This window comes from Spinacia oleracea, chromosome 1 (assembly GCF_020520425.1).
Source record: "Spinacia oleracea cultivar Varoflay chromosome 1, BTI_SOV_V1, whole genome shotgun sequence".
NCBI classification, from domain to species: Eukaryota; Viridiplantae; Streptophyta; class Magnoliopsida; order Caryophyllales; family Amaranthaceae; genus Spinacia; species Spinacia oleracea.
The window spans coordinates 88,453,018-88,525,106 of NC_079487.1; the positions used below are offsets into that span (position 1 = coordinate 88,453,018).

Genomic DNA, 72,089 nt, shown 5'->3' on the forward strand with positions numbered 1-72,089 from the left:
GCGCCCGAACCGAACAAGAACAAGTCTTTAGGACTCCAAGTGTCGTCCCTCCGTAGATAGTCCACAGCACGTCCGGATCCGCCTTAAGATTGACCAACTAGAATCGCCCTTAAGGTACTATTATTTTCGGCACTTTATAGGCAAATGTGTGACTGAATTTTTCTCTCAAAAACTCACTTTGAATACTTTTAAAACTTGTGTTATAAATTGTGAGCCCTAGCCTCATATTTATAGCGGTATGGAAAGGGAATCGAAATCCTATTCAGATACAAATTAATTAAACCTAGAATCCTACAAGAACTCTAATTTAATTAATTTATCAAATAGAATTAGGAATTTAATCATTAACCGAACTCTGCATGTTTTAGGAAACGTGCACGAACACAAACACTTGCACACACACGCACGGCAGCCACGATGGGCCCCATGCGTGCGCGCGAGCAGCAGCCCACTCAGCGCCCGCGCGCGCTGCGCGCTGCGCGTGCTGTGCGCGCTGCGTGCTGTGCGCGCTGTGCGCGCTGCGCGCTGCGCGCAGCCTGCTGGGCCTGGCCTTGCGCTGGGCCTGGCGTGGCTGTTTGTGCGGCGCGCTTGGCTTGCTGGGCGATGGCCTGGCTTCGTGCTGGGCCTCGTCCGGCAGGCCTCGTCCGATGCTTATTCGTACGATGCGCTTCCGATTAAATTTTCCGATTCCGGAATTCATTTCCGATACGAACAATATTTAATATTTCCGATTCCGGAATTAATTTCCGTTTCGAACAAATATTTAATATTTCCGTTTCCGGAATTATTTTCCGATTCCGGTAATATTTCCGATTCTGACAATATTTCCGTTTCCGGCAATATTTCCGATTCTGGCAATATTTCCATTTCCGATAATATTTTCCGACACGTACCATGTTTCCGTTTCCGGCAACATCTACGACTTGGATAATATTTATATTTCCGATACGATCCATATTTCCGTTTCCGGCAATATCATCGTTTCCGGAGTATTCATTCCTTGCCTGTGACGATCTTAGCTCCCACTGAAACCAAGATCCGTCGGTTCCGAATATTCATAGATGGAGTATTTAATGCTATTAAATACTTGATCCGTTTACGTACTATTTGTGTGACCCTACGGGTTCAGTCAAGAGTAAGCTGTGGATTAATATCATTAATTCCACTTGAACTGAAGCGGCCTCTAGCTAGGCATTCAGCTCACTTGATCTCACTGAATTATTAACTTGTTAATTAATACTGAACCGCATTTATTAGACTTAACATAGAATGCATACTTGGACCAAGGGCATTATTTCCTTCAAAAAATACCAGGAGGACAGGTACGCAAAGCAAAGTAGAGTTTAGAAACTCCGGTGCATGCCCTAAGTAACAATAGCTCACACTGAGGATCATCAAGCTGAGCAACCTTATCCATAAGCCCAATGGTCTTAGTCACCCTCTGCATCACAATCTCACCACTAAAAGCTGGATTGGAACTAGCTGGACCACCTAGCAACTTAACACCATGCAAAGGACGAGCAATATCATGGGGGAAAGACTCCCACAAGCCTGCTACGAGGGTCCTCTGTAGGCCAGAAAACCTCAGTCTTCTCCACGTTAAAATGTAACCCGAGACAAGGCCCGTCCTCCATAATCAACTGTAGAACCTTCCCAACTACCAAGGTGTCACCAATAATAGTGTCGTCATCCAAATACCATGCCTGAAAACATACATCAAAAGCGTCCCTGATTTTACAAACCAGGGGTTGTAAAACCAAAGCAAAGAGCAGTGGGCCAAGGGGATCACCCTACTGCACCCCTTGAGACGACCATAACGTATGCTCTCCATAATACAATCTGGCTAACGGTCCTAAGGATACACAGAGGCAACACGAGAAGACTAACCCAACAAGAGATGTCGTCAGGCTTGCAAATCACCTTATCAAGCGCGCCTTTCAATACCCGGGAAAAACCCAAACGACATTTAGGAGGGATGGATTTCACGGTGCAAAGACGTGTAGAAAGAAATCTGTCAAGAAGAGTGACGGTAAAACCACAATCAAGCTCTTGCACCATAGTATCCACATGACTAGGTACATCGGAATTAAGTTGCGGTTAGAAAGACCATAGAGCACAAACCGAACAACTCCATCCCCAGTATCAGGCGGGGCCACAAAATTAGAACCTACACCATGACGACATTTAGAACGAATAGCATGCGTCTTAAAACAATCCCCGCAAAGCCAAATCCCCATACGACGGAAGGTCAACTCAGCCTTAGTGAAAATAGCCAAGTCAGTGGTAAGAGAGTGTCGAGTTACTGCTTTAGCGGCATCATCACTACAATGACGATCACGAAGATGAGTGATCAAAGAGCTCCTAGTAAGCCCATTTCCCCCGCCATCTTGACATCCATTAAGACCCACAAATGGGCAATGAAAACGCACCACGACAGTAGGCATTAGAAACAACAACACCTATAGACGCGAGACTCCAAAAAAAAAAAAACAATATCCAATCACAACCCAACAACACCAATCACGGCAACACCAAACCACAAAATCCACTATCAAAGGAACTTATTGTAACAACACCAAACATCACATAAAGCAACTTAATTTGAGCTTAAGATTCCCGCGATGATGGCTGGACAATACACACGCCAAACGCAGTACCTAACAACACCAAACACACCACCCAACAACACCAAATCTCACTGCACCACCCAACAACAGCGAACGCATCCGCTGGTTGCAAACTGCCCTGCTATGAACCGCGAATATGGTGTTAACCACGTTGTTCGAAGGAAGATGTAGCTACCCAACTCGCCGAAGAAACAACACCGACGAACCAATAACTGCCCCTTATAGACGCCTGAAATCGTCCTTGTACCTGCCCAAACTTGCACCCAATACCGTCGCCTGAGAACCACAAAAACGGAGCCAACACTACACGCCGGAACCGCCTGAATTTCGCCTGAGAACCACACCTGCAACAGACCAATAAATGGACCAAAATGCACCCGAAACCGCCTGTAAAACGCACCAGAACTGGACCGTGCAACCGCCTCAGCCCACGCAGCCTGAACCACTACGGACCCTGTAACCACCGAGGAACCCTAGCCTAACCTGCGCTTCGTATTGTTATTATTATTATTATTATTATTATTTATTATTATTATTTATTATTATTATTATTTTATTATTATTATTATTATTATTATTATTATTATTATTATTATTATTATTATAATATGAAGAAACGATTACACAAAGTTGGATGGGAGTCTAGCCACTAATTGGGCTCCAACACCCTTATTCAAAGCAAAACACAAACGATGGAAAAGAAAAGAACGAATGTTAGCAGCAGCCGTGTTACTCTGAGCAACCCGAGAGACCCTAGCCATGAACTCGAGGGCATCACACCGCAGTTCTCCAAAGGTAGAGAAAGCAAAAGCGATAAAACCATACCCGTTGTCTAAGCACTTCGCCTCATACTTCTTCTTCTTCCTGGCAACAGCGTTAGCGACAGCAACCCCAGGAGCAAAAGCATCAACTCCTGGCCCGGTGAATGGGGAGATCCCTGTGACATCTAAGCATACATTCTTCCCTTTGTCCCAGGAGTAGACAAGAAGGTCTGCAGGACGGAGGTCTCTCCCTTCCTCAGACAGAAATCCCAAAGGCACCTCCTTCTGCACAACAACCCCAGCCTGCGAACAGATATCCCCTAACACATCTCGAACCAAGTTATGGCAGAATTTCAGGCCAACATCATTACCACAATGCACTGTGTGATCTCCGAAACGATCTATGACTTTCGACGAGCAGCAAGGACAAGTAAAGTCAGGAGGGAACATAGGAATCGCAAGGCGATAGCACAGAACACACCTGAATTGTCTTGGGTGCATCGTCTGCCCTAACCCCTCAATAGGGAGGGCTCTCAAGAAGTCTAAGGAGTGCGCCGCTCGGTTGCTAATGAGTATAGCCTTTTCTCTAGAACTCGGGTTGTGTTGTCCCATCATCTTCTTCTCTACCATATCAAAGTACACTGTAGCCAACTTTTTTCATAAACGGGGGGGCTGGTACCACACGGCAAAGATCAAGAGGATCGAAATGACACAAATCCCGAAAGCTATTTAAAGCTAAATCACAAGCGAGGCCTAAACCAGAGTCACCATCATGCCCAAGCAGTCTGTTTTGGAGACCAAGAGACTGGAGACGCGAGGCAACAAAAGCATATGCGGAAGAATCCTGCGCAGTGTAGACCCCGAAACCACCCAACCGATAAGGTAAAGTGGCACATCGCCACTGCCAATCTCCAAAACCCGCACCACCATCCACAATAATATCCTGAAGAACCCTCCTTAAGGCGAGATCAAAGGAAATAGGAGAAGACCCGAGCATATGCGGCGGACAAGTCCATAAAGAGAAGTACAAACGACTAACCCCCACACAACACCGCAGAAGAAGGAGCTCCGATTGAGGATCATTAAGCTCAGCCACAGCCTCCATCAAACCCACAGTCACAGCGACCCTGTCCTCTAACAAGCGGCTACAAAAGTCACCCTTCAAACTAACTGGCCCACCCAAAAGTGTGACTCCATCCCTGGGGCGGGCAATACTAGGAGGGAAAAGTGTGGAATCGTAGCTCCTCGGATCAGGACTAGGCCAAAAGATTTCCGTTTTCTCAACATTTAAATGCAACCCCATTGCCGGACCCTCAGTAGTGATCACCTGCAATGCCAAAGAAACCAGAGCAGTGTCCCCAATAATAGTACCGTCGTCGAGGTACCAAGCCATGAAATCAAGATTACACTTCTCGTTGATCCGATGGACAAGCGGATGCAAGGTAAGCGCAAACAACAAAGGCCCCAATGGATCACCCTGCTGAACCCCCTGGGATGAAAGCAAGACAGAGCCCTCATAATACAACCTAGCCGGCCGGGCATAACAAAATTCAACCCAAGGAGCGAGCGAAGGACAACGACGTCGAACCTCTCTAAGCATAGTACTACGGTCTATCAAGTTAAAGGCATTGCTAAAATCAACCAAAAGCATTGACATACTGCTCACCTCTCCCTTGGCCTCGACCAACCTATTGACCGCATGAAGAATAGCCTCACTCCCGTTAGGCACACCCACCCCAAACTGAAAATCCTCAAGATAACTACCAACCTCCTTCCCAATCACGACAGCAGCGACCTTGGATACAAGCCTCCTCCAAACCGTCCCAACAGCAATAGGGCGGATACCCCCTCCAGGCTTAAGCAAAGGCGTAAGAGGTGCACTAGCAATAAACTCACCCAAAGAAGCAGGACACTTACCAGCAAGTAACAGATTAACCACCGCAGTAATAGAAGTAGCTAAGTCATCAGCCACTGCAACAGCGGCCTTACCAAGCGCATCCACAACATGTTGGGCCCGTAAACCACAGGAGGTTCCCTTTGGGAAACTACGAATCCTGCTTAACACAACATCCTTAGAGGCCGAGACCGCCTCGACGGTAGAAAAGGGAGGCATGACCGGACACGGCGCATCTGGGTGCTTCTTCTCTAACTCCCGCAGAGTCTCCTTAGTACTAGGTGCAACCCCCGACGAAGTCAAAACCCTAACAGCAGCAGTGAAATGGCCATCACTGACTTTCCTCATACATTGCCTCTTAGTCAACGCAGCAGAACTCACCTTCTTTCTCATCCCCTCCCCTTCCTCCTCCACCATGGAACGACGATCACCCTCCTTAAGAAGCTCTCTCACCAAAACTTCAGGTCCGCCCGGCTCTCTCCATACCTGAAGAGCCCTCGAAATACCATCAACCTGACTACACCCCTTCTTACCCGACTTCTTATCAGACCGAGACCGGATAACCCTAAGGGTGCACAAAGGAAGGATGAGCAAAAGGATCCAAGAAGGAAGATCATGTGGGGAAGCAATCACCCTATCCAGCGCAGCTTTAAGGCACCGAGAAAAACCAAGCCGATTAGCTCTGGGGATACTCTTAACCGTACGACACCTGCCAGCCAAGACTCCATGCAGTAAAACAGTATCAAAAAAGGAGGGAGAGGAGGCAACAGAATCACCAACAGAACCAACAGAACCATCAACTAAACCAACAAGCGGAACAGACCCAACAGGCTCGGGGATACCGACGATCGCGACCTCCTCGAACGAAGGAGCACAAACCACCAAACCATCAGCATGCTTACAATTCTTACTAAAAGTGTGAGTGCAAAAACACTCCCCACAAAGCCAAATACCAGCCTGGTGAAGCGCGGAATCTAAAGCAGAGAATAAAGAAAAATCCCTCCCCACATTGGCTTTGTGAGAAGCCTTCAAAACACCGTCTTTAAAATGATGAGCCCCCAGATGATCAATGAAATACTTCTTGGATAATCCCTTTCCACCCCGACTATTGCACCCATCACACCCTTTAAAGGGGGCACGAGATTCGAAGAACCATAACACACACAAACACCACTCAACACCCAACACCGCCAAACACCTAACGCCACCCACAAGAAAACCCACACCAAAAAGAAACCAAGAAACTCAACAGCAAACAAACACCGAACTCCAAAACAAACGCACAAAACCAACGCAATAATTTACCAAAACACCAAACAGGACTCACGCAACTGATACAAAACACAGAACTGAAATTACGAACGTTGGAGACTGAAAAAAAAAACCGAACACAGGAACCTGAAAATGGCACCGGAAAACTAGCCAGAGCGAAATCACCAAACCAAATCACCAAACCAAATCAGAACCAGAAACATGCTGATGAACCAGAAACTGAAATTGCGAAAGACGGAAAACGAGCCAGACCCAAATCACCAAACCTACTGGAAACAAAATCACCAAACTGAAATTACACATGAAACAGAAAATGCACCGGAAAACCGTAGAAGCTGCCCGGAGAACCATACAAACCGCACCCAAGAGCCGCACGAAACTGCACCCACAAGTCGCCCAAAAACCGCCCAAAAATCGCCCGAAAAGGACCTGAAATTGCCGCCTGAAAACCGCTGTCTCCACCCCTGCCTGTTGCCGCCGTGAAACGCCTGAACGGCCGCCGGAAAGGCCACCGAATTAGGGACGTAGAAGGTGCCCTAACCCCCCACCCATAATCGCCTATATCGAGAGAGTTATTATTGTTATTGTTATTATTATTGTTATTATTAATATTATTGTTATTATTATTATTATTATTATTATTTTTTTTTTTTAAAGTACAAAATGGAACCTAATTTCTATTCACAAAACGTGGATGATTTTGATCTTAATATAAATAGCAATCAACATTCTGACTTTAATTAAATGTACAAGGTAATTCTCCCTCTCAAAATTTTCAACAACCATTTTATGCTAACACCACTGATTGTGAAGATATAGAGGATAGTGTCCCGGAGACATAACCTCCAATCATGACACATCCGCTGCCTGTTAGACCAAATCAAAGAATTCCCGAAGTTTTTGCGTCTCAGAGTTGGTCTATTTAGGAGGAAGAAGCCCTGGTTGATGGTTACATGACAAATTGCACTGATGCAATATTGGGAACCGACCAGAAAGAAATTGATCTTTGGAAAAAGGTTTCTTCATACTAGAACAAAGTTCAAGAAGAAAGACCTTACGAAGTTGCTAAAAGAGATCTCAAAATGTTAGAGAGTCGTTGGAGAAGGCTAGCTGGAGACATACAACTCTGGGCTGCTTCCTTAGAAGAAGCTGAAAATTTATTTGCAAAAAGTGGGAATAACAATGGGGATGTATATGGTACCACCAGAATCTTTTCCACAATTTTGTAAAATCGGGACCCAAGAACTTCACATGTGAGCATGGCTAGAATATGATTTGTGATCTACCAAAGTGGAGGAGAAGGATGAGTGGGGTATTTCAAAGGAAGATAGAGAGTTCCGTGACCACAGAGAAGAAGCTCCAGAAGATAGTGAAGGCAATGGCAAGAGAACTAGACTTGATGAGGATGGTAACACTGTCATGGAAAGTGGTGAAAGTTTCGTATCTAGGGGTATAAATCGACCAGATGGTGTTAAAAAAAACTAAGGCCAGAAGAAAAGGCAAAGGGGCATCATCATCAGGGGCAATTTCTAGTTTTGGTGATAAATTGCAAGCTAACACTGAAATGAGGATTCAAGAGAACCAGATTCAACAAATGAGACTGGAGTTTGACATGTCAAGGGAAACAACATTTGGAAATATAGGTGAGGCATGTTCAAGTTTCTGAGAGGAATGCTGAACTGGAAGGAAAGAAGCTCGAAATGGAACATATGAAGATGAAAAATGATTTCTTGCAATTATTTATGTCTGGGAAATTTAATTTCCTTTGAACAACAAACTAAGGATAGATGTATTGATTATGGAGCTTTATGGTGGTGCTAATTAATTCAATTTGATTTTTAATTTATTTGGTGTGTTAAGATTTTATGACGTAAACTTGTGTTAGTTAATTTTCAATATGCTCGTGTTGTGTCTTTAAACTTGTATTAGTTTGTGTTATTCCTTTAAGCTTGTATTACTTTATATTATGTAATATATTTATTTCCTTGAAGTATAGTATTTTGCTTATTGTGGTTATTATTAGCTCTTATTTTTGTCATAGTCAATCTTATCACGAATTCCAGATAACATTATCAACAAATCGAAAATCTTAGAAAATCTAAGAAAAACCAACAACATCTTATCCGAAATCCAGATAACCTTATCAACAAATCGAAAATCTTAGAAAATATGAGAAAATTTAATAAAAACTTATCACGAAATCCATATAACCTTATCAACAAATCACATATCCTAGAAAATCTAATAACATCCAATAAAATCATATCATGAAATCATGATACTTATCAACAATCCTCTTTAAATACATACTCATTATCAAACTCATACTCATCCTCACACCCATTTCTCATTCTCACACTCAATCTCATTAAAAAAATGTTGTTTCAAAAAATTTCAAGCTCATAATATTCTGAAGAAGATCAAAACCAAGAAATTGATCAAATGATTGATGAAATCGTCACTCACCATTTACCAAACACCTTTTCCCCTCGAGGTCCTAGACTTCAAACTTGAATGATGGCGAAATTCCGATTCTAGCGTATAGAAACGTGAAGAAGGGCATAACAATTGTTTAATGAATACTTTGCGGAAATCCAGTATATTCAGAAAAGCAATTTCATTGGAGGTTTCGAATGAGAAGACCATTGTTTTGTCAAATCATGAACAAATTAAGTGGTTGAAAACGATACTTTTCATGCAATAGAGACGAAATGCTGCTGGGTAACTAGGGTTATCAGGATTGCAAAAATGCACTGCAGCTATCAGAAGGCTTGCGTATGGTTTGGCTCCAGATGGGGTTGATGAATATGTACGAATTGGTCAAACAACTTCAAGAAAAACATTATTGCATTTCACTCAAGGGGTGATCAAGCATTTCTAAGAGGACTGCCTAAGAAGTCCTACAGATGAAGACTTAAGAAGGATCCTTTATCAAAATGAAATGCGTGGATTTCCTAGCATGATCTGCAGTATTGACTGCATGCACTGGGAGTGGAAGAACTGCTCTAACGCTTGGAAATGTCGGACCAGGGACGTAGCGGGGACGTTAGCCTCATTCTTGAAGCTGTTGCGGATCAAGATCTATGGATTTTAGATTCATTTTTTAGTATTCCTGGTTCATGCAATGACCTTAGTGTTCTTTACCGTTCTCCTATGTTTGATGATGTTTTGCAAGGTAAGGCACCTTCTATAAATTTTCAGGTGAATGGGCTTGAATACAACACGGTATTACCTAACGGATGGTATATATCCAAATCGGGCTACGTTTATCCAAGGATTTACTCATCCTCAACTTCAGAAGCACAAGATATTTGCTTATAGACAAGTACATGTTCGGAAGGATGTTGAACGTGCGTTTGGAGTTTTACAAGCGAGAGTTGTCATTATCCGACAACCTTCTCTTGCTTACGATGAAGATATATTATCCGACATAATGAAGTGTTGTCTCATCACGCACAACATGATAGTTCAGGATGAACGAGATATGTATATTCGAGATGATGTGTTAAGAAGGTCTATGAACAAGACATTTCGAGCTCCAGCGCAACAGTGAATAATGGTGAACCTTTCGAGTTCCAAGCTGGCCATCCCGTCAACATTAACGCAAACTTGGGGAGAAGAATAGCTATACGTAACAGTCAAACTCATCAGTCTCTGAAAGATGATTTAATCGAGCATAATTGGCAAAAATATGGATCCAACAATCATTAAACTCTTGTGCCGAAGAAGATTTGTCTTGTGATGCTTGTGTTTATTTTAACATTGAATTTGGTTTTATGATGTCTTTAACAGACTTTAATTTGGTTTTATGATGTTTAAGTCCATCACATAATATGTTTTGGTTGTTGTAATATTCAAGTTATCCAAAATATATTATGCAATTTAAGTTATGTCCCTTTATAGTACTTACATTAATTATATATTTACCTGAATAAAAATTAACGTAAACATAAATAAAAAATATATAAAATTAAAGAAAATTAATAAAGTATTTAACTTAAATATAATTATTTACCTTGATTAAGTGTTTTAAATCATTAAGTTATTAATGTAACAAATGAACATAAAATAAATACAAAATAGATGAAGTATGTGGGAGATAGAAAGTGTAGTGGAGTATACTGAATAGTAAAAGTGAGAGTGGTGAGTGTTTTTTTTAGTACATTGGTTGGATGTGATTTTCTTAAAAAAGTTGTTTGCGATGAAAACTATGTGGAGGAGTAATCTCTCCTGATTTTGACGACATTGGTGTTTAACTTCCACGAGAATCTAGCTACCTCTACATAGTACAATAGTACATACACTTCCCCAGATTCTGATTACCCATCCCGCCACCCGCCCTAACAATTTTCAACTTTCTAGATATAGTAATAGTACTACGGCCCTGTTCTGTTCACCTTATTTCACTTATTTCAAGAAAAATAAGTTCAGATAAATTCAGTTAAGTTCAGGAAAAATAAGGGTTGGCCAAGTACAATTTATAACTAAAATAAGTTCAGATAAGTTCAGTTAAGTTCAGATAAGATAAATTCATGAAAAATAAGTGGAAATCAGGTGAATAGAACTGAACTTATCTTTTTGCTCCAATGATTAAGTATATATTTTTTTTTTTTACTTCCTTTAATCTTTTTGCTCAAAAGATAGATTTTCTTTCGGTTTTTTCATGAAATGCCCCTGAGGTTTGCAATAATGCACCAAATACACCTGCGCGTTTCAAAATTCATAAAATACCCCTAAAGTTCCGTACTGTTCATTAAATGCTCCTGGATTTAACGAACGTTAGCTTGCCGTTAGTGACGTTTTACCAATTTGCCCTTAATTGTTGTTTGGCGCGATTTAGGTAACAATTGTGACTGAAATTCCAAAAAAAAAAAACTTCTCAACTTCTCTTCTTTCTCTCTCCTTTCCCCTGTTCTTCAACCCTCATCAATTCTACTGTAACTGACAAAATTCTGGGTAGATCTTCAAGAATTTAGTGAAATTTGTTGCGTTCTCTTTTGGCGAGTTCGTGGGTGTTCGTTTGGTGAATTCGCGACAAAAAGGGGGCAACTTGGAGGCGATTTAGAGCTTCGGGTGCAGTGGACGAACAAGGGCCCTTTTCCTAGTTGGATTATCTACTTCAAGGTAATAATCCCTTCTTCGCTGATTTATTTTGCTTGTAAAGTACAATTTTTTTCGCGAAATTGATTAGGGTTAGGGTTTTGCGAAATTGTCAGTGATTTTTTGAAATTGTCAGTTGAGATTAATTGATTGGTTAGAAGTTAGTTATTCCTTGGATTTGTTGTGAATAATTGTTTGGTTAGTTGTAAGTTGTGATTGTGACCTGTTGAATTTCATTGTGATCATGATTGTGGTTGTTTATTGATGAATTGTTGTTGGTTGAATCGAAATTCATGTTTTTTTTCCTTAAATTTTCCCTTTAGGATGACTGCAATGTGGTTGTTATTGCATCATGGATCACATAGCTTTGATGTGAGAGTTACAGACATGGAAAAGTATCGTCTTTTGAGGTTATTTTTGGATATTTTTGAGGAATCTGTTAGGCAGGATGTATTTTTACCTAGTACATTTGCCCTGTTTATTGAGTCTCCCTGTGGTAGAGTTGAGTTGGTAGATGATAAGACAATGAAGCTAATGTGGGGATGGAATTGGGGTAAGGACACTGCTGAAATATGGGTTGAGGGTACAGACAAACCAGGAGTGGTGTTTAGAAATGCTGTTGCCACAATTGAGCATCATAGGAAGGAGAGTGAGAGAAAGCTCAAAGAGAGACAAGATGAACTTCTTAGGGCTCAAAGAAAGGAGGAAGAGGAAATGAGGAAAAAACAGGAGAGAGAGGACATTTTAAGGGAACTTCAAGAACAAATGGAGTACACAATAGCTGTGGAGGTGCCTGTGGTTGATTGTGAGGACTTAAGCACTGAGTATGTGAGGATTATAAGCAAGGATGGTGCTGATGAGGTGTTTCCAGGAGCCTCTCAACCACAACCCACACAAGAATCTTCACCCTCCAAAAAACCTACTTCTCCTAAACCAAAACAAAAGGCCAAAGTCAAGCCAACTACTCCAAAAGCTCCTAAGGTTCCTAAAGCCAAGAAACTGACCCCTAAGAGGAGACCCACCCCAACTCAAAAACAGGCCACACCAAAGGCAAAAAAACCCACCCCAACAACAAAAAAGCCCACCTCAACACCACAGCAACCCACCCCAACTCCAGAACAATCAATCCCACCAGCACAGCAACCCACCCCAACAACACAGCAGCCCATCCCACCACCACAGCAACCCAACCCATCACCACAAACACACCCCACCCATTCCCCACCACCACAGAACACCCAAAATGATCAACCACCCCATTCCCCACCACCACAGAACACCCAAAATGATCAGCCACCCCATTCAACACCAACACAGAATCAGTCTGAAGCTGTTAAAAGGAAGGGGGCCAGAACTAGACCTACAGGGTTCAGGGTGAACAAAGTGACTGCCAAGAAAGCTGGAACTTGGGTATCCAAAGGGAAGGGCATAGGTAGGAAGGGTACAGGGAGGTCAAAGAGTGCAAGGGTGTTCACTGATATTGAGGATATAGGTTCAGAAGAGGAGAGTGAGGATTCAGATTGGGAGGAATCTGAACCAGACTCTGAACTAGAGGAGGATAAACTTGATGATTGGGTTGACTCTGATGTGGAGGCTGAGGTGATAACAGATGATGTGCCTGACTTATTGTTTGAGGAATGTTTGGATGGTTCTAGTAAGATGGATAAGGCCTACAAGAATGGAAAGATATGACTCATCAACCATATGGGTCCATCAAATTAGAACCTTGGTTGATCTTTCCAGACAAGTCCACTTTCCTAGATGTTTTGAGGAGTTTTTGCATACAAGAGGGGTTTGGACTAAGTGTTGAGAGGGCTGACAGTAAGAGGTACACTGCAGTGTGTGCAATAGAAACTTGTGACTGGAGGATACATGCAAGTAAGATGTTTGACAGTGTCAGTTGGGCTATTAAGGGGATCAGTGGGTGCCACAAAACTTGTGGGAGATTGGAGGAGAACCCTGTGGTGACCTCTGAGTGGCTATGTAAGAACATGATGAGTCTAATTGAGGCCAACACTGAAATTCCTGTTGAGACATTGAGAAGGTATGCACAGGAGACATTTCAATTGAGGGTTAAAAAGAGATTGTTGTACAAAGTAAGGAGTATGGCAGTAGAGAAGATACATGGTGGTTGGGCTGAGGCTTATGAGTTGCTTCCTAGGTATGCTGAGATGATTAAACAGACAAACCCAGGAAGTTATGCACTGATTTCATGGGGTGCTACAAGTGGGGATGTGAACCCCAAGTTCAGAGCTTGTTTCTTCTCCTTTGCTGCTCAAGTCAAGGGGTTTTTGAGGGGGTGCATGTTAGGTTATGATACATATGACAATTCATAAATCATGCGGAAAAACCATAAACCCAGGAAAACATATTATTTACACATAATCATTTAGCATAGATTAGATGCATACTCTTTGTTGCGTGCCTTCCCTAGCTGCGCCCGAACCGAACAAGAACAAGTCTTTAGGACTCCAAGTGTCGTCCCTCCGTAGATAGTCCACAGCACGTCCGGATCCGCCTTAAGATTGACCAACTAGAATCGCCTTTAAGGTACTAGAATTTTCGGCACTTTTGAGCAAGATGTGTGGCTGAATTTTTCTCTCAAAAACTCACTTTGAATACTTTGAAACTCGTTATAAATTGTGAACCCAGGCCACATATTTATAGGGGTATGGAAAGGGAATTGGAATCCTATTCAGATACAAATTAATTAAACCTAGAATCCTACAAGAACTCTAATTTAATTAATTTATCAAATAGAATTAGGAATTTAATCATTAACCGAACTCTGCACGTTTTAGGAAACGTGCACGAACACAAACACTTACACACGCACACACGGCAGCCACGATGGGCCGCCCATGCGTGCGCACGAGCAGCAACCCACGCAGCGAGGCCTGCGCGAGCCACAAGCCCACGCAAGCACCCGCGCGCGCTGCGCGCGCTGTGCGCGCTGCCACGGCCTGCTGGGCCTGGCCTTGCGCTGGGCCTGGCGTGGCTGTTTGTGCGGCGCGCTTGGCTTGCTGGGCGATGGCCTGGCTTCGTGCTGGGCCTCGTCCGGCAGGCCTCGTCCGATGCTTATTCGTACGATACGCTTCCGATTAAATTTCCGATTCCGGAATTCATTTCCGATACGAACAATATTTAACATTTCCGATTCCGGAATTAATTTCCGTTTCGAACAAATATTTAATATTTCCGTTTCCGGAATTATTTTCCGATTCCGGTAATATTTCCGATTCTGACAATATTTCCGTTTCCGGCAATATTTCCGATTCTGGTAATATTTCCATTTCCGATAATATTTTCCGATACGTACCATGTTTCCGTTTCCGGCAACATCTACGACTTGGATAATATTTATATTTCCGATACGATCCATATTTCCGTTTCCGGTAATATCATCGTTTCCGGAGTATTCATTTCTTGCCTGTGACGATCTCAGCTCCCACTGAAACCAAGATCCGTCGGTTCCGAATATCCATAGATAGAGTATTTAATGCCATTAAATACTTGATCCGTTTACGTACTATTTGTGTGACCCTACGGGTTCAGTCAAGAGTAAGCTGTGGATTAATATCATTAATTCCACTTGAACTGAAGCGGCCTCTAGCTAGGCATTCAGCTCACTTGATCTCACTGAATTATTAACTTGTTAATTAATACTGAACCGCATTTATTAGACTTAACATAGAATGCATACTTGGACCAAGGGCATTATTTCCTTCAGTCTCCCACTTGTCCTTAGGGACAAGTGTGCATTTCCTAATTCCTTTGTCGCTCGATGCTTGCTCTTGAACATAAGGTAAGAGTTGTCATCCTTATTATGTCCAGAGGTGTTCCTCGGTTTCAGAGTTCAACTGATCAAATAAACAGATAATCATAGCCTATGATTCATCCGAGCACGGCCATGCATTTCACAGTTTCTAGCTCTCCGAGTGGCCTTGTACAACTTTTAAGCATCTCATCCCGATTTATGGGAGGACAATCCCAATCTTGCGATCTTGAGATTAGACTTCGTTTGATAGGTGATTACCTGAGCGTTGCCTTTATAGCCTCCTTTTACGGTGCGACGGTTGGTCAACGTCAAAGCAACCAGTTCTCAAACAAGTAATCTCAAATCACTCAGGTATTGAGGATTTAGTGTCTAATAATTTTAATGAAATTTACTTATGACAGATTTTCATCTCTTACAGTAAAGTTTCATAGATCTTGTCCGATACTAGTCTTCCCAAAGTAAGTATCTATGCAAATGATTATGACATTGCCATGTCCACATAGTTCAAGAAACAGAACTACTAGTCATCTTGCATTCTAGTCGTCTAACGTTTTCTATGCGTCCAATTTTATAGAAAACTCCGACTAGGGACAATTTTCAACTTTTGACATTCAAGTTCACTTGATAGACATTTCTTAGTCACAGGACTGGTCCTGACAGTCTATCTTGAATATATTGTCAAATTGAAGGGACTCATCATTTAATACTAAACCAAGATTAAATGGAATATGAAAACACATTTCATATATGATAAATGTTCAACCCCAATGTTTTACAACCATGGGCCTCTAACCCATCTTTAAAACATTTCATGGAATTCAAAGCTATGTTTGATTTCCAGTGCTACAACGTGAGTGTTGCTTCTCACTTGTTGCATAGGTTTAGTTATCATGCTTTGCCAATCTTAATATCCTTTTCATCGAATGTTCTTCGAGATATGATGATAAGATCTTTTGAGTTTGTTTATTATGTGATCTAGTCTTTCTTACTTCGATAGTGGTTCTACGCATTTTGCAATGAAGAATCATCAAGTTAGCAGACATGTGATCCACCCAAGTTCAATGAAGAACTCATTAATATAAACAACTCTGTTTTATTGCTTCTTAGGCAATAAGTACTTTTACTTCAACTGTTTAGGTTGCTAGTGATGCTTTGTTTGGATTTGCTTATCCAAGCAGTTCACAGATATGTGGAAGACTTTCCAGCTATATCTTAGAACATATTTAATTTCCCACGCAACAACTCATGGTCTTCAATCCATGTTGCCATTTCAAAACACGATGCTCTTTAGCTCGTCCTTGTCAATGGTTAACTCCAAAGGGTCTTGCTTGATCCTTTGCCAGTGTTTATGCGTGTAGCATCAATATTTAGCATATCTTTATTTCCTTGAATCAAGAAGTAATCCTATGTACCTTTTCAGGTACCATAAGTTTTTCTTGATCTCAATCTAATTGGTCTTCACTTAGATCAATAGAGATTGGTATATGTTCGTCATGCCTAAAGTCATACGATACGTTTTTGGCGATCCTCATATTATATCATACATGATAAATTCTTTTGTAGAATAATTCCAATTGAATTCTATTCATGTAACTTTAGCTCATTCAATTTCAGTAGATACTGAATCCAGCTAAATTCTTTGACATATAATATAGGTGAAGAATCTCATTAGATTCTTTGATGTTAACTTAGTAAATGCTTATACATAGTTCAAACATCCTTTACTTAGATTTATTCACATGGGTCGAATATCTCCAATGGAGACTTTCGTGTTTGATTTAGTAAATGCCATTACTTAATCCAAAATAATATCATAAGATCTTTGTAAATAGATCTTAATACCCAGTATGTACTAAGTTTCGCCATGGTCCATTATTGATGAATAATTTCAAATCTAAGTCATTAGCATTTGAATGTTATTTCACAATAGAGAGATATGTGTGTGATACACATAGGACCAATTAAGTTTTAAGTACTCCCACTAAACTTCTTATATATCTATAAGAATCATGTATATTTTATGAAACTAAAATACTTATTAGTTTCACTAAAATACAGTTCCAATTCCCAATTGCTTGCTTAAATCTGTACTTTAGATTTTATAAGCTAGCTTTCCTTTTCAAGCATTTATTTGGATCCACAAACTCTATGACATACCATGTACATGTTGTATTCCATCATTTGATTGAGGAATACGTTTTGTCATCCAATTGCCATATGTACCAATATGCAATCATTGCTTGAATTATAGACTTAAGCATTACGATTTTGCATGAGGTTTCAACACAATCCATGCCATGAATTTGCTTGTAACCTTTAGCAACTAATCTAGCTTTGTGTGTGAACACAATTCCATGTTTGATGGTTTTTATCCTTAAAACAAACTTGCAACCAATAGGTGTGAAACTATTCTTGCAAATCAACAAAATTTCAATTTTGTCATCAAAACATTGAGTATGTTTTATGGCCTCTAACCATTTAAAACATTTGAGTCTATATATGGCCTCTAACCATTTTAGGGAATCTGGGTTTCGTCATAGCTTTCTTACAAGTCACAAACTCATTAATCTACATGATAATAGTTTGACTGCAAGTTGTAGGTTTCTTCACTATTTAATAGAAGAATCTCATAGTTTCATTGACCTGATCTCTATGTTTCTTCACTATCTAATAGAAGAATCTCACAGTTTCAGTGACTTGAATTCTATGCCTACTTGGGTATAGAACATCAAACAATAGAATATCAATAGCCACTTGAAAGTCCTTTGAATATTCTGTTCTCCTTGAAGCGCTTGTAAAGTCTTCTAAGAGATATCTATTCTTTAAAGCCACTTCTAAAGTCCTTAAAGAATAAGTTCGGATTTTCTGAAGCACTTCGAAAAGCCTCCGGAATGTCCGTTTATGTTTGTTGTTCGCCTTGAAAACTTTCGAGGTCTATTTTCTCCCACTTGTCATTTTGGAAACGAATCTCCAAAAGGACATTATTTCGAGCAAACAAACATTATGTTCTCAAAAATTCGTGGTAGAAACAATACCCTTGTGTCTCATTTGAATAAATCACAATGAAACATATATCTATACTTGGACCTTAGTTTGTTGAATAACAAACACTAAGCTCCCACTGAGTTTAAGAACTCTTTAGATATATTATGAAAAGATATTCTGAAATTACTTTTCAATAGCTTTGACGAATTTGGTTTAGTTTGGTGGTAGTTGAGCATTTTGTTTTAGAAATTATAGGAAAAGTCTTTATGATCCATCATTGATTGAATCAAGTACTAATCGACTTCGATCATTCCAACTTAGATATGCCATATCTTATGGAGCTAGATTGTGAAATTACAACACACAATCATTGATGATCATATTTGGTCTCAAGTAATCATCAACATGATCTAACCTAGATCTTTATGATTTATTGCCAAGTGGATTTTATACTTCTGAATCTTTGAACTAGCCAAACAGATTCAACTTATATCACATTTGAGTAAATAAACCTATATTCACTCAAATCCATGTGAAATAATAAAGTCATAAAATCTTTCTTTAGCTTTGAACTCTATCGTCTAGGTGTTCTAACAATAGTTCATATCTTTTGTTACTTTCAACAAGTAAGACTAGCTTGTCTTAAGTTGATCTAGAAATCAACCAACTTTCAAAAGTCCATTAAAATAGAGCTTTTGAATGTTAACTTGTTGATATGGTCTAAGCAACAATGCCAAAGATTAGTGGAACTCAAATCAAGGGGTTGATTTGAACCTAGTAAAGTTCTTTAAAGAGTTGTTTGTTTTAATCAAGCATATTGACTCATTCTGTAAATGACCATTTCATTCAAATGAACAAACAATCAAGCATTGTTTTTGTTCTTCTGAATGTGAGTCTTTCTGTGTTTGAAGCAGAAATTTAGGTATGCTGATTATGGAACAAAATAGCCATTAAGTTCCAGCCTTTGAAAGGACTTAAAACAAACTAGATGACCCTACAACTAATGTAGCATTGCCATGCTTCATTTCCCACTTGTAGGTCATTAGTGTATCCTAGCTTCCATTGTTTGAGTTATTACCGAAGTAAGAACCTTAAGCGGTATATGATACCAAGGAAGTTTGATTGCTAGGTCACTTCTCTTTAAACATAAACTTATAGGTAGAAACGGAATCGTAAATTCCTTTCATTTGTTCCTCGTTTTCCTATTTCTTGTACCCTTTCTTATAGTCTTAAGAATTGAATTCTTTAGTGTTGACTTTTATACTTTGTTAGACATGTCCAATGTCACCAACAAGGTTCTTTACCATTTTAATTTATGTTGAATATTTTGTTTCAACTAGATGATCTTATTAGAAGCTTCTAAAGTTCTCTAAGCATCGATCTATTCGAATGTCTAGGGACTAGACTCATTCGAGAATTAAATGGACAAAGATATTAGGTTGTTAACCATTGGTAAAGCTGAGCGTTTAAGCTCAATGCTTTATGATCTCAAAACTACAGTGTATTTTGAATTCACAAGCACCAATTGGTTTGCCATTCGATTTTGATATTCGAAAACAACCATAAAAGTCGATATAAGAAACGTACATTTTAAATTGCTCACTTTCTCTCTTTTCCGTGAATTGTTCTTGGATTCACTACCAATCGAGGAAATTTACTGTTACCTTTCTAAAAGGATTTATTGCAGTGCAAGATATTTAATTATAAACAATAATTAAAACATACATTGAAGCATGCAAAGTCTAAACATTTATCATGAATAATAACTTGAAATTAAAGCAACCATGCAATTCAAACAAGTTATTAGCATTTTATTCGATTTTATTGTTCCGGCAGGTGTGAATAAAATGATTCCAAGACCCTAAAACCATTGAAGAATTAAGCACAGTTTGTCGACTCAATTCTAAAACATTTTAGGTAAGCAAAAGCCTTTTGCTAATAGTCTAGAAACTACTCTTGGTTGATAGGTACGTCTAAGAACTTATTAGGTAAACCTATCGATTTTGCCACGACATAAAAGGACTCCTTACTTATATCGTTGAGTTTCACCAAAACTAACATGTACTCACAATTATTTGTGTACCTTGCCCCTTTAGGACCAATAAGTAACACCTCGCTGAGCGAAAACTATTACTAGATTGATGTAAAGGATATCCAAGCAAGTGTATATTTTGGCATGGCACCTTTTAACTCAATTTTTAAGTTTGGAACTTAAAGCTCTTACTATGTTGGTTAGATTTTAAGTGAACTAAAATCCTTAATCATGCAACATAATCAAGCTTTTGATCTCATGCATTTTAAGACATATTTAAAAGCAATAAATAACTTAAAACATGCATAAGATATTTGTGATCTAGTATGGCCCGACTTCATCTTGAAGCTTTAACTTCAAAGTCCGTCTTGAAAATCTCCGTGGGAGGCACCATTTTCTTCAAATAGGATAAGCTATAACTAATTACAACTATTTGATGGTACGCAGACCATATTTGAATTGAAAAATAACTTTGGTACTTCAGACCAATTACATTCAAATTAATGGTACGCAGACCATATTTTCTATCCTATTTGGGCCATACTAGTCACTTCATAACCTGCAAAACAGTACATATACAATATATACCATTCACCCATTCATTATCATGAATGGCCCACATAGCTGGTTAGTAAAACACATTATGCATCACGTAAACATTTGCAGCAATTAATCAAGGGCACCAATAATCTACCAATTATTCAGTCCTTATTAATTCTAATCAAGTTGTTTTAACCTTAAGGATTTGTAGACCTAATCAAGAGTTTATGACTAAAAAGCGCTCCCACTTAAACCAATAAATTCATATGCTTTACCAATTTTAAACATAAAAATGTATTTCTAGTCTAACCGGAAACATACAAATTTAATTAAAATTTAAAGCTCATATAAATTTATAATTGAATCCAAAAAGTTTAATTTAATTTCAGCCGTTATTTAAATTAATTCATGATTTTAATTTTAGTAAAATAATTAGAATAAATAACATTTATTATAATTACAATATTTAAAATTAAAATCCAAGAAAATAATTTAAATTATTAATTTTAAAATTAATTAAAATTACGTGAACTGAAATTTTCAAATTAAACATTCAAAACGATCTAATCGTAACGCAAACACCCTACGCATTGCACGCCCATGGGCCGCTCGCACACAGCCATCGCTGGCCATGTGCGCGCAGCCCATGCGCTCGTCGCATAGCTGCTGCATTTCCATCGCAAGCCATCGCACGCTGCGCGCGCGCCAGCGCTCGTCGCACGCGAGCCATCGCTCGCAGTGCGCGCGAGCCATCGCTCGCTGTGCGCGCGACATCGCTCGCTGGGCGCGCGACATCGCTCGCTGTGCGTGCGAGCCATCGCTCGCTGCGCGCGCGCCAGCGCTCGTCGCACGCGAGCCATCGCTCGCAGTGCGCGCGAGCCATCGCTCGCTGTGCGCGCGACATCGCTCGCTGTGCGTGCGAGCCATCGCTCGCTGGGCGCGCGACATCGCTCGCTGGGCGCGCGACATCGCTCGCTGTGCGTGCGAGCAACGCTGGGCGCAGCGCTAGTGGCACGCGAGCTTGCGCTCGCTGCGCGCGAGGCTGCGCGCTCTTGCGCGAGGCAGTGCGCGTTGTGGCGCAGCTCGCTTGCTGCCCACACGCGACTGCCTTGGCTCGCCCTTCGCCCATGCCCATTCGTCCATTGCTCGTGGCCCACGACACAAGGCAGGGCTGATGCCTTGTGCTCGTGCACTACGCCCTTGCTCATTGCATTCGTGCCGCACGGGCGACGAGCTCCCTTGCTCGTCGTCGCATGCCCGCATTATACAACACCCCTTAAGGGTAACACGAAGCGTCCATTGCTTTGTGCGTGCAAGTTATATGAACGAATCGCATAAAAAATTTAAAATTTATAAAATTAATGACAAATTAATAAATATTATTAATTTCATAATTTTAGGGCGAAAAATCGAAAATTTATTATCCAATTGATTTCCGATTGTTATGGATTCAAGTCTAGGTCATAAAAATTTAAAATTTATCATAAATTTACAATTTTTTATGGTGGTTTTTAATCATAGGTTTCTAATTAAATTACAATTAATTATGAAAATCAAATTAATTCTAAATTATTCTAATTTTCAACAAATTAATTATAATTACAAATTAGATTGCATAATTAACAAGACTAGGCATTCAAACTTGTTAAACATATGCAGTAGGTCAATCAAAAATTCAAGATTTATCAACAAGAATCGCAAATATTTAATTTAACATCTTAAATTTACGAAATTTTGCATTCGAAAAACTAAAACCTTCGAAAAGTCATAGTTAGGCTTCGAAATTGAGAATTCTGGGTTCGGCAGAAAAATATTATTTTTGTCAAAATTTTAGAATGCCTTTTACATGCGGAATTGACACAAAAATCACTCGATTTGGATGAGTAACGAAGAAACTGCCGAAAAACTGCGTACGTATAATTAAATAAACGCAATTTGCAATTAATTAACAATTACGAAAATTAATCACCCCTTTTAATTCTTGCAAATTTGTAATATTTAACCATGTTTATGCAAATTAGATTATGAAAATAATAAGGGGCTCGTGATACCACTGTTAGGTTATGATACATATGACAATTCATAAATCATGCGGAAAAACCATAAACCCAGGAAAACATATTATTTACACATAATCATTTAGCATAGATTAGATGCATACTCTTTGTTGCGTGCCTTCCCTAGCTGCGCCCGAACCGAACAAGAACAAGTCTTTAGGACTCCAAGTGTCGTCCCTCCGTAGATAGTCCACAGCACGTCCGGATCCGCCTTAAGATTGACCAACTAGAATCGCCTTTAAGGTACTAGAATTTTCGGCACTTTTGAGCAAGATGTGTGGCTGAATTTTTCTCTCAAAAACTCACTTTGAATACTTTGAAACTCGTTATAAATTGTGAACCCAGGCCACATATTTATAGGGGTATGGAAAGGGAATTGGAATCCTATTCAGATACAAATTAATTAAACCTAGAATCCTACAAGAACTCTAATTTAATTAATTTATCAAATAGAATTAGGAATTTAATCATTAACCGAACTCTGCACGTTTTAGGAAACGTGCACGAACACAAACACTTACACACGCACACACGGCAGCCACGATGGGCCGCCCATGCGTGCGCACGAGCAGCAACCCACGCAGCGAGGCCTGCGCGAGCCACAAGCCCACGCAAGCACCCGCGCGCGCTGCGCGCGCTGTGCGCGCTGCCACGGCCTGCTGGGCCTGGCCTTGCGCTGGGCCTGGCGTGGCTGTTTGTGCGGCGCGCTTGGCTTGCTGGGCGATGGCCTGGCTTCGTGCTGGGCCTCGTCCGGCAGGCCTCGTCCGATGCTTATTCGTACGATACGCTTCCGATTAAATTTCCGATTCCGGAATTCATTTCCGATACGAACAATATTTAACATTTCCGATTCCGGAATTAATTTCCGTTTCGAACAAATATTTAATATTTCCGTTTCCGGAATTATTTTCCGATTCCGGTAATATTTCCGATTCTGACAATATTTCCGTTTCCGGCAATATTTCCGATTCTGGTAATATTTCCATTTCCGATAATATTTTCCGATACGTACCATGTTTCCGTTTCCGGCAACATCTACGACTTGGATAATATTTATATTTCCGATACGATCCATATTTCCGTTTCCGGTAATATCATCGTTTCCGGAGTATTCATTTCTTGCCTGTGACGATCTCAGCTCCCACTGAAACCAAGATCCGTCGGTTCCGAATATCCATAGATAGAGTATTTAATGCCATTAAATACTTGATCCGTTTACGTACTATTTGTGTGACCCTACGGGTTCAGTCAAGAGTAAGCTGTGGATTAATATCATTAATTCCACTTGAACTGAAGCGGCCTCTAGCTAGGCATTCAGCTCACTTGATCTCACTGAATTATTAACTTGTTAATTAATACTGAACCGCATTTATTAGACTTAACATAGAATGCATACTTGGACCAAGGGCATTATTTCCTTCAGTGCAGGCCTATAATTGGAATAGATGGGGCTCATCTACGTGGGTTTTACAAGGGAATCCTACTCACAGCTGTTGGCATTGGTGGGAACAATGAAATATTTGTTCTGGCTTATGGGATAGTGGACACTGAGAGCTGTGATAGTTGGACACATTTCATGAGATGCTTGAGGCGGATGTTTGAGCAAGAGGGTTGCAACAAAGATGATTGGACCTTCATCAGTGACAGGATGAAGGTATATGTTTATTTTGCTCCTTTTTTGTTTCAATTTTATAATATTGCAACAGATATGATTGGCCTAAAATGAACATATCCTGTGTAGGGAGTTGACTTGGCAGTGAGAGATACTTTTCCTAGAGCTACTAGGAGAGTTTGCTGCCAACACTTGTACATGAATTGCAAAAACAATGGATTTAGTGGATCTGCTTTCTTCAAACTGTTTTGGATAGCTGCAAATGCACACAATGAGTATGTGTATGGTAAAGCATTAGAGAAGATCACTGCTCATGATCCAAATGCTGCTGCATACTTGGACACATGCCAGGAGCAGTGGTCCAGGCATATGTTTGACCCTGCTGTTTGTTGTGATCACAACACAACAAACTTTGTGGAGTCATTCAATGCATGCACAAAACCATACAGAGACATGCCTGTATTCTCATTGTTGGAAGGTATAGCTCACCACTTCATGTTCTGTTCCTTTATTTTGTGATGTTTGTGATGTTCTGTGTATAATGTTGTATGTTGTTGTGTTGTTGTACAGCAATCAGAAAGTGGTGTATGGAGAGGGTTGGGGCAAGATTTGACATGGCAATTGATATGGAGGATGGTCAGTTGACTGAGTATGCCAAGAAAGAGGTGGATGAAAGAACAGGAGAGTCTAGGTTCTGCTATGCTACAGCCTGTGGTGGGGGGGAATTTGAGGTCAGAGATGCACATGTGAACTTCCCCATCAGGTTATCAACTAGAAGCTGTGGGTGTGGGAAGTGGCAAATTTCTGGAATCCCCTGCAAGCATGCACTCAGGGTGATTTATGACCAAAGGCTGAACCCCATTGATTTTGTCTCCCCATTCTTCAAGTCTGCTGCATACAAGCTTACATATGCAGACCACATTCACCCCATGTCAGACCCAACACAGTGGCCTAACTTTTCTCTCCCTACCATTCAGCCTCCAGTCATCAAAAGACAAGCTGGCAGACCTGCTAAGAAGAGAAAGAGAGGACCAAATGAACCCAGGAAGGGGAAGAGAAACAGCAATGTGAAATGTGGAAAGTGCAGGGAGTTTGGTCATAACTCAAGGACATGTAAGAATGGAGGACCAAGCACTGGACCAAGCACTTCAGCAGCAGCAGGAGCAAGTACATCACAAGGGGGTTCAAGGGGGAGGAAAAGAGCAAACACAGCAACTTAACCATGCACAAAGTTAAAAGTTAGTCAGTTTTTGGTGAATTGTAGGTGCACAAAGTTAAAATAGCTTAGGCAATTTACAATTAGTATCACTTTTTGGAAAGAACACAATTGCTTAGACAAGATGTTTTTGTGCAGTTTCAGTGGCATTTGTCCACTTAGAAATCAGTTTTTGTAAAGCTCATATGCTTAAACAAGTGATGTTATTGCTTGAAATTTGTTACAACTCTACTTCATTGCTATCCAAATTAGAAATGCAAACATTATTACACCAATTTTTATTGCAAACTTGAATTGTTGTTTCTGTTGTTTCAGTTTCTTCTTCAATAGCTTCAACTCTTCATGCATTCCCCTGCTTCCTTCTTGCATTCCCCTGTTTTCTTCTTGCATTCCCCTGTTTTCATCAGCTCTGTTTCCCTTGCTTTGAGCTTCATCAAATGTCTGCTCAACAAAACCTTTGCACCACTTGAAATTATCACAAGGATCACACTTGTAGTAAAGCTTTTGCGGATTTTTAGCCGTTTCCGAGCTCCTAATTGCAAATCTTCTCCCACAATTGCAGTTTTTATTTGGAACTCTTAGGTATGACAAACTTGGGATGGAAGAGGATCCGGTTTTTGAATTAGAACTCATGGCTATTTAGGAAATAGAGGGCTAAACATGGAGCAAGTCAAGTGAACAACAGCCTTACTTATAGGCAGCATGAACATAACGGCTATATTGAATTAAAACTAGCCGTTGGATTCAAATTATGAAGTTTGGGTATTTGGTGCAAAGAACTTTACAAATAGGTGTATACTATGCAAAACCTTTATATTTAGGTGCATTTTATGAATTTTAAACATGACTTAACGGAGGACTAACGGAAAGTCATAATAGGGGTATTTGGTGAACAGTTTTGAGTAAATAGGGGTATTTTATGAATTTTGAAACGCGCGGGTGTATTTGGTGCATTATTGCAAACCTCAGGGGCATTTCATGAAAAAACCGATTTTCTTTTATCCGATACAAAAAGTAAAGAAATAACTCGGCCCAAATTAGCTTTCACCAGATTTGGATAGGAGGTTGTACGATTGAACAGGATAACGGAGATCCGCTTATGAAAGTTTCGATTAATGGTTTTGTTGAGGAAGGGGAATTCTTCAGTATGTTGGTATGATTTTCCTCTTGTGTGTTTGTTGGTAATGACAAAGTCAGTAATTGTTGTTAATCAATAACTTGAAAGTGGCTCCCCATCTTTAATGTTTGGGGTACAAAAAGTCCTCAAGTTCCTTCTCCACGTAGAGTCACCGAATAAAGTGTCTCTACGAGTAGTGTTCCGAAACTCTCTACGAGTAGTGTTAGACTTCCGATCCTCGGAAGTGAAGTCGTGTCCGTCGATCAACAAGCTGCATTCTTCGCCAGGGGATTACTAAACTAAACTTTTTTCCGTCAGGGGATTATTAAAGTTCTCAACAGCTTCCGTCACTATGTTGCTTCACTTTCTCCAAGTCCCTAATACCGACATTAATCTAACATCAGTGTTTGTTGGTCCAGCATTGCTTGGTTTGAGTCTCATATGGTTGTTCACACTCACTATTTAACTACAAAGTATTTCCATTGACTACCTTTTTTCTGGTTTTGTTTGTGCTATGTTTGTTTTCTCATATCTGTGTGGTTTGTGTACTTTACTTTCTTTTGATTTCCTAGCTTGTAACGTTTTTCTTCGTTGAATGGTCTCTTCATCAAAAATATTGCAAACAAAGAGAGAATTTTTTTTTCTGTATAAATAAAAGATTGCCAACTGAAAAATTCAATGATAACAAGTCATACACCGGAGAATGAATCAACCGAGCAACAATCAAAGTCCTAACATAAAAAATGTAAAAAAAAAAATTAAAAAAAATGAACATACATTAAAACCTACACAGGACAAATCTGCTGAGGATAGCAAACTATTGGATTGGATGTGATTTACCGTCTTGAAGTCGAAAATCCCGCGAAATGCCATTAAGAACAGATATTTATCTGTTGATGTCCCCAGGGATACAAGTTATTAATCCCGGCAATTTGTGTTGATAAGGAGCTTTTTATCTGTCTATCATCAAGGAGCTCTTCTTCTGTTGCTTGAAAGAATAATCCATATTTCATGTCATTTCAACTATGAAATTTAGAGAATATAGCATGCCCACAAGCCCATCATAATAGTCGCGGCTGCATGTTTTGAAGTCATAGCAGACAAGGATTCTTCAAAATCCTCAACCGAGGCAAAAAGAATAATGTAACCTCTATCTAAGGAATAACATTACAATCACTTAAAACTTGGTCCTCTCGGTTTAAAAACTTAAACCATAAACTTCTGTATTTAGGAATTCCTAGCTCAAGCCAAGGTTTCATGTTCCCATTGTAATGCAACACCGCAAATTTCTTAATAAATTGTAGATCAAGGCCGTAATCATGACCCAAACCTGACAAAACCCAAGAATCATCAAGAGCATAAACCAGGTCCTGAAATGTCAGCAAGCTAGCCTTAGATGCAGTAGCTTCATGCAGTCTACCTTCCTTTGTAAGCTGTAAATTGGAAGATATCAGTAAATAAATTATTGGCTCACAATACAAACAGTGGAAGCAAAGAAATGCTCCTTTCCAGTGCACTGCATACTGTGAGAAAGGGGAGGAAATAAACTAAACCCAATCCATCTCCTTCCTCTCACGAACCAGATTCCAGTGCACTGGAAAGGAGCTAACCCCATGGAAATGAGAAGTAAAAAACTTAGAATTATATAAAGAAAATTGTGGAAATTTTTTGGCTAAACAAGAATGACGAGAAGAAAGATGATGACAATATAAAATGCCTCACAAGAGGGAGACCCAAAATAAAAACCTAATACCTCCTTCATTACGGGGACCCACACAACAATAAAAGGGAGAGGGGAAGAGTACACCAGCAAACATGCTTCTTTCTTGCTCTATATTACACATTAAACTGTCAAGTTAACAAAGACCCATATCCTAATAATGCTCAAGCATAGCAAGAAAGTGAACAGGCAAAAGAAAATACAACTCACCACTTCTACCATTTTTCTGAATGTTGTGGTAATATTATGGTCCCTCCACCTTACCAGGTCAATCACATTCAACCCAGACATCCAGACACAAGAGTTTCGGTTGAAATTGGTTTTACCCAGATAATTGTCCAGCTGACCCAACCTTACCGCACAAATTTCAGCAGCACCATTGACCATCCCTCCCATGTTGATTCTCCATAATGCAGTCAAGTCTTGCTGCACAACAATATCATCATCCAGAACAACAATTTTGTCCAGATTCTTGAATATTTCCGGAAGCAAATAGTGTGAATGTGAAAACAGGGAAACATATTGTGTCTCATAATGCATTTTTAGAAGCTTATGAGATTGTAGGGTAACACGAAATTCCTCGGGTAATGAGGAACCAGGAATCACATTGTATTCTTCAATATTCAATACTTCAATAGAGGCTTTCTTGAACGTATTTCTCATGAACCATAGCTTCATAGCATAATAGTTCTGTCTGTCTGTCAGCACATGAAAAACCAGCTTCTTACTATCCTGAAAAGAAGTCCATTTGTAACCATCAAAACAAATGAAAAGGATTGTAGATTTGAATGAAATAAAATACATGTATGAGAAGAGAAATTACTTTAGCATGTACAACTGTAGAATTAATAGCAACAGAAGATGCTAATATGTTGTTGGAGAAGATGGCAAAATGGTACAATTTTGGATCTACAAATTTCTCTGTCTCCGAATCTTCCATAACCACAGAGGAAGTGTGGAAATACTCAACGGTTAATCTCATGGACAGGCAATGTAAAGATTTTGGCATGGTCTGGACAGCAAGTTGATAAAGAAAAGAACTTTGCTTGGTGTGGAAATTAGCTTCATCCTCGGTCAGATCAACTAGTTGCCTAAATTTCTTGTCCACATTGTTGCAATCCACAGCAGGAACTGATTTAGCTCTAGCTATTACAGTTTCCATTTTCCGCAGCTTATCCTCAACACTGATCCACACAAACAACAAAACAATTTACACTCTGTACATTGAATCTTAAAAAGATGCTATCAAAAGGATGCCGAAGAAAAGAAGAAGCATTCTGAACAGACATTGCAGGCAACAGTGAAAGCTCTAAGCAGTATCAGATACAGCAGGTCCAATTCTGAAAACTAGGTCAAAAGACTCAAAACATGGACAGGCAACAAGAGTCTTAAACGAGATTTTAAAATAAGCAACATGTGTTCCCATATCAAATTTCTTTAAAATATTAGGGTTCATTAATTTGCTAAAATGACTGTCAATCCTTGAGGCTTACTAGATAAAGAAAACATAAAGATGTATTAGTACTCGGGCAAAAAGGTATAACTTAGGAAACACTTAAGTTCACTCAAAAACCTAGCTTACTTTCATTTTCCTCATTATGTATCCTCTTTTTTCCCTGCTTTTGTCTTTTGCCCACAAATCCTCTTCTTCCCATTATTCTCTCTTTCCAGACCAAATTTTGGGGTGTTAGGGAGCGAGGGGGAGGGGTGAGGTGGGTTTGGGGAATCGTAAGGTAATAACTAGTGGATTAGGATGTAAATTTGAGATAGTTGATGACTCACTGAGGGGGAAGATCAGCATCTGTAGTAGCCTCACTCAACATACGCTCAAAATCTTGTATATTTTGCTTCATCTCCCTCGACAATTTCTCATGTACAGGAAGCTTTGCGATGCTCGGGAAGTATGCGCGAGCAACAAATAGCCGATCCTTCAACTTTTTCACCATGGAATCCATCATATCTTCCTTATGTTCACGACGCCAAATGCAATAGCTCCCAAATCTCAATTCACATGACATTTCACTTTCATCACCTTTCGCTAGCTGAATTACTGAAACGGGTTTGCTGATGTTGACATTCTGCCAGAATTCAGAATAAATTTTGATGATGGCTCAGTGGCTTATATTATTTTTTGAATAAGTTCTTCAAGGAAAACAAAAGCTAAACTAAAGAAATACAAATTGAGAAAATTTTGATAAAAATAAAGGCATACCTTTCTTTCTGGAGAGGCTTTACGGACATCACTCTCCACAGGACGCCCTGTAGAAAACAGAAGGATACATAATTTTTTTTTTCAGAAGAATCAAGGACTTGGTAGAATCATATCATATTGAGATGTTAATATACCAGGGCTTCCTTTTGGTTGATAAACATGCACAGGAGCTTTAGTAATGGATCGATTTATTCCATCATGGACAGATATTTCTTGATCTTGTTTTCCAACGTGCTCCTGACACTCGAAAAGTATATTGTAAGTGACTATATTCAACACTGCCCGCAAACACAACAGGTTAATTAATATCACAGATTGGTACGTTGGTTGACATAGAACCAAATCCCAAATTCAGATCTAGAATTCACTTCCTGGCAAATTAAACCACATAAGTCGAAGTTAACTAATTCAAACAGGATAGCTTCCGTTTGACCAACAAGTAGTGATCGCAGTAAGATTCTTAAACGAGATTCATAAATATTAGCTCACTAATTACAGTGTCTAGCTCAAGTTGACTGACTGAGACAGGATAGAAGCACTTCCACTAACAATTGGAATTGGAATTTTCAGTTGGATTCTCTTAGACAAGCTTCACTAGCATTCTCAGACGACCATCATTAGTATTTTTCCCAGAGACTTAAGTCACTGATCCCCAAGTATCCAGCAGAGGCAATGAAAAGGGCAATCTATGACCAGTTTGACAAAAGATACACATTAGATCCCGAGGCAAAGAGAATAAAGAGTTGAAGTCCAAAAGGCATATTCTTGAAGAAATATTTTGATAAAGATAGGTCTGTTAAAAAAAAAATGCAAAAAGTTACAACAGTAGAGGACAAGAGTCCTCCAAAAGAATCAAAGATTACATATTTCCCCAGCTTTTTTTTATCATGTATGAATGTGGCATAACCTAAAGCTCCAGCAGCACATTCCTGGGAAGAAACTAGGTAAACCACTTGATTCAGATACGTGACTCAACTTGAGAGTATCTTCTGGATAAAATTCCAAGAGTCACCTACCAGGCTACCACCCTCAGTGGCCACCTCCAAAGCTTTTCAGCACATGCAATTCCTCTTATGAGATGGCTATACATCTATACTTTGATACACATGTAAAATGGAAAATTTACTCCAACTCCCACAAAAAAATCCCATGCCCAAAAATAGAACACCTACAAAACTCATTGAACCTCCCATCATATACTGCCCCAATTTTACAATACACTCAGTAGTTAATATTGGGATTAAAGTTACCAAATCCCCTACCCCATTCCCCCAAAGAATATAAACACGAGATTTTTACGTGATTCAGTCAGTATGACTTACATCCACAAGCAAAGAGATAGAGGGATACATGAGAAGAGCTTATGAACTTATGAAGTATACATATTCAACTTAAGTAAAGCCAAATGGGGGAGCCAGAATATTTCTAAAGCAAGGTTATTATAATTTTATAGTTCAAGTAAAATATTTATGAAATGTGGTAATACTGTTCTTAAGTTTGTAGTCGTAGCATGTTTTCATTAATATAAACGGTTAATAAAGGATTGTGCTACTTTTAGGGTAAAAAGAACACTTGTTGATTTTTTTTTTTGTTTTTAAATGGGATGTCTTTTGATTTATTGGGTAAAAAGAGTATTATTATTATGTTATAGACTAAGGAAAAGCGGAAAGTTGTAATTAAAGAAATGAACATATTTTGCATCGGTACAAAAATCATTCTTCGTAATCATATCGTGGGAGTTGAAAGTACTTGTATAAACAAAGAAAAAATATTAGTGTGGCTATTATATGACTATATCTACATGGATTACTAAACATAGTTAAAAAAAACTTGAAATGGAAGAAGAAGAACCAGTCAAGAAAAAGAAAGAAACAGGAAAACAAAAAGTTAGCTAGCAACCATCAAAACAAAAAATGCAATCCCAAAGAATTGAACTTATGACCACCACTACTTATCCCCAGAAGCTCCAAAGCAGAACCTATAACCACTGAACCAAAGCAGAATATGTAGGGGCTGATGCCCCCCTGTCTCCGCCCCCTGAGCAGAGCCTTGGCTTCTTCAAGAGAGCCGGCACTAAGTAATAAGAAAGGATCGTATGCATACTCCGCACTTTTCAAATAGACTGGATAGAGGAAAAGTTAGGAGAAAATGGAAGTAGTAGGCAAAGGCCTGACAGATACCTAATTCAGAAACCCTCCTTCTCGGCATAAGAAAATAGTGAAAAGGTAAAAGTATTAGCAACAAAGTCAGCCCTCTAGCAGTCTAGCTTCTTGCCAAGGGGATTTATATGGAGTCCAAGTTTTAAAACATTCGCCATCCTTTAAAGTAAGAGTCAGAAGTGTAAGTGTGTAACATAGCATCATAAATAGAAGTCTGTGATACAAAAGGGTACGGAAATTCGGATTTTCTTTGGAATCTCAACTGAAGGATTTACGGAGTTACTTTATTGGGAATATATCGTCTGCATAAATTGTAGAAAACATATTTCCCTAAGCCATTGACATAACATCCCGCAAACCACATCCATCACTTATCACAACCGCTTTCAACTTTCTCCTTGTTCACAGATGTATTTCTACCATCAAGTACCAAACTGTTTTAATAAATTCATGTAAGTAAACCAAAAAGGAAAAAGAAAAAAAGAAACAAGAAACAGCACTGACCGCTCAAACTCCTCAAAGTGAAGAGGAATTAATATGCACCCGCAACCCAAAATAAAGGCCACACCCAGTGCAGAAAACGCTCACTATAAAGTGCAGGGTCTAGGGAAGGTCCAAATGTATGCAACCTTATCTTATTTTCATAGAGGCTGCTTCCAGAGATCGGACCCATAAATGGTGAGACAGAAGTATACAGATGAACCCTATCTAGTTCCCTAGAGGGAGAAATTTTGGGGCACACACTACTAACCCCCAATCCAGTCCATCACATCTTGACAAACCCCCAAGTCCATTAAGCAGACCTTGCCCACTGACATCCCTTAATCCATAATCATTAGCTATAATTAGTTAGCTGATTATCATTCTTACTGCAACACCAATGGTTTAACAATTACATGCTTTTGCAAACACTAACGACAGCCAACGATTTTAGCCAATTTAGAGAAGTTAGTTGCAAGAACATGCATTTTGTGGGGTTATCTAGGAGGATTCATGGGAATCTAGTACGTCATGTAGAAGGAATAGGTGTCGAACATTTCTTCATTAGCTAAAAGCACCTAAAGAATTTTCAGATTTGCTCCACAAAGAAAATCCCCATCACATCATAGCTCCAGCTCTCAAAACCAAATAAAAATCAGTATCAATAACATCTTTATTTCTTCCTAAGATGTCTAGGACTTACCACCTTGGCAGCATCCATTTTCCCTTAATAATAACTTGTTCTACTGCCAAATTTAGCAATCTACACTTTTTAGAAGAAACAAAGTTCAAAGAGCACATCTCAATAACATATATAGGAAGCATTACGAAAACAAGCTACAGCAATAGCATAGTCTTGCCAATGACTTAAAGAATGGAACTGAATAGACAATTTTTCATAATGATAACCGTAGACCGTAGTCACAAATTAAATCACCGTAATGCTTGAGTTACTCTCCATAAATAGGAGAAGATTTGTAAATAAATAAAACCCAACACAAGATGTGGAAAAAAAATATTTTTTTATGCAAACAAGAGAGTTACCAAAACAAGAAATATAGACATTCCAAAACAAAATAAGATACTTCCACAGTTCCACATAAATAAAAAAATAAATAAGTAGATGGCTAGGCTAGGGTATTAAATGTTGGTTGCATTACCATATCACCGCAACATTGTAATTTTTTTTAGCTTACAGTGCCCTATATAGTATATACTAGCCATCCGCATTGCCTGTAAAAGTAGTTTTTTGACTGAATCCGATATTTAAAAGTTAAAACCATGGACAAGACAGTAGGATATAGGAACCAACTTGCTCTGTAAACAGAATTTCCCCGTTAGGCATGGAATCCCTCAAATGATTGCTAAAATGCACAATTGAAGTAACCTTTTCAACCAAAACTCACCACTTAATATCCACTGACCCAACCTCTGGCCTCTAACCAAAACGAAAGGAAAAGAAACAAAGTCTGGGGAAAAGAGTTAATCCCTCCTATGTTTACGGCACCAAAGACAAAGAATTTATTGGGTGGAATGAATTTATCCTTATAAAATAGTATCTTTTAAAAGGGTCATTTTGCGAGAAAGTTACTTCTATACTTTTCTTGCCAAGAACTACTTTTCATGATGGTTTAGTGGCAAGACATGCGTTTTGTCAAGTTCCAATTAGAAAAGTCAACAATATGATATTGACTCTCATCTTAGATGTATGGCTTTATATCTTTGTATTTTACTCCTTATCCCTTTTTTCCTTCTCTTTTTCTCCTCCCTCCCTCATTCAAACACAAGCTTCCGGCTCACAAGTTACGTCAATTTTGCTCAATCAACAAAGGAACACCACCTTTTTCTGAAAGCCTCTATTCCTTGGGTTCTTCTTCCAACAACACTTTTCCTCCTATTCTCTTTGTCTCTTTCAAATCACTTCCCACCAGACCTTCATCACCCTTAACAACTAGCATGAATTTAGCCATCATGTAGCATTTGTTGTAAAACAAGAACGTTTTTCCCTATTCTATGATGTTGAATACAAAAAAGATGAATGTAAAAGTTGCCTTGGAGGGAGATGGGAAGGGGACAACTGTCAAGGAGAGGTCTTAGTTGAAGAGGTTGTGGGATCTTTTAGAGTTGAAAAAAAGTTAGACATCAATAGCTATTGAGTCATCTAACAAAAAATTCCTTTCAAACCCTTGATATTCAGCAACAGAATCAGGAAAAAAAAATATATATTATATATATATATATATATATATATATATATATATATATATATATAGCTCTGAAGTTGTTACCCTGTGCTTTACAGAGCCCTTTTTCATAATAAAGTAGAGGTCAATAAGGCTCAAGGCAAGGAAAACCAGAGCATAGGAAAGGGAGAGAAAGGTGAAGCAAGAAACGAGTGAAGAAATTAACAAGGAGAAGGAAGAAAGATGTGACGGAAAGGTGGAAAGTTGAAGAAGACAATGAAAGAGGGCCAAGAACCCTAGATGAAACAAAAAACACTCAATTGTTGGCTTTTCACACTAGAATCCGGCGAAAGGTTTAGTCGATAACACTTAATATCGATATAACTGATTTTTTTTTTTATTTCTTAAATCGATTCTAAAAGGCAAGTCCAAAAATATTAAGTTACCACACCTACCTCAACTCAAGTAGTTTACTTGCTTGAAATTTAGAATGAGCAGAGCTACAAAAGAAAATAGTGGATGACTCACCCTTATAATCCAGTCCATAGAATGTCTTTTTCGGGAGCTATAGGGAATTTATCTCAAGTATCTAATTGTATCTCTTCTTCAATCTCCCAAGGAAGGAATTAACATTCATACAGCAAGACTATGTGCTTGCAGTTATCTTCCACCCCTTTAACCTTTAGATAGATTCTCCAAGGCGCACTCTTGCTTTTCCTGTAGTGACTCAATTGAGTTCTATTCCAAAACCACTTGACAATTTATAAACAGTTCACTGACTAAAAAAGTGAAACTAGGAGGCCCATTTACATACTAACTTCAGATACACTGTAGACCCCTAAAGCGCCTTAATTGATCGCATAGCAGAGTAGCAGACATAACTCCCCCTTTTATTGTTTTTTAATTGCAAGACTCAAATAAATAAATAAAACTAGCAACTATGCACTATGGAGATCAAATAACCACCCCCACCCCCACCCCCACATACACATACACATACAACAAAAAAAGAAAACAAAAAGAGCACATTGCACATCTAACAAGGAAGGCCAACTACAGAGCACCTTAACCATTGCCAACCATTTCGCTTGGAGGAATGCTATGTTGATGCATATTGCAACGGAAACCAAAAGGTACAGTGTTATCTCTAATTAAAAGTGCAAGAAGATGAGTCTTAACCATTAGAGCATTATGCAATGAAGTGATGAACCTTTGGAAATGCAGGTGCCAATCTCTCTATAAGATCTTTGACATGTCTTGTTTGATCATGCTGCAAAGAGATAATACCAAATACTACATTACTTCTCAAAAAAGTAAATTACGCAATCATATATGTAATGAGGAGCATATTATGTTATTTGATAAGAAGCAAAGATTCAAAATGAGCACAAATATGCAATCATACTGTACGACTATCAAGTAAACTTCAATCAACAGATTCCAGAAAAGACAAGTCATACACTAAGCTACCATCCTTAAAAGAAGTAAAATGAAAAGGGCCCTAAAATTCCAGATGCAAATTGCAAATTTTACCAAACTTTGGCAGACTACCTATCTAAAGTAGAGCTAGAATTACATTGGAGATGATATGATGTAGCTTAAATATTAATTAAAAACATAAAGAGAAGCATGTTACAATAAGGTCCTCCTTGACAAAGAGTTATTAACGAAACTGATTGTAAGAGTTAATCTGACCCACTATAGCCAATTTAACTCTACTTGATTCAGTTTACTGTCAGTTGTATGGTAAACCTGACTAGTAGCTATTAGCTTGTGATTGTCAGAAAGTATAAAAGTTGAGAAGATATGTCATCTGACTTGCTCCAAAGTCATACTATTGGACCCAAGAAGCTTTTTCAATGAGCTCTTTACCAAATACCTGAAAAGAGTCTTTTAGGTTGATCAAACAACTAGCCTCTCCAAATGAATATCACTACAAGAATGGATGTCAAGAATGTTAGCAGTCCTTAGGGCCTCAAGCATGTAGGGTACAGACAAGCATAGTAAATTTTTGAAATTCTAAGCTTGCACTTCTAACACAATGGTCCAAAAATTTTACATCACGCTGCTGCTATTGAGACATATTTTGGGCCTGGTAGGCTGGTATGACCGAATGATAGCTTACTGATAGTTTGCTAGTAGCCAAATTAATAAAAAGAAACTTCATCACCGCATTTTTAGGCCACGAAACAATATTTTGACATCAAATTGAAGATAGTGACATGTATTTTAAGCATAGTATGATAGTTGGTATGATACCTCAGTGAAAGTTCACTAGTAGCCTAGTGATTAATAAATTAAAGAAAAAGTTAATAATATTCATCTTATTTATACCAACAATGCATAACTTAAACTATCAAGCAAAGTTTTGCTCTTAGTCCCTTGTCTAATAAAACATAGTAATTGCTGTTCAAGTAGTCCTATATTACTCGTACATTAGTGCATTTTCAGAGGGAATATGCGACAAACAAAGAATAATCACGAAAGGATAACAGGATAAGCAAATGACACTAAGACACAAGCATCACAAGCCAATTATTATTTCGCTGGATTAGCAATCATTATATGACATTGTACCTGATCTATCGTGTCGTTAGATTTGTGGGATTCATAACCTTCAACAGCAAGATGCTACAAGTATTTAGCAATAGAGTAGTATCACCCAAAGTAAGTTAGTTTTCAATTTGTACCTTAAATTCAAAAATTAAACATAAACAAAATGGAAAATGCGGGTGAATCAGAAGTTGATACCTCAGCAGAACTATGTTGTTGAGACGGAAATTCTGCAAAGAAAAACAAATCAAAGTTACCAAGGATCTAAGATCATAGCAGATAACATTTAAGATCAAATAAACAATTGAAATCAGATCTTCAACAAAAAACCTAAAAAGAGAATGGTGAAGAAAAATATACCGGATCCGGAAGAGTGAAAAGCATTGTGAAAGCCGAGGAGGAAGACGAGAGGGACAAGCATGGATAGAATGACAAGTCCCATTACTGCTATTACGAAGCCTTTCCATCTTCGCTTTGTGGGATGAGAATGCGAAACCCCTATACCATTCGTACTACCTCCACCGCCTCCGCCAACACCGCCGCTCTTCATCGGAAATCAATTTGCTGATGAATGAATTTGAGACAGAAAGTGAGTGAGAGTTAGAGAATGAAATCAGAACGCAGGCATTTCTCCGTCTCATACACCACTGCCACCGCCGCACTCGCCACTATCATTCACTCTCTCTCGCTCAACAACTGCCGACGGAAGAGATGCTTCTAGTATGTGGAAAACAGATTGCCAATATTGAACCTGCCGTGGCGTAATCAGGCTGGAATTAGTAAAAAAAAATTAGTTCAATAAAAAAGGACCCAATTTCTTCTGCTGTTTTAGTGTTTTACACTTTTACAGGGTATGGCCGTATGCGATCCAATTTCTTATTCTGTAGTCACACACACGAGAGACGATACACATTATTATGATAGTCGTTAGCATCAATGTCACAATTTAATGATTTATAATAATGACTCTTGTTTATGCGGTGTTATATTTTTATCAGAAAAAAGTACAATAAGGCATGATATGTATCGCAATTAATAAGTGAAAACTACATCTTCCGTTTTTTTTATTCTTTATGTTTGACTTTTTACACGTTTATTAACGATTAATTAATGTATATTGAGATTCCTCTATTTTTTATTTAAACAAGGCAAATTATGGAGCGATTTCCTTCAATATTGTTTAAAGAACGTCAAATTCCCAAAATGCGCCACTTTTTAACTTAATTCTCACCATACCGTCCACGTCAGCATTAAAACCGGTCTTTTTTAAAAAAAAAAACGGCACTAAACCGATATCTCAGATAGCGGTTGACTTAAGTAAACCGCTATCTTAGCTAGCGTTTTATGTGTTTATGTAAACCGCTATCTCAGGTAGCGGTTTATATACTTAAATCAAAACTTACAGTGAGCTTCCAAAACAAAAAACTTACCGTACCCCCGTTATGTTTTAAAGCAAACCGCCAACTGAGATAGCGGTTTTGTTTTAAAGCAAACCGTTATCTCAGATAGCGGTTTAGAACATTGAACCTCCATCTGAGATGGCGGTTTGCTTTAAAACGAAACCGCTTTCTCCCTTGTTTACGTGGAATGTATTGTGGGAATTAACTTAGAAAGTAACGTATATTGGGAATTATTAGATTTTTATGCAATATTGAAGGAAATCGCTCCAAATTATATTTATTTATAATGTTTTCACTTTTATCAAAATTCTGATATTGGGAAAATGAGGAAAAATTTATATCCTAATGGAAAAGTGTGAAATTTTAAATGACCCAATGAATTTAATTGATTAAAATAATCATTGGACACAAATTGTGATAGAATATTGAAGCCTTTATGTGATAATATAAAAGGAAATGTAAATAACATTTTGAAACAACCAACAAGGTTGCAGAAGGTGATTTTCCAATATCTTTGATGTTCTCCGAAGTAAAGATAAGGCAAAAAAAGAATGAAATTTTAACTCTTAAGAATCAAGATGGTATTTGGATTGAGGGACAACAACAGATTCAGGATCTTGTGGTCAGCTCTATCAAACAAGTTTTCAGTTCTGATAATGTGATTCCCTGCAATGATGATGTTGAAATGGTTCTACGAGAACTGGATTTACCGCAAATTTCTCCGGAGGATGTCATCAGACTCAATAGGGCTTTCTCTGATGATGACATGAAACATGCGATGTTTACTATGGATAGCTCTAAATCTTCAGGCCCGTATGGCTTCACTGCGGGTTTTTTTAAGAAGCACCGGAACAAAGTAGGTTTTTCGGTGTGTGAAGCAGTTAGAAGTTTCTTAACTTCAGGTACCTTCTTAAGGAGTGGAATCATTCTCTCTTGGTAATGATCCCAAAGCAAGATATTCCAGAGGATACTAAGCATTTAAGACCGATAAGCATATGCAACACGGTTTACAAATGTGCTTCGAAATGTTTGGTTGCTAGAATGAAGCCAATGCTCTCAACTATTATTTCGACTTCTCATCACGCTTTTATTTCAGGGAGATTTATGGCATATAATGTACTTCTAAGTCATGAACTTATTGAGAAAATTAGTTCTCGGCGCAGGGGGAAGTCTTATCTAACCTCTCTTAAAATTGATATGAGTAAGGCTTATTATTGTGTTCATTGGGATTTTCTTTTACGAATCATGCGAGCTTATGGTTTTCATGGTCATTGGATTTAGCTGATACATCAATGTATTTCCATTGTTTCTTATAAGGTGCTTCTTAGTGGGAATACCTCCAATCAATTCAGACCAAACTGTGGCATTCGCTAGGGAGACCCGTTATCTCCCTTCTTGTTCCTTTTGTGCATGGATATTCTGTCGCGAACGCTACAACTAAGTAGCTTCGAATGCTAAAATCGCGGCGGAGTTTGAAATTGTGAAGTAGTTTCGAATCGCAGCGGAAGGTGAAATCGCGGAGGAGGAAAATCCCTTTTCGCCGCCGTTGTCCATGCCGGAGGAGGAAGAATACGTTTTGCAAGAGATTAGGGTTTTCTCTGGAAGGAGAGAGAAGTTTGGTTTCGCGAAAGGACGAAGAGGAAAAATGAGATGAAGGAGAGAGAAAAAAAAACCTCTTTATACTGCGCGTGATTTCACGCGCGCGTGGGGAAAGAGCCGGTCTGACGAGCGCGTGATGGTCAAGCCGCCTGACACACAAGTTTCTAGTGTTTTAATATATAATATAAACAGATAGATAGATATTTTTTAATTTTTCATTTTAAAATGTGAGTATAAAAATTTCGTACATCCTATTACGGAGTATTTATTTATCTAAAAGTATTTTCATATGAGTTGGAAAAAGCCAAAGATCAGTCCCTCAAGGCTCAATCCCACAAAGGCCTATTTCATTAGGGCACACACTGGGAAATTTAGTTTGCTTTGCGGAACGATCACTTTGGTTAGCGATTGGTATACTTTCTTATGCTGCTAGGACAAGCAAAAATAAGGTAACCCATGAGCAGACAGCCTAAGAATTGGAAATTGATACAAAGTCTAAGACAGATTATCAAGACCTCTTCAATAAGACAAAATGACATCCTAGATCAATTAGGAGTAGGACATCCGCCTTTGTTGTCTCGCAATAGCATACACTTACGTAAAGTGCATGCGAAGATATAAAAAAGTGATTTCTCACGTATCTGGCTTCCTCTTTGCCTGCTGTGCAAGTCTTACATCTCTTTCTCTCTCAAATTCCCGGTAATCTGCCCTACTTAGAAATGAGACCTTGTCTAAATATTGATTTGAACTCTTTTTGTAAGCATCTAATTCCTCCTCATAGTCTTTATTTTCCCCTTTGAATTCTCCCCAGTCCTTTTTGGTCTTGTCAAGAAGATTCAGCTTTGGCTTCTTCTTTATTTGTTCCAGAACAGAATCCACGGCAGATGATGGCCCTGCCCTTTCAGCTGCCTCTTTTGAACTCGGGTCAATTAGCTTCTTCACTTCAATCTCTTCACCAGCAAAGTCTCGAACCTCAGTCACCTGTAACAGAACAATAACTTCACAACTTAACCCTACCATGCTACCAACAGTCTCTTATCATTCAATAAACTCATGGTCCAGAGGTTCTCAACAGTCAGGAATCAGGATAGAGGATATAAGACTTCGGAGAAAAAAGCAGTTAATTTCAAGCATGAAGAGCAAGTAGATTCATCTCTCTCCATGAAAAAAATAAGAGCCAGAAGATTACATAAAAAAAACAAAAAAGAAAAAAGATACATAAACTAGGAACACGAGGAAAACAAAGAATAATCCAATTATCAGTATACCTCAATTTTCCCCCTGTTCATTGCAGAGGCAGATGCAGTGGCAGCATCTCTGGCTGCTGCAAGGGCAGCAGCAGCAAGCTTCCTGGCCTCATCACTGGTTCCATTTTGTGCAGGAGAGGAGTTCTTCCCTTTCGTTGATGCCACAGTAGGTTTTGTTTTCTTTGATCCCAAACCCAATAATGACATCCAGTTCTGCAAAGAGGACCAAAATTATCAGGATATAAACACTTTTTCCCCTAAACATTTTAAGAGCAGCATTTCAAAAACACCATACATTGGAAGCCTTGTCCGTCTGCATAGTTTTAGTTCCCGTCGAACTACTTTTGTTCACAATGGAGTTCATAGTCTTCACAGAAACCCCTTTATTCATCTGCTGCCAAACAGCATCCACCCGAGCTTTGATTTCTAGCAAAATGATACAAGCTTATTAAGATCCCTAGCTAAAAATTAAAAAGCCTTTATGAGTAACAGTACAGGAACATGGTCTTACCATGGTCTTCAGACTGAACTTGTGAAGCAGAAACTGAAGCTGTTTCCTTTTTTGATTCAATTGGAATTCCTTCCATTTCCTGGATTACCTAAACTGCAATATATTGTTCAAATCATGACCCCAACGTTAACAACAAAAAATGTGCACACGGAAGTACAGCACTGCCCAAAAGGTTTGCATATGCGATTCAATTCTAGAATCAACGAAATGTTGATCGTTGGTGGAAGTTGTGCCTGACTAAAAAGCCACATTATTTAAAGACATGAAATGCATACAGTTTTGCTGAATAGAAACACATGACATACAAAGTTACCACCAATTCCTAGCTTCTTGTGTACCCCACCCCTTCCAAAGTTGTAAAAAACCAATAACAACAAAGCCCAGCAACCAACCGCATCATAACAGAAAGATAAAGCAAATATATTAAAATCTATGAATAAAATGCATGGTTGAGGTAGCAACCAAATTCAAGAGACAAAAAAGGAAGAGGAATGCAGTACATGACTCTTGAGTCTTGACAACACCATAGCTGTCTAATGGACACTAAAACAACACAACAGCAACAACAACAACAATTTACAACAATTTCAAAGCCTTATCATATAAACCAAGAGAGCTGTAGAGAGCTGTAGAGCTCTGCACAAGGCTTATGACCACGCATAGCCGAAATTGAGAGATCAACTAACTTGCTAAGCCTTCAAAACAAAAAGGAAATCCTCCAAGAAAACAAATGAATTCCTAAATTTTTCACATTACCTTCATGATGCGGTCAATAATTATACATAAATACCTATGAAAAGTTGTAACCTCCCTCACGGTGCAAACTTTTCTTTTATGGAAAATGTTGGACGTAGATGTCGTTCATACATGCTAAACTCAACTAAATAGTACGGAGTAGCTAAAACCGGACCGTTGATCGTTTTATACGAAGGGACAAGGCCCTTAAAACTCACACCATTGCACAACACAACCAGGTCTGTCCCCGAGCCAGCTCAGGAGGGAGAAAAGGATAATATATAATTATGAGTGGGTGTCGACTGATTACTTGATTAGACATAAAACAACACCTAAACAAAGCCAGCAAAAATCAAACAATTTGAAACATCGGATTCACATAGCAAAAATCCATCATCCACACATGAAACTTAAGAATAATTGGATCTGTAAATACAAATAAAATCCAAAACAATCGATTACAAAATAGATAAGCGGAAAAAGTACATACCCGAGAATAGTAGCGGCGGTGGAGGAGAGGTGGTTGAAAGAGGCCCCACCGATTAGCGGTGGTTATACGAGTAGATGATGGTGGTTTTGTTGTAGGAGAGTAGTTAGGGTTTTAAGAGGAGGACGAAGATGCAGAATTGCAGAGCAGCTGCGAGTTGGAGTTTGAGGAGAGAGAAAATTCATTTTGCTTACTTTTTTTTCTTTTTTTCTTCAGAAATTAATTCTTTCTTTTTCCTTAAAAAAATTGAATTTATTCTTTCCGCAAAATTTAGATTACAAATCACCCGTCAAAAAAATAAAATTCACAATATTAATCAAAATAAAAAAATAATTTTATTACAACAAACTTTTATTGGCTACATAAGACTCTCCCGCAAATGGTTGAATAACTAGAATGATAGAAAAACAGTTTCAATTTTTTCAAAAGAGTTGAGCATGACACTGTATATACTATACTCCATCATCCTGCCATGTCTAAATTGGCTTTTCTTTGGTGGACAACTTGGTACATCCGTAATAATGTCACCTTTAGAGAACAAAGTTTCACCTTTCCCCAAAGCGTGGAACTTGTTAAGAAAATTTCCAATGACTGGAAGATAGCCAAAATTTCCGATTTTTCCTCCCTTACAGTTTCTTTTTCAGTTACAAATGAAGTTTCTAAGGAGCTTAGTTCTTCTCCACTTTATGCTTGTTGGTCTCCACCGAATCTTCCTAACCAATACTCCCTCCGTATTTATTTAAGAGATACACTTGGTCGGGCACGAGTATTAAGAAAAAGAATTGAATGAAATAAAGTAATTAAACAAGTGGGGTTGGGTTGATATTTTAATAGGTAAAACAAGTGGGGACCATGACATTTTAGGGAGTGGGGGTGGGATGTAGCTCTAAAATTATTTGTTTAATAGGGTGGTGGGACATAAAATGTATTAGATAGATTATTTAATTAGATGGTGGGGTTGACATGTTACTAAAAATGGCAAGTGTATCTCTTAAATAAATACGGCCGGAAAAGGCAAGTGTATCCCTTAAATAAATACGGAGGGAGTACAAGCTAAATTTTGATGGCTCCAAACTTGCTAATGGTAGTTTGGCTTTGGGATTTGTCATTAGAAATTCCAACAGTGATCTATGTCTTGCGGGTTCCAAGTTTGTGGGCTATCATGGCGACGTCCTCCAGTCGGAAGCGTTGGCTCTTCGGGAAGGAATTAAAGGAGCGTTATTTCTCGGGATCACCCATATTATCATTGAAGGTGACAATTTGTGCGTCATTCCCTTGGGCAATTTCCTCCATCATACATGATGCGGAAATGGACCTTCGTTCCTTTACTTCTGTCTCCATCAACCATTGTTACCGTGAAGCAAATCGGGCGGCAGATTTTATGGCCAATCATGGCCGCTCTTCTCCGACAATGTCTTCTTGGTTCACTCCTTGTAACAATGAGTTCTCTCATATCATCCGAAAGGATGCTTTAAGTTATTCTTTTGTTAGAGAATAGCCTAGTTTTTTTCCCTTATATAAAAAAAAAAAAAATACTCCATCACCCGCCTAAGCAAAGCAGTGGTCTACTACTCGGATTTGGATACGATCTTGGAGGATATCCTATCTTTAAGTAATGTTTTTGATTTTATTTCCTGGAATCATGTCAAAAGAGATGGGAATTATGTTGCCCTTCATCTTGCTCGTTTAATGCCCTTTGGAGTTGAACAAATATGGGAAAATCATTATCCCAGTGAGATCTCTTCGTATGTATTAATGGATAATTTTTTTTTTTTTTGGCAAGCAAGTTAAGATTTCATTAATCAAAACACCAATTACAACAGGGAAGGGAGAGTGGCCAACAGAGCAAACTAGCCAACCAACCTAAGGCTAAGAGCACTTAGCCAAAAGACCCTAGACAAACAGCCACATTACAACTTCTGGAACCAGTCCACATCTCTGCTTTGAACTTTCCTACCAATAAGATTCTGAATCCTACACTTTACATCTGATTGAACAACTTTGACAAGGTTTTGCACAGTGGGCACCTGAAACTTCCAAATCACAACATTCCTAGCTTTCCAAACATGATACACTAATGCAACAGTATTAGTGTAAGCAACAGCTCTTCTGAATTCAGTACCTGCAGATCTCTGCAGCCATTTGAAGAGTGGTCCAATCCCATCCCTGCAGTGGGAGAAACCAAGCCATTTCATGACCTCAGTGCCACCCTTGTGGCTAAGCACACATTTGAAGAAAAGATGCTCCATAGTTTCTGGACTAGAACCACAAATTGGACATATGCAATCATCAACTACTCCAAATTTCTGTAATCTTGTTCTGGTTTTTAACTTATCTTGAGTAGCTAGCCACAGGATGAACCTATATTTAGGAGTAGAAAGTCTGTTCCAAACATACCTGTGCCATTGAACATTGTCTCTCTGTCTAAGATGGAGTTGGTACATCTCCTAAATAGAGTATTTGGGAGAAGTAAGCCAGTGGGGAGAATTCTGAGAGAACAAATCTTTAACTTGACAGATGAATTTCACCACCCAACTAGCAGAAGCAGTGGGAGTGAACAGAACCCATGGTTTATCTTTAATATAGAGGGAATGAATCCACTTGACCCACAAGTTGTCCTTTTTATGAGCAATTGCCCATGCCAACTTACCCACAGCAGCCTGGTTCCATAACAAGAGGTTCCTAAAGCCTAAACCACCTTGCTTCTTTGGCCAACACAACTGATCCCATGCTACTGCACCTGGTCTGCAGTCATCAAAGTTACCATTGAAGGAAATAATGCCCTTGGTCCAAGTATGCATTCTATGTTAAGTCTAATAAATGCGGTTCAGTATTAATTAACAAGTTAATAATTCATTGAGATCAAGTGAGCTGAATGCCTAGCTAGAGGCCGCTTCAGTTCAAGTGGAATTAATGATATTAATCCACAGCTTACTCTTGACTGAACCCGTAGGGTCACACAAATAGTACGTAAACGGATCAAGTATTTAATGGCATTAAATACTCCATCTATGGATATTCGGAATCGACGGATCTTGGTTTCAGTGGGAGCTGAGATCGTCACAGGCAAGAAATGAATACTCCGAAAACGATGATATTGCCGGAAACGGAAATATGGATCGTATCGGAAATATAAATATTATCCAAGTCGTAGATGTTGCCGGAAACGGAAACATGGTACGTATCGGAAAATATTATCGGAAATGGAAATATTGCCGGAATCGGAAATATTGCCGGAAACGGAAATATTGCCAGAATCGGAAATATTATCGGAATCGGAAAATAATTCCGGAAACGGAAATATTAAATATTTGTTCGAAACGGAAATTGATTCCGGAATCGGAAATGTTAAATATTGTTCGTATCGGAAATGAATTCCGCAACCGGGAATTTAATCGGAAGCGTATCGTACGAATAAGCATCGGACGAGGCCTGCCGGACGAGGGCCCAACACGAAGCCAGGCCATCGCCCAGCAAGCCACACGCATCCAACAACACGCCAATGCCTCGACCAGGCCCAGCGCAAGGCCAGTCCCAGCCAAGGCTGGCGCGCGCGCACAAATGGGTTGCGGGCAGTGGGCATGTGCGCCGTGCGCACAGCGTGGGCCGCAAGGCTTGCGCATGGGCGTGCGATGCTCGTGCGGTGCGTGTGTACGTGCTATACGAATCCTAAAGCTATTGGAATTCGTGCATAGATTAAATCCTAATCCTAAAAGATTAAATTAATTATTTAGAGTTTTAATAGGATTCTAATTAATTAATTAGTATTCTAACAGGATTCGAAATCCTTTCCAAGGTTCTATAAATATATGCCTAGGGTCATAAATTTATATACAAGTTTTCAAGTATTCAAAACTAGGATTTTTAAGCAGAAAAATCTGCCATAACTCTTGCCTATTTAGCCGAAAATAAGTAGTACCTTAAGGGCGATTCTAGTTGGTCAATCTTAAGGCGGATCCGGACGTGCTGTGGACTATCTACGGAGAGACGACACTTGGAGTCCTAAAGACTTGTTCTTGTTCGGTTCGGGCGCAGCTAGGGAAGGCACGCAACAAAGAGTATGCATCTAAACTATGCTAAATGATTATGTGTAAATAATATGTTTTCCTGGCTTTATGATTTTTCCGCATGATTTATGAATTGTCATATGTATCATAACCTAACAGTGGTATCACGAGCCTCTTATTATTTTCATAATCTAAATTGCATGAACATGGTTAAATATTACAAATTTGCAAGAATTAAAAGGGGTGATTAATTTTCGTAATTGTTAATTAATTGCAAATTGCGTTTATTTAATTATACGTACGCAGTTTTTCGGCAGTTTCTTCGTTACTCATCCAAATCGAGTTATTTTTATGTCAATTCCGCATGTAAAAATCATTCTAAAATTTTGACAAAAATAAAATATTTTTCTGCCGAACCCAGAATTCTCAAATTCGAAGCCTAACTATGACTTTTCGAAGGTTTTAGTTTTTCGAATGCAAAATTTCGTAAATTTAAGATGTTAAATTAAATATTTGCGATTCTTGTTGATAAATCTTGAATTTTTGATTGACCTACTGTATATGTTTAACAAGTTTGAATGCCTAGCCTTGTTAATTATGCAATCTAATTTGTAATTATGATTAATTTGTTGAAAATTGGAATAATTTAGAATTAATTTGATTTTCATAATTAGTAATAATTTAATTAGATACCTATGATTAAAAACCACCATAAAAATTGTAAATTTATGTTAAATTTTAAATTTTTATGACTTAGACTTGAATCCATGTTAATCGGAAATCAATTGAATAATAAATTTTCGATTTTTCGCCCTAAAATTATGAAATTAATATTATTTATTAATTTTTCATTAATTTTGAATATAAATTTTAAATTTTTATGCGATTTGCTCATATAACTTGCACGCACAAAGCAATGGACGCTACGTGTTACCCTTAAGGGGTGTTGTATAGTGCGGGCATGTGACGACGAGCAAGGGAGCTCGTCGCCCATGCGGTACGAATGCAATGAGCAAGGCCATGGTGCACGAGCACAAGGCAGCAGCCCTGCCTTGTGTCGTGGGCTGTGTGCAATGGGCGAATGGGCGAAGGCGAGAGCAAGGTAAGAGCAGTCGCGTGTGGGCAGCAAGCGAACTGCGCCACAGCGTGCACTGCCTCGCGCAAGCGTGCGGAGCTTCGCGCGCAGCGAGCGTAAGCTCGCGTGCCACGAGTGTTGCGCCAAGCATCGATCGCTCGCGCGCTGCGAGCGCTTGTTGTGCGTGCGACGAGCGCTGCGCCCAGCGATGGCGTGCGAGCGCTTGTTGTGCGTGCGACGAGCGCTGCGCCCAGCGATGGCGTGCGAGTGCTTGTTGCGCGTGCGACGAGCGCTGCGCCCAGCGATGGCGTGCGAGTGCGTGTTGCGACGTGCGACGAGCGCAGCGCCCAGCGATGGGCTGCGGCAGCATGCTCGTGCGTCGAGCGCTGGCGCGCGCAGCGAGCACCATGCGTGATGCCTTGCGATGATTAAGCAGCAGCAATGCGACACAGCTCATGGGCTGCGCGCACATGGCCAGCGATGGCTGTGTGCGTGTGGCCCATGGGCGTGCGATGCGTGAGGTTGTTGCGTTGCGATTAGATCGTTTTGAAATTTTAATTTGAAATTTTCAGTTTACGTAATTTTAATTAATTTTAAAATTGATAATTTAAATTATTTTCTTGGATTTTAATTTTGAATATTGTAATTATAATAAATTTTATTTATTCTAATTATTTTACTAAAATAAAATCATGAATTAATTTAAATACGACTGAAATTAAATTAAACATTTGGATTCAATTATAAATTTTAATTTTAAATTTTAAATAAATTTTAATTAAATTTGTATGTTTCCGGTTAGACTAGAAATACATTTTTATGTTTAAAATTAGTAAAGCATATGAATTTATTGGTTTAAGTGGGAGCACTTGAAGGAAATAATGCCCTTGGTCCAAGTATGCATTCTATGTTAAGTCTAATAAATGCGGTTCAGTATTAATTAACAAGTTAATAATTCAGTGAGATCAAGTGAGCTGAATGCCTAGCTAGAGGCCGCTTCAGTTCAAGTGGAATTAATGATATTAATCCACAGCTTACTCTTGACTGAACCCGTAGGGTCACACAAATAGTACGTAAACGGATCAAGTATTTAATGGCATTAAATACTCCATCTATGAATATTCGGAACCGACGGATCTTGGTTTCAGTGGGAGCTAAGATCGTCACAGGCAAGAAATGAATACTCCGGAAACGATGATATTGCCGGAAACGGAAATATGGATCGTATCGGAAATATAAATATTATCCAAGTCGTAGATGTTGCCGGAAACGGAAACATGGTACGTATCGGAAAATATTATCGGAAATGGAAATATTGCCAGAATCGGAAATATTGCCGGAAACGGAAATATTGTCAGAATCGGAAATATTACCGGAATCGGAAAATAATTCCGGAAACGGAAATATTAAATATTTGTTCGAAACGGAAATTAATTCCGGAATCGGAAATATTAAATATTGTTCGTATCGGAAATGAATTCCGGAATCGGAAAATTTAATCGGAAGCGCATCGTACGAATAAGCATCGGACGAGGCCTGCCGGACGAGGCCCAGCACGAAGCCAGGCCATCGCCCAGCAAGCCAAGCGCGCCGCACAAACAGCCACGCCAGGCCCAGCGCAAGGCCAGGCCCAGCAGGCTGCGCAGCGCGCACAGCACGCGCAGCGCGCAGCGCGCGCGGGCGCTACGTGGGCTGCTGCTCGCGCGCACGCATGGGGCCCATCGTGGCAGCCGTGCGTGTGTGTGCAAGTGTTTGTGTTCGTGCACGTTTCCTAAAACATGCAGAGTTCGGTTAATGATTAAATTCCTAATTCTATTTGATAAATTAATTAAAATTAGAGTTCTTGTAGGATTCTAGGTTTAATTAATTTGTATCTGAATAGGATTTCGATTCCCTTTCCATACCCCTATAAATATGAGGCTAGGGCTCACAATTTATAACAAGTTTCAAAAGTATTCAAAAGTGAGTTTTTTTGAGAGAAAATTAAAACACACATCTTGCTCATAAAAGTGCCGAAATTTTCTAGTACCTTAAGGGCGATTCTAGTTGGTCAATCTTAAGGCGGATCCGGACGTGCTGTGGACTATCTACGGAGGGACGACACTTGGAGTCCTAAAGACTTGTTCTTGTTCGGTTCGGGCGCAGCTAGGGAGGGCACGCAACAAAGAGTATGCATCTAAATTATGCTATATGATTATGTGTAAATAATATGTTGTCCTGGGTTAATGGTTGTTTCCGCATGATCTATGTAATGTCATATGTATCATAACCTAACAGTGGTATCACGAGCCCCTTATTATTTTCATAATCTAAATTGCATGAACATGGTTAAATATTACAAATTTGCAAGAATTAAAAGGGGTGATTAATTTTCGTAATTGTTAATTAATTGCAAATTGCGTTTATTTAATTATACGTACGCAGTTTTTCGGCAGTTTCTTCGTTACTCATCCGAATTGAGTGATTTTTGTGTCAATTCCGCATGTAAAAGGCATTTTAAAATTTTGACAAAAATAATTTTTTTCTGCCGAACCCAGAATTCTCAAATTCGAAGCCTAACTATGACTTTTCGAAGGTTTTAGTTTTTCGAATGCAAAATTTCGTAAATTTAAGATGTTAAATTAAATATTTGCGATTCTTGTTGATAAATCTTGAATTTTTGATTGACCTACTGCATATGTTTAACAAGTTTGAATTCCTAGTCTTGTTAATTATGCAATCTAATTTGTAATTATGATTAATTTGTTGAAAATTAGAATAATTTAGAATTAATTTGATTTTCATAATTAATTGTAATTTAATTAGAAACCTATGATTAAAAACCACCATAAAAATTGTAAATTTATGATAAATTTTAAATTTTTATGACCTAGACTTGAATCCATAACAATCGGAAATCAATTGGATAATAAATTTTCGATTTTTTCGCCCTAAAATTATGAAATTAATATTATTTATTAATTTGTCATTAATTTTAAATATAAATTTTAAATTTTTATGCGATTCGTTCATAAAACTTGCACGCACAAAGCAATGGACGCTTCGTGTTACCCTTAAGGGGTGTTGTATAATGCGGGCATGCGACGACGAGCAAGGGAGCTCGTCGCCCGTGCGGCACGAATGCAATGAGCAAGGGCGTAGTGCACGAGCACAAGGCAGCAGCCCTGCCTTGTGTCGTGTGCCACGAGCAATGGACGAATGGGCATGGGCGAAGGGCGAGCCAAGGCAGTCGCGTGTGGGCAGCAAGCGAGCTGCGCCACAACGCGCGCTGCCTCGCACAAGAGCGCGCAGCCTCGCGCGCAGCGAGCGCAAGCTCGCGTGCCACGAGCGCTGCGCCCAGCATTGCTCGCGCGCACAGCGAGCGATGTCGCCCGCCCAGCGAGCGATGTCGCGCGCCCAGCGAGCGATGGCTCGCGCGCCCAGCGAGCGATGTCGCGCGCCCAGCGAGCGATGTCGCGCCCGCGCTGCGAGCGATAGCTCGCGTGCGATGAGCGCTGGCGCGCGCAGCGAGCACCAATGCGTGCGGAGGCTTGTGATGGGGATGCAGCAGCTATGCGACGAGCGCATGGGCTGCGCGCACATGGCCAGCAATGGCTGTGTGCGTGCGGCCCATGGGCGTGCAATGCGTAGGGTGTTTTGCGTTACGATTAGATCGTTTTGAATGTTTAATTTGAAAATTTCAGTTCACGTAATTTTAATTAATTTTAAAATTAATAATTTAAATTATTTTCTTGGATTTTAATTTTGAATATTGTAATTATAATAAATTTTATTTATTCTAATTATTTTACTAAAATTAAAATCATGAATTAATTTAAATACGACTGAAATTAAATTAAACTTTTGGATTCAACTATAAATTGATATGAGATTTAAATTTTAATTAAATTTGTATGTTTCCGGTTGGACTAGAAATACATTTTTATGTTTAAAATTAGTAAAGCATATGAATTTATTGGTTTCAGTGGGAGCGTATTTTAGTCATAAACTCTTGATTAGGTCTACAAATCCTTAAGGTTAAAACAACTTGATTAGAATTAATAAGGACTGAATAATTGGTAGATTATTGGTGCCCTTGATTAATTGCTGCAAATGTTTACGTGATGCATAATGTGTTTTACTAACCAGCTATGTGGGACATTCATGATAATGAATGGGTGAATGGTATATATATATATATTGTATATGTACTGTTTTGCAGGTTATGAAGTGACTAGTATGGCCCAAATAGGATAGAAAATATGGTCTGCGTACCATTAATTTGAATGTAATTGGTCTAAAGTACCAAAGTTGTTTTTCAATTCAAATATGGTCTGCGAACCATCAAATAGTTGTAATTAGTTATAGCTTATCCTATTTGAAGAAAATGGTGCCTCCCACGGAGATTTTCAAGACGGACTTTGAAGTCAAAGCTTCAAGATGAAGTCGGGCCATACTAGATCACATTTATCTTATCCATGCTTTAAGTTATTTATTGTTTTAAATATGTCTTAAAATGCATGAGATCAAAAGCTTGATTATGTTGCATGATTAAGGATTTTAGTTCACTTAAAATCTAACCAACATAGTAAGAGCCTTAAGTTCCAAACTTAAAAATTGAGTTAAAAGGTGCCATGCCAAAATATACACTTGCTTGGATATCCTTTACATCAATCTAGTAATAGTTTTCGCTCAGCGAGGTGTTAATTATTGGTCCTAAAGGGGCAAGGTACACAAATAATTGTGAGTACATGTTAGTTTTGGTGAAACTCAACGATATAAGTAAGGAGTCCTTTTATGTCGTGGCAAATTCGATAGGTTTACCTAATAAGTTCTTAGACGTACCTATCAACCAAGAATAGTTTCTAGACTATTAGCAAAAGGCTTTTGCTTACCTAAGATGTTCTAGGATTAAGTCGACAAACTGTGCTTAGTTCTTCAATGATTTTAGGATCTTGGAATCATTTTATTCACACCTGCCGGAACACATAATTTGAATAAAATGCTTAATAAACATTGAATTATGCATGTATGCTAGAATTTAAGTTTATTAAGAGAAACTGTGAATGGTTATTTATTTGTTTATTCTTTTCAATTGTAGTTTTAATATGGCAAACAACAATCAAAACATCATCATGGGTTCTGAGCTTATGGTCAAGCTGAACCTGACAAATTTTCTTGAATGGGAAGCTAAGCTAGTTGAAATAGTCAAACTCAATGGACTTGAGTATGTACTGTCACATCCCATGCCAAGCTACTATGCCAGAGACATGACCCCTGAGAGATTTTACGCCTGGGATGCGGATCTCAAAAAGGTTATGAGTCTCATGCTGAACAATATCCCTGATGATTGGGCTAAAAGGTTTGTAGCCTATGAACCTTTTACGCTCATCAAGAATCTGAGGGATATCTGTCGTGGAAGTACGGAGGACAGGGACCTGAACGTCCATGAGTTGATTGAATCAATGTCTGGTCTAAAGGTTAGTTCTCCCAACAGGTGTTATAGGATGGAGGTCCAAGAAACACATGTTCAGCTCCTTCGCACTAAACAGAGGGTAGGCGTCCCACTGAGGTTCCATGTGGATCTTATGTGTTCATATTTTGATCGCCTAAGTCTACTAGGAACACCAATAAGCGAAAGGATGGCAGTCTCTGTCTTGCTCAATTCACTACACAGTGGGTTTGGTCGCTTCAAGCAACTATACCTAAGTGAACCAAGAGAAGAAACAGTTGCAGAATTTATTCACCTTGTCAGAAAGGCTGAAATAGTACTGGACTGTGAAGCCAAAGATTTACTCAAGGCTAGAAAAAGACCATTCAAGAAAGGTGGAAAGTCCAAGGGCAATGCTAAATCAAAGCAGGACAAGTCCACATCAAGCTGTCTTTATTGTGATGGAATAGGCCATTACAAAAGAGAATGTCCAAAGCTAAAGGAAGATCAGAAGAACGGAACAGTCGTTCCATCTTCAGGTATTTTCGTTATAGACTGTATACTTGCTAATTCAACTTCTTGGGTATTAGATACAGGTTGTGGCTCACACTTATGTTCCAATCCACAGGGACTAAGAAGAAGTAGAAAGTTAAGCAAGGGTGAAGTCGACCTACGAGTGGGAAATGGAGCAGGGATTGCTGCATTAGCCGTAGGAACTTACTATTTGTCGTTGCCCTCCGGGCTAGTTTTGGAACTGGAAGAATGTTTCCATGTTCCAAGTCTTACTAAAAATATCATTTCAGTTTCTTGCTTAGATGCTAAGGGATTTTCCTTTATAATAAAAGACAATAGTTGTTCGTTTTATTTTAAAGAGATGTTTTATGGATCTGCTAGATTAGTCAATGGACTTTATTTATTAGATCACGACAAACAAGTATATAACATAAATACCAAAAAGGCCAAAAAGGATGATTCAGATCTCACCTATCTGTGGCATTGTCGATTAGGCCATATAAACTTGAAACGCTTAGAAAGACTTCAAAAGGAAGGAATTCTAGAGCCATTTGACTTAGAGGATTATGGTAAATGCGAATCATGTTTACTTGGCAAAATGACAAAGCAACCTTTCTCTAAAGTTGGAGAAAGAGCAAATGAACTATTGGGTTTAATCCATACAGATGTATGTGGACCAATGAGTACAAATGCTAGAGGTGGTTTCAGCTACTTTATCACTTTCACTGATGACTTCAGTAGGTATGGTTATGTCTACCTAATGAAGCATAAGTCTGAATCCTTTGACAAATTCAAGGAATTTCAGAGTGAAGTAGAGAATCAATTAGGCAAGAAGATTAAGGCACTGCGGTCTGATAGAGGCGGTGAATATCTGAGCTATGAATTTGATGACCATCTGAAAGAATGTGGAATTCTATCAGAATTAACTCCTCCTGGAACACCACAATGGAACGGTGTGTCAGAACGGAGGAACAGAACCTTGCTAGACATGGTCAGGTCAATGATGGGTCAGGCCGAACTTCCATTAGAATTTTGGGGACATGCACTAAATACAGCTGCACTCACTATAAATAGAGCTCCGTCTAAAGCTGTCGAAAAGACTCCATACGAATTATGGTTTGGAAAGCCTCCAAATGTGTCTTTTCTTAAGATTTGGGGATGTGAAGTATACGTCAAACGATTAATTTCAGACAAACTTCATCCAAAATCTGACAAATGTATCCTTGTGGGCTATCCAAAGGAAACAAAGGGGTATTACTTCTACAATACATCTGAGAACAAAGTGTTTGTTGCTCGAGATGGTGTCTTTTTGGAGAAGGATCACATTTCCAAAATGACAAGTGGGAGAAAAGTAGACCTCGAAGAAATTCGAGTCGAACAACAAACTCTAGAGAATGCTCAAGATGACATTCAGGATGAAACTCAGAGATCTTTAGAAGAATCTGGTGAGAATCATGGTCAATCTAGAAATGTTACCCCGCGTAGATCGCAAAGATATAGATCTCAACCGGAAAGGTACTTAGGTATTTTGACGAACGAGAGCTATGACGTTCTATTACTTGAAAGTGATGAACCTGCGACTTACAAGCAAGCTATGACGAGCCCTAGCTCCAAGCAGTGGCAAGAAGCCATGCAATCTGAATTAGACTCCATGTCTGAAAACCAAGTATGGGATTTGGTCGATTTGCCAGATGGCTACCAAGCCATTGGAAGCAAATGGGTTTTCAAACTGAAAAAGGACAAGGATGGGAAACTTGAAGTTTTCAAAGCTAGATTGGTCGCAAAAGGTTACAGGCAAGTCCACGGTGTGGTTTACGATGAAACCTTTTCACCAGTTGCAATGCTAAAGTCTATTCGAATAATGTTAGCAATCGCTGCATATTACGATTACGAAATATGGCAGATGGATGTCAAAACTGCTTTCTTAAACGGCGTTTTAACAGAAACTGTGTTTATGACACAGCCTGAAGGTTTTGAGGATCCAAAGAATGCTAAAAAGGTATGCAAGCTAAAGAAGTCAATCTACGGATTGAAGCAGGCATCCAGGAGCTGGAATATACGTTTTGATGAAGCAGTCAGTGACTTTGGTTTCATCAAGAACGCAGACGAATCTTGTGTATACAAGAAGGTCAGTGGGAGAAAAATTGCTTTCCTAGTATTATATGTCGACGACATATTGCTTATCGGAAATGACATTCCTATGTTGAACTCTGTCAAGATTTGGCTTGGGAAATGTTTTTCGATGAAGGATCTAGGAGAAGCACAGTACATATTGGGCATCAAGATTTACAGAGATAGATCTAAAAAGATGATTGGACTTAGTCAAAGCACTTATATCAATAAGGTGCTTGATAGGTTCAAGATGGCGGACTCCAAGCGAGGCTACCTACCCATGTCTCATGGAATGACTCTAAGCAAGACTCAGTGCCCAAAAACACTTGATGAGCGTAGACGAATGAATGGGATTCCATATGCATCATTGATTGGTTCAATAATGTATGCTATGATATGTACACGCCCGGATGTTGCGTACGCACTCAGTGCTACGAGCAGATACCAGTCAGACCCAGGAGAGGCGCATTGGACTGCTGCCAAGAACATTCTGAAGTACCTGAAAAGGCACAAAGATGACTTCCTGGTCTATGGTGGAGATGATGAATTAATTGTTAAAGGCTATACGGACGCAAGTTTCCAAACCGACAAAGATGATTTTAGATCACAGTCTGGGTTTGTCTTCTGCCTCAACGGAGGAGCAGTAAGCTGGAAAAGTGCTAAGCAAAGCACCATTGCGGATTCTACAACTGAAGCGGAGTACATTGCTGCACATGAAGCAGCAAAGGAAGCTATATGGCTAAGGAAGTTCATAGGTGAACTTGGTGTAGTCCCCTCCATTAAAGGACCAATAGCCCTGTATTGTGACAATAACGGAGCTATTGCACAGGCAAAAGAGCCTAGACACCACCAGAGAGTCAAGCATGTACTTCGTAGATTTCACCTTCTACGAGAGTTCGTTGAAAGAAAAGAAGTCGAGATAAGCAAAATTGGAACTGATGACAACATATCAGATCCATTAACTAAACCTCTGCCGCAGGCGAAGCACAACTCGCACACTGCAGCTATGGGAATCAAGCATATTGGAGAATGGCTTTGATGTCTCTGTTTAATGTTTTAAAGTTTTAGAGTTTAAATCTTTGTAAAACATTATTGGTTAATCATTCACAATAAATGAAATGAATTCATTTTTCCATTTAATTTATGGTTTATTAAATGATGAGTCCCTTCAATTTGACGATATATTCAAGATAGACTGTCAGGACCAGTCCTGTGACTAAGAAATGTCTATCAAGTGAACTTGAATGTCAAAGGTTGAAAATGGTCCCTAATCGGAGTTTTTTATAAAATTGGACGCATAGAAAACGTTAGACGATTAGAATGCAAGATGACTAGTAGTTCTGTTTCTTGAACTATGTGGACATGGCAATGTCATAATCATTTGCATAGATACTTACTTTGGGAAGACTAGTATCGGACAAGACCTATGAAACTTTACTGTAAGAGATGAAAATCTGTCATGAGTAAATTTCATTAAATTATTAGACACTAAATCCTCAATACCTGAGTGATTTGAGATTACTTGTTTGAGAACTGGTTGCTTTGACGTTGACCAACCGTCGCACCGTAAAAGGAGGCTATAAAGGCAACGCTCAGGTAATCACCTATCAAACGAAGTCTAATCTCAAGATCGCAAGATTGGGATTGTCCTCCCATAAATCGGGATGAGATGCTTAAAAGTTGTACAAGGCCACTCGGAGAGCTAGAAACTGTGAAATGCATGGCCGTGCTCGGATGAATCATAGGCTATGATTATCTGTTTATTTGATCAGTTGAACTCTGAAACCGAGGAACACCTCTGGACGTAATAAGGATGACAACTCTTACCTTATGTTCAAGAGCAAGCATCGAGCGACAAAGGAATTAGGAAATGCACACTTGTCCCTAAGGACAAGTGGGAGACTGAAGGAAATAATGCCCTTGGTCCAAGTATGCATTCTATGTTAAATCTAATAAATGCGGTTCAGTATTAATTAACAAGTTAATAATTCAGTGAGATCAAGTGAGCTGAATGCCTAGCTAGAGGCCGCTTCAGTTCAAGTGGAATTAATGATATTAATCCACAGCTTACTCTTGACTGAACCCGTAGGGTCACACAAATAGTACGTAAACGGATCAAGTATTTAATGGCATTAAATACTCCATCTATGAATATTCGGAACCGACGGATCTTGGTTTCAGTGGGAGCTAAGATCGTCACAGGCAAGAAATGAATACTCCGGAAACGATGATATTGCCGGAAACGGAAATATGGATCGTATCGGAAATATAAATATTATCCAAGTTGTAGATGTTGCCGGAAACGGAAACATGGTACGTATCGGAAAATATTATCGGAAATGGAAATATTGCCAGAATCGGAAATATTGCCGGAAACGGAAATATTGTCAGAATCGGAAATATTACCGGAATCGGAAAATAATTCCGGAAACAGAAATATTAAATATTTGTTCGAAACGGAAATTAATTCCGGAATCGGAAATATTAAATATTGTTCGTATCGGAAATGAATTCCGGAATCGGAAAATTTAATCGGAAGCGCATCGTACGAATAAGCATCGGACGAGGCCTGCCGGACGAGGCCCAGCACGAAGCCAGGCCATCGCCCAGAAAGCCAAGCGCGCCGCACAAACAGCCACGCCAGGCCCAGCGCAAGGCCAGGCCCAGCAGGCTGCGCAGCGCGCAGCGCGCGCGGGCGCTACGTGGGCTGCTGCTCGCGCGCACGCATGGGGCCCATCGTGGCAGCCGTGCGTGTGTGTGCAAGTGTTTGTGTTCGTGCACGTTTCCTAAAACATGCAGAGTTCGGTTAATGATTAAATTCCTAATTCTATTTGATAAATTAATTAAAATTAGAGTTCTTGTAGGATTCTAGGTTTAATTAATTTGTATCTGAATAGGATTTCGATTCCCTTTCCATACCCCTATAAATATGAGGCTAGGGCTCACAATTTATAACAAGTTTCAAAAGTATTCAAAAGTGAGTTTTTTTGAGAGAAAATTAAAACACACATCTTGCTTATAAAAGTGCCGAAATTTTCTAGTACCTTAAGGGCGATTCTAGTTGGTCAATCTTAAGGCGGATCCGGACGTGCTGTGGACTATCTACGGAGGGACGACACTTGGAGTCCTAAAGACTTGTTCTTGTTCGGTTCGGGCGCAGCTAGGGAGGGCACGCAACAAAGAGTATGCATCTAAATTATGCTATATGATTATGTGTAAATAATATGTTGTCCTGGGTTAATGGTTGTTTCCGCATGATCTATGTAATGTCATATGTATCATAACCTAACAGCACTTTTAGTCATAAAACTCTTGATTAGGTCTACAAATCCTTAAGGTTAAAACAACTTGATTAGAATTAATAAGGACTGAATAATTTGTAGATTATTGGTGCCCTTGATTAATTGCTGCAAATGTTTATGTGATGCATAATGTGTTTTATTAACCAGCTATGTGGGCCATTCATGATAATGAATGGGTGAATGGTATATATTGTATATGTACTATTTTGCAGGTTATGAAGTGACTAGTATGGCCCAAATAGGATAGAAAATATGGTCTGCGTACCATTAATTTGAATGTAATTGGTCTAAAGTACTAAAGTTGTTTTTCAATTCAAATATGGTCTGCGTACCATCAAATATTTGTAATTAGTTTTTAATTATAGCTTATCCTATTTGAAGAAAATGGTGCCTCCCACGGAGATTTTCAAGACGGACTTTGAAGTTAAAGCTTCAAGATGAAGTCGGGCCATACTAGATCACATTTATCTTATGCATGTTTTAAGTTATTTATTGCTTTTAAATATGTCTTAAAATGCATGAGATCAAAAGCTTGATTATGTTGCATGATTAAGGATTTTAGTTCACTTAAAATCTAACCAACATAGTAAGAACCTTAAGTTCCAAACTTAAAAATTGAGTTAAAAGGTGCCATGCCAAAATATACACTTGCTTGGATATCCTTTACATCAATCTAGTAATAGTTTTCGCTCATCGAGGTGTTACTTATTGGTCCTAAAGGGGCAAGGTACACAAATAATTGTGAGTACATGTTAGTTTTGGTGAAACTCAACGATATAAGTAAGGAGTCCTTTTATGTCGTGGCAAAATCGATAGGTTTACCTAATAAGTTCTTAGACGTACCTATCAACCAAGAATAGTTTCTAGACTATTAGCAAAAGGCTTTTGCTTACCTAAGATGTTTTAGGATTAAGTCGACAAACTGTGCTTAGTTCTTCAATGATTTTAGGATCTTGGAATCATTTTATTCACACCTGCCGGAACAATAAATTCGAATAAAATGCTAATAACTTGTTGAAATTGCATGATTGCTTTAATTTTCAAGTTATTACTCATGATAAATGTTTAGACTTTGCATGCTTCAATGTGTGTTTTAATTATTGTTTATAATTAAATATCTTGCACTGCAGTAAATCCTTTTAGAAAGGTAACAGTAAATTTCCTCGATTGGTAGTGAATCCAAGAACGATTCACGGAAATGAGAGAAAATGAGCAATTTAAAATGTACGTTTCTTTTAGCGACTTTTATGGTTGTTTTCGAATATCAAAATCGAATGGCAAACCAATTGGTGCTTGTGAATTCAAAATACAATGTAGTTTTGAGATCATAAAGCATTGAGTTTAAACGCTCAGCTTTACCAATGGTTAACAACCTAAAATATTTTTTCCATTTAATTCTCGAATGAGTCTAGTCCCTAGACATTCGAGTAGATCGATGCTTAGAGAACTTTAGAAGCTTCTACTAAGATCATCTAGTTGAAACAAAATATTCAACATAAATTAAAATGGTAAAGAACCTTGTTGGTGACATTGGACATGTCTAACAAAGTATAAAAGTCAACACTAAAGAATTCAATTCTTAAGACTATAAGAAAGGGTACAAGAAATAGGAAAACAAAGGAACAGATGACAGGAATTTACAATTCCGTTTCTACCTATAAGTTTATGTTTAAAGAGAAGTGACCTAGGAATCAAACTTCCTTGGTATCATATACCGCTTGAGGTTCTTACTTCGGTAATAACTCAAATAATGGAAGCTAGGCTACACTAATGGCCTACAAGTGGGAAATGAAGCATGGCAATGCTACATTAGCTGTAGGGTCATCTAGGTTGTTTTAAGTCCTTTCAAGGCTGGAACTAAATGGCTATTTTGTTCCATAATCAACATACCTAAATTTCTGCTTCAAACACAGAAAGACTCACATTCAGAAGAACAAAAACAATTCTTGTTTGTTTGTTTATTTGAATGAAATGGTCATTTACGGGTTGAGTCAATATGCTTGATTAAAACAAACAACTCTTTAACAATAAGAACTTTACTAGGTTCAAATCAAACCCTTGATTTGAGTTCCACTAATCTTTGGCATTGTTGCTTAGACCATGTCAACAAGTTAACATTCACAAGCTCTATTTTGATGGACTTTTGAAAGTTGATTGATTTCTAGATCATTTTAAGACAAACTAGTCTTACTTGTTGAAAGTAACAAAAGATATGAACTATTGTTAGAACGCCTAGACAATAGAGTTCAAAGCTAAAGAAAGATTTTATGACTTTATTATTTCACATGGATTTGAGTGAATATAGGTTTATTTACTCAAATGTGATATAAGTTGAATCTGTTTGGCTAGTTCAAAGATTCAGAAGTATAAAATCCACTTGGCAAGAAATCATAAAGATCTAGGTTAAATCATGATTACTTGAGACTAAATATGATCATCAATGATTGTGTGTTGTAATTTCACAATCTAGGTCCATAAGATATGGCATATCTTAGTTGGAATAATCGAAGTCAATTAGTACTTGATTCGATTAACGATGAATCATAAAGACTTTTCCTATAATTTCTAAAACAAAATGCTCAACTACCACCAAACTAAACCAAATTCGTCAAAGCTATTGAAAAGTAATTTCAGGATAACTTTTCATAAAATATATCTAGAGAGTTGCAAAACTCAGTGGGAGCTTAGTGTTTGTCATTCGACAAACTAAGGCCCAAGTATAGATATATGTTTCATTGTGATTTATTCAAATGAGACACAAGGGTATTGTTTCTACCACGAATTTTTGAGAACATAATGTTTGTTTGCTCGAAATAATGTCCTTTTGGAGATTCGTTTCCAAAATGACAAGTGGGAGAAAATAGACCTCGAAAGTCTTCGAGGCGAACAACAAACATAAACGGACATTCCGGAGGCTTTTCGAAGTGCTTCAGAAAATCCGAACTTATTCTGTAAGGACTTTACAAGTGGCTTTAAAGAATAGACATCTCTTAGAAGACTTTACAAGTGCTTCAAAGAGAACAGAATATTCAAAGGACTTTCAAGTGGCTATTGATATTCTATTGTTTGATGTTCTATACCCAAGTAGGCATAGAATTCAAGTCACTGAAACTATGAGATTCTTCTATTAGATAGTGAAGAAACATAGAGATCAGGTCAATGAAACTATGAGATTCTTCTATTAAATAGTGAAGAAACCTACAACTTGCAGTCAAACTATTATCATATAGATTAATGAGTTTGTGACTTGTAAGAAAGATATGACGAAATATAGATTCCCTAAAATGGTTAGAGGCCATATATAGACTATATGTTTAAATGGTTAGAGGCCATAAAACATACTAAATGTTTTGATGACAAAATTGAAATTTTGTTGATTTGCAAGAATAGTTTCACACCTATTGGTTGCAAGTTTGTTTTAAGGATAAAAACCATCAAACATGGAATTGTGTTCACGCACAAAGCTAGATTAGTTGCTAAAAGGTTACAAGCAAATTCATGGCATGGATTGTGTTGAAACCTCATGCATAATCGTAATGCTCAAGTCTATAATTCAAGCAATAATTGCATATCGGTACATATAGCAATTGGATGACAAAACAATTCCTCAATAAAATGTTGGAATAAACTATGTACATGGTATGTCATAGGATTTGTGGATCCAAATAAATGCTTGAAAAAGAAAGCTAGCTTATGAAATCTAAGTACAGATTTAAGCAAGCAATTGGGAATTAGAAATGTATTTTAGTGAAGCTAATAAGTATTTTAGTTTCATAAAATGTACATGATTCTTATAGATATATAAGAAGTTTAGTGGGAGTACATAAAACTTAATTGGTCCTATGTGTATCACACACATATCTCTCTATTGTGAAATAACATTCAAATGCTAATAACTTAGGTTTGAAATTATTCATCAATGTTGGACCAAGGCGAAACTTAGTGCATACTGGGTATTAAGATCTATTTACAAAGATCTTATATTAATGTTTTAGATTAAGTAATGGCATTTACTAAATCAAACACGAATGACTCCATTGGAGATATTCGACCCATGTGAATAAATCTAAGTAAAGAATGTTTGAACTATGTATAAGCATTTACTAAGTTAAACATCCAAGGATCTAAGTAAGATTCTTAACCTATATTATATGTCAAAAAATTTAGCTGGATTTAGTATCTACTGAAACTAGATGAGCTAAAGTTACATGAATAGAATTCAATTGGGAATTATTCTGCAAAAGAATTTATCATGTATGATATAATATGAGGATCGCCAAAAACGTATCGTATGACTTTAGGCATGACGAACATATACCAATCTCTATTGATCTAAGTGAAGATCAACTAGATTGAGATCAAGAATACTTATGGTACTTGAAAAGGTACATAGGAATAGTTCTTGATTCAAGGAAATAAAGATATGCTAAATATTGATGCTACACGCATAAACACTGGCAAAGGATCAAGCAAAGACCCTTTGGAGTTAACCATTGACAAGGACGAGCTAAAGAGCATCGTGATTTGAAATGGCAACATGGATTGGAGACCATGAGTTGTTGCGTGGGAAATTAAATTTCTAAGTTCTAAGATATAGTTGGAAAGTCTTCCGCATATCTGTGAACTGCTTGGATAAGTAAATCCAAACAAAGCATCACTAGCAACCTATATAGTTGAAGTAAAAGTACTTATTGCCTAAGAAGCAATAAAATAGAGTTGTTTATATTAAAGAGTTCTTCATTGAACTTGGGAAGATCACATATCTGTTGACTTAATGGTTCTTCATTGCAAAATGCGTAGAACCACTAATGTAGCAAGAAAGACTAGATCACAAAATAAACATACTCAAAAGTTCTTATCATCATATCTCGAAGAACATTCGATGAAAAGGATGTTAAGATTGGCAAAGCGTGATAACTAAACCTATGCAACAAATGAGAAGCAACGCTCACGTTGTAGCATTGGAAATCAAGCATAGCTTTGAATTCCATGAACTGTTTTAAAGATGGGTTTGAGGCCCATGGTTGTAAAACAATGGGGTTGAACATTTATCATATATGAAATGTATTTTCATATTCCATTTAATATTGGTTTAGTATTAAATGATGAATCCCTTCAATTTGACGAAATATTCAAGATAGACTGTCAGGACCAGTCCTGTGACTAAGAAATGTCTATCAAGTGAACTTGAATGTCAAAAGTTGAGAATGGTCCCTGGTCGGAGTTTTCTATAAAATTGGACGCATAGAAAACGTGGGACGATTAGAATGCAAGATGACTAGTAGTTCTGTTTCTTGAACTATGTGGACATGGCAATGTCATAATCATTTGCATAGATACTTACTTTGGGAAGACTAGTATCGGACAAGACCTATGAAACTTTACTGTAAGAGATGAAAATCTGTCATAAGTAAATTTCATTAAAATTATTAGACACTAAATCCTCAATACCTGAGTGATTTGAGATTACTTGTTTGAGAACTGGTTGCTTTGACGTTGACCAACCGTCGCACCGTAAAAGGAGGCTATAAAGGCAACGCTCAGGTAATCACCTATCAAACGAAGTCTAATCTCAAGATCGCAAGATTGGGATTGTCCTCCCATAAATCGGGATGAGATGCTTAAAAGTTGTACAAGGCCACTCGGAGAGCTAGAAACTGTGAAATGCATGGCCGTGCTCGGATGAATCATAGGCTATGATTATCTGTTTATTTGATCAGTTGAACTCTGAAACCGAGGAACACCTCTGGACATAATAAGGATGACAACTCTTACCTTATGTTCAAGAGCAAGCATCGAGCGACAAAGGAATTAGGAAATGCACACTTGTCCCTAAGGACAAGTGGGAGACTGAAGGAAATAATGCCCTTGGTCCAAGTATGCATTCTATGTTAAGTCTAATAAATGCGGTTCAGTATTAATTAACAAGTTAATAATTCAGTGAGATCAAGTGAGCTGAATGCCTAGCTAGAGGCCGCTTTAGTTCAAGTAGAATTAATGATATTAATCCACAGCTTACTCTTGACTGAACCCGTAGGGTCACACAAATAGTACGTAAACGGATCAAGTATTTAATGGCATTAAATACTCCATCTATGGATATTCGGAATCGACGGATCTTGGTTTCAGTGGGAGCTGAGATCGTCACAGGCAAGAAATGAATACTCCGGAAACGATGATATTCACTAGTGGAAAAAACGCCTATTGAAGCTCCCTTGTTGGGGCGGGCATTTAAAAGCACGCTTCAACATCCACAAGTCAACGCGGGTCAAAGATTTTAATGAGATTTCGGTGCGGGCTTCTAAACTGTTCGCTTCAACAGACTCTATTAGGGCGGGCTTTGTTGTTGCACGCTTCAACCAATTCAAGGCTATTGGGCCGAACATTATACTGTTCGCTTCAAGAGACTCTCTGCCTAAATATAATATCCAACTCACCAGAATTAGGGTTATTTTATATCCTCATTCCCTCTTACCTTTTATTCTCCTTTGCCGTTTCTTCTCTCTCTCTCCTTATTTCCTAGATCTTTTCTCATCTTCATCTCCTTTAATTTTTTTTTTTGCGATTTCAATTTTTCTTGAAGAAAAAAACCTTGGATCAATCTTCGTCCACCCTATTATTTCCTCCAGTGTGGCGTTTTTTCTCCTTTCGAGTCCTTTGGAGGCGCTGGTGGAAGCTCCGGCCAGGTAACTATAACCGGTATAATAGGTGAGATTCTACTTTGTTCGTTCAACTTTTCCATTTAATTTTTGATTAAATTTTGTTTTTTGCTCTATTTTCTACTTTGTTCATGATTTGAGGATGTTTTGATTTCTTTGATAATGTCGGTAGTTAACTCGATTTTTTGGGGAAAATTTGTTGTTAAGCTTATTGATTTGATGATCGATCTTCAGTCATAAGATTCGTCTCCGACGGTACGATCTCGATGGCGGAAATGGGTTAGTTTAATTTACTTGCCTTTTATTTCATTCAACAAAATCTCATTTTAATGTTAATTAGAAGTTTTACAATCTGATTTTTTTTCTTTAAGTTATATTTTAGATCCAAAATTTAGTTTTCATCTAAATTTTTGTCTTGTTTATGTTCATTTTTTGAATAAGTTTTTGAAAAATACTTTGGTTTTGTTTATCTATATTTTCATTTCTGGTACATTTTCACGGCAAGTGTTTTGTAATTTTTGATCTTATTATTTCATATTTTAAGGATCTTCATTTCTGTTTTACTGTTATTGTTCATTAAATGGTATCTTACTTTTTTTTCCTTTTTTGCAGGTTTGTCATGGCTGGGAGATTCGCTAGCTAATGAATATGCAAACAAATACATTTCTGTTTCAATGGAGTTGTCAATTTTCTTAGCTTGGCCTTGGCTTTTTCTTACCTATTTGTACTTGAATTTACTCAATTTTGTAAGATAGTACTCTGTATAATCTAATACGGAGTAATATAGAGACCAAGATGTATTATTCTCGATTTGTACTCCTTATTTGATCAATAATAAATAAATAAAATTTAGTCTTTCAAAATTTTTGTCTGCAAAACTTTAATAACATTTGCACACCTACCAATTACCAAGACCCAACCCATAAAAGGTAAAATGTACGAAATGACTTTCTCTTCAATCTGTTGAGGCGGGCAAAAGTAGGTGTGCAGCCTCGACAGAGCTCAATTATGAGGCTTATTTTTGGGTCTGTTGAGGCGGGCATTACCAAAGCCCCCCTCAACAGGAAACTTTTTGTGGCGAACAAAGCCCCCCTCAACAACTATGGGGCCTGTTGAAGCCCCCTCTGTTAAAGCGGGCCATGTCCGCCTCAACAAGTCTTAAATGCCCGCCTTAATAGGGGTTTTTTCCACTAGTGATTGCCGGAAACGGAAATATGGATCGTATCGGAAATATAAATATTATCCAAGTCGTAGATGTTGCCGGAAACGGAAACATGGTACGTATCGGAAAATATTATCGGAAATGGAAATATTGCCGGAATCGGAAATATTGCCGGAAACGGAAATATTGTCAGAATCGGAAATATTATCGGAATCGGAAAATAATTCCGGAAACGGAAATATTAAATATTTGTTCGAAACGGAAATTGATTCCGGAATCGGAAATGTTAAATATTGTTCGTATCGGAAATGAATTCCGGAACCGGGAATTTAATCGGAAGCGTATCGTACGAATAAGCATCGGACGAGGCCTGCCGGACGAGGGCCCAGCACGAAGCCAGGCCATCGCCCAGCAAGCCACACGCATTCAACAACACGCCAATGCCTCGACCAGGCCCAGCGCAAGGCCAGTCCCAGCCAAGGCTGGCGCGCGCGCACAAATGGGCTGCGGGCAGTGGGCCTGTGCGCCGTGCGCACAGCGTGGGCCGCAAGGCTTGCGCATGGGCGTGCGGTGCGTGTGTACGTGCTATACGAATCCTAAAGCTATTGGAATTCGTGCATAGATTAAATCCTAATCCTAAAGATTAAATTAATTATTTAGAGTTCTAATAGGATTCTAATTAATTAATTAGTATTCTAACAGGATTCGAAATCCTTTCCAAGGTTCTATAAATATATGCCTAGGGTCATAAATTTATATACAAGTTTTCAAGTATTCAAAACTAGGATTTTTAAGCAGAAAAATCAGCCATAACTCTTGCCTATTTAGCCGAAAATAAGTAGTACCTTAAGGGCGATTCTAGTTGGTCAATCTTAAGGCGGATCCAGACGTGCTGTGGACTATCTACGGAGGGACGACACTTGGAGTCCTAAAGACTTGTTCTTGTTCGGTTCGGGCGCAGCTAGGGAAGGCACGCAACAAAGAGTATGCATCTAAACTATGCTAAATGATTATGTGTAAATAATATGTTTTCCTGGCTTTATGGTTTTTCCGCATGATTTATGAATTGTCATATGTATCATAACCTAACAACCATACCACAGATAGGATCTACAAATAGCATTAATCTTCTTGAGTACAGCTTTTGGAAAGATGAAAATTTGTGCCCAATAGACACAAATACTCATAAGAACTGAGTTCACCAATTGGGTTCTGCCAGCAAATGAGATATTTCTGGAACTCCAAATTTTGATTCTAGCAACCATCTTTTCCACCAAACCTTCATAATCAGCTTGCTTTAGTTTACAAGCACTAATAGGAACCCCTAGATATCTAAAGGGAAGAGTACCAAACTGGAAACCAGTGTTGCCAGCAATAGCATCCATTTCAGAACTACTAAGCCCAACAATAAATAGAGGATTTGGAAGCATTCACAGTAAGGCCAGTGGTAGCAGAGAACACATTGAATCCATCCATCATGAGTTGAACCACCTCAGGGTCTCCTTTACAGAACATCAGTAAGTCATCAACAAAGCAAAGGTGGTTGAGAGACAATCTCCTACACCTTGGGTGGAAGCTAAAAAGGGGATGCTCACTCACTGTAATCATGGCTCTGGAGAAATACTCCATACACAGGGTGAAAAGAAGGGGGGAAAGAGGATCCCCTTGTCTTAGCCCTCTCTTTGGCTGAATAAGGGAAGTAGGAGCACCATTGATAAGAATGGAATACTGAGTTGTGGTAAGACAGGTCATAATGAGACTGATGAAGTGAGTAGGGAACCCTAAATCAGTCATGATCTCTCTGATAAACTCCCACTCCACTGTATCATAAGCTTTCCTCAAGTCAAGCTTCGGCAAACTGCACTTAGCTTTTTGGCTGTTTCTATACATCTTAACCAAATCTTGACAAACAAGCACATTGTGCAGAATAGATCTACCAGACACAAAAGCACCCTGATTAGGGGAGATTATGTCAGGAAGAACAGCATTGAGTTTCCTACACAAAAGCTTGGAAATGCACTTGTAAATAACTGAGCAACAGGCAATGGGCCTAAAATCCCCAACAGTTGCAGGAACACTGACTTTAGGCACAAGAGTGATAGAAGTCACATTAATTTCTTTCAGAATTTTCCCTGTAGAGAAAAAAATCTGTAACTGCTGCATGTATGTCATGCTTGATGGTGTCCCAAGAGTGCTTGAAGAACAAGCTGCCAAAACCATCCATACCAGGGGCCTTGTTGTTTGGAATGTCATCCAGAACATATTTGATATCATCCACTGAGAAATTACACTGCAACAAATTCTTATGGTTCTCAGTAAGTCTTTCCCCTTTATCCATTATTACAGATTGAACATGGGCCCTATCCTTCATCTGAGTGCAAAAAAGAGATTTGTAAAACTGGACAAAGGCATCTTGCACCCCCTCATCTGTTTTGACCCACACACCTTGCTGGTTTTGAATAGCGTGAATCCTATTTTGCTTCCTTCTGTGTTTGATACTCTGGTGAAAAGCCCTAGTGTTTTCATCACCATTTTGCAACCAGTGGACCTTGGCAGTCTGTTGGAGAAAGGAGACAAATCTCTCATTAGTCAACTTGTAAGATTGGCTAGCAGCTCTCTCAGCAGATGCAAGAGAACTATTGGAGGGATCAACATGCATCTGTTTTTGAGTCTCCAAGAATGCACTATAACATCTGTGCTTATCAGCTTCTACATTGCTAAAAGCTTCTTTATTCAGAGCTCTCAAGTCAGCTTTAATCCATTTCATCTTCTGTATAACTCTGTACATGGGACACCCATACACATATCTATCCCATTTTTTGCTGATGAGATCATGGTACCCTGGTGCAGTGATCCACATGTTATAGAATCTAAATGGTTTCCTCTGTGTTCTGGCATTGTAGCAAGAAAGCACCATGGGACAGTGGTCAAACTCCCCTTCAGGAAGAAAGGTAGCCTCAACATTCTCCAATAGTGCATCCCATTCAGCATTTGCTACCACCCTATCAATCCTAGAAAACACCCTGTCCTCCCCATCTTGTTTATTATTCCAAGTAAAGAATCTCCCCATGGTTTTAACTTCTGTAAGATTGCAGGCCAGCATACAAGCTCTCATAGGTTGAATCTCAGTTTCTCTAACAGTGGAGCCTAATCTGTCACCCAAAGCTAGCAGGGCATTAAAATCACCCATGACAACCCAAGCACCCCTACAAAGCAAAGCCAGCTGTTGTAATTGGTCCCACAAGGGTTCTCTCCCTTTCCTGTCATTCATGCCATACACAAAGGTGCAAAAAAACACCTTACCTGAACATCTAGCAGTAACACTACAGTGGATCATTTGAGGGTCCATATGGATTATGTCAACAGTGAAAGAATCAGGGTCCCAAGCTACAATTATTCTACCATTTTTGTGACAGCTGACATTAGAAGTGAAGCACCAGGAAGGGCAAACATTAAGATATAAGTCACCCATCCTGTGAGCTTTCACTCTTGTTTCCAGAAGGCCAAACAGCTTGATCTGATGAGAAGTAATCATACCTTTCACCAATTGCTGCTTATCTTTCCTGTTTAGC

At 38.7% G+C, this 72,089-nt stretch overlaps 5 protein-coding genes across 7 annotated transcripts; 2 read left to right on the forward strand and 3 right to left on the reverse strand.

Annotated features, from left to right (window-relative positions):
• The first annotated feature begins 12,179 nt into the window (after nt 1–12,179).
• Nucleotides 12,180–13,346, forward strand: LOC130465502 (uncharacterized). The gene has a single exon (XM_056834283.1). It carries the CDS (start codon nt 12,180–12,182, stop codon nt 13,344–13,346), a length of 1,167 nt encoding a protein of 388 aa, XP_056690261.1.
• Nucleotides 13,343–26,781, forward strand: LOC110803560 (uncharacterized). The gene is made up of 4 exons (XM_056834284.1): nt 13,343–13,941; nt 24,475–24,700; nt 24,788–25,136; nt 25,229–26,781. The coding sequence occupies exons 1-4, from the start codon at nt 13,343–13,345 to the stop codon at nt 25,876–25,878; spliced, it is 1,824 nt and encodes a 607-aa protein (XP_056690262.1). The 3' UTR covers nt 25,879–26,781.
• An 826-nt stretch (nt 26,782–27,607) lies between these two features.
• On the reverse strand, nt 27,608–39,209 carry LOC110778612 (probable galacturonosyltransferase 7). 3 transcript variants are annotated; one of them, XM_021983155.2, is made up of 10 exons: nt 38,659–39,209; nt 38,497–38,528; nt 38,323–38,376; nt 36,956–37,015; nt 31,058–31,160; nt 30,924–30,970; nt 30,494–30,789; nt 29,535–29,895; nt 28,922–29,443; nt 27,608–28,424 (listed from the first exon to the last, which is right to left on the reverse strand). In XM_021983155.2, the coding sequence occupies exons 1-10, from the start codon at nt 38,846–38,848 to the stop codon at nt 28,146–28,148; spliced, it is 1,944 nt and encodes a 647-aa protein (XP_021838847.1). In that variant the 5' UTR covers nt 38,849–39,209; the 3' UTR covers nt 27,608–28,145. The 3 variants fall into 3 exon arrangements, with proteins under 3 accessions (XP_021838847.1, XP_021838848.1, XP_056691768.1); XM_021983156.2 differs by lacking the exons at nt 38,497–38,528; nt 38,659–39,209 and having other exon boundaries at nt 36,925–37,015; nt 38,323–38,359; XM_056835790.1 differs by lacking the exons at nt 36,956–37,015; nt 38,323–38,376; nt 38,497–38,528; nt 38,659–39,209 and adding an exon at nt 36,274–36,692.
• Nucleotides 39,210–41,523: 2,314 nt separating this feature from the next.
• Nucleotides 41,524–44,739, reverse strand: LOC110778610 (uncharacterized). Its single transcript, XM_021983153.2, has 5 exons — nt 44,281–44,739; nt 43,056–43,148; nt 42,840–42,970; nt 42,566–42,757; nt 41,524–42,278 (listed from the first exon to the last, which is right to left on the reverse strand). Exons 2-5 carry the CDS (start codon nt 43,129–43,131, stop codon nt 41,931–41,933), a joined length of 747 nt encoding a protein of 248 aa, XP_021838845.1. The 5' UTR covers nt 43,132–43,148; nt 44,281–44,739; the 3' UTR covers nt 41,524–41,930.
• A 1,448-nt stretch (nt 44,740–46,187) lies between these two features.
• On the reverse strand, nt 46,188–46,721 carry LOC110778611 (uncharacterized). The gene has a single exon (XM_021983154.2). It carries the CDS (start codon nt 46,719–46,721, stop codon nt 46,188–46,190), a length of 534 nt encoding a protein of 177 aa, XP_021838846.2.
• Nucleotides 46,722–72,089: the final 25,368 nt, after the last annotated feature.

Bases quoted from the DNA above. Each gene is read 5' to 3' on its own strand.
- LOC130465502 (XM_056834283.1), top strand. From the start codon at position 12,180: ATGAAGCTAATGTGGGGATGGAATTGGGGTAAGGACACTGCTGAAATA.
- LOC110803560 (XM_056834284.1), top strand. From the start codon at position 13,343: ATGACTCATCAACCATATGGGTCCATCAAATTAGAACCTTGGTTGATC. The intron at 13,942-24,474 runs GTTTTTGAGGGG...CCTTCAGTGCAG, and splicing joins TTTGCTGCTCAAGTCAAGGG to GCCTATAATTGGAATAGATG. The intron at 25,137-25,228 runs GTATAGCTCACC...GTTGTTGTACAG, and splicing joins TGTATTCTCATTGTTGGAAG to CAATCAGAAAGTGGTGTATG.
- LOC110778612 (XM_021983155.2), bottom strand. From the start codon at position 38,848: ATGAAGAGCGGCGGTGTTGGCGGAGGCGGTGGAGGTAGTACGAATGGT. The intron at 38,377-38,496 runs GTATCAACTTCT...AAATACTTGTAG, and splicing joins AACAACATAGTTCTGCTGAG to CATCTTGCTGTTGAAGGTTA. The intron at 28,425-28,921 runs GTGAGTTGTATT...TCCAATTTACAG, and splicing joins TCAGAAAAATGGTAGAAGTG to CTTACAAAGGAAGGTAGACT.
- LOC110778610 (XM_021983153.2), bottom strand. From the start codon at position 43,131: ATGGAAGGAATTCCAATTGAATCAAAAAAGGAAACAGCTTCAGTTTCT. The intron at 42,971-43,055 runs GTAAGACCATGT...TCATTTTGCTAG, and splicing joins AGTTCAGTCTGAAGACCATG to AAATCAAAGCTCGGGTGGAT. The intron at 42,758-42,839 runs GTATGGTGTTTT...TCCTCTTTGCAG, and splicing joins AGACGGACAAGGCTTCCAAT to AACTGGATGTCATTATTGGG.
- LOC110778611 (XM_021983154.2), bottom strand. From the start codon at position 46,721: ATGTACCAACTCCATCTTAGACAGAGAGACAATGTTCAATGGCACAGG.